Source organism: Fulmarus glacialis, unplaced genomic scaffold (assembly GCF_000690835.1).
Source record: "Fulmarus glacialis isolate BGI_N327 unplaced genomic scaffold, ASM69083v1 scaffold3466, whole genome shotgun sequence".
Lineage (NCBI taxonomy): Eukaryota > Metazoa > Chordata > Aves > Procellariiformes > Procellariidae > Fulmarus > Fulmarus glacialis.
This window is the reverse complement of record NW_009217343.1, coordinates 8,187-69,649: the sequence shown is the minus strand read 5'-3', so window position 1 is coordinate 69,649 and position 61,463 is coordinate 8,187. Positions and strand designations below refer to the sequence as shown.

General features: G+C 46.0%; 1 protein-coding gene across 1 annotated transcript; it reads left to right on the top strand.

Moving 5' to 3' along the window:
* The first annotated feature begins 2,384 nt into the window (after nucleotides 1-2,384).
* GALNT16 (polypeptide N-acetylgalactosaminyltransferase 16) lies at nucleotides 2,385-40,004 on the top strand. Its single transcript, XM_009579616.1, has 14 exons — nucleotides 2,385-2,560; nucleotides 5,517-5,615; nucleotides 12,180-12,247; nucleotides 15,230-15,295; nucleotides 16,381-16,502; nucleotides 18,581-18,668; nucleotides 19,650-19,734; nucleotides 20,780-20,883; nucleotides 25,172-25,298; nucleotides 26,259-26,351; nucleotides 29,985-30,068; nucleotides 31,088-31,229; nucleotides 32,615-32,731; nucleotides 39,867-40,004. The coding sequence occupies exons 1-14, from the start codon at nucleotides 2,385-2,387 to the stop codon at nucleotides 40,002-40,004; spliced, it is 1,509 nt and encodes a 502-aa protein (XP_009577911.1).
* The last annotated feature ends 21,459 nt before the right edge of the window (nucleotides 40,005-61,463 follow it).

The following is a 61,463-nucleotide window of genomic DNA, read 5'->3' as shown; positions in this document are numbered from 1 at the left end:
AATGGCTCCTGAAGACTTGTTGCTGCTTCCAGCATTTTGCAAGATGTTCCTGGCAATATAAATCAAAACAAGCTGTTGCTTTTCCAGGGCTTGAAGAGACAGAGATAAGTAGCACAGGGCAAGTGAGTGACCGCAAAATATTTAGAGGCGTGTGATAAGCCAGGCTTTTGCTACAAATCAGTGTTGTTTTCTAGGGCAAGAGGAAAAAGAGAAATGGAAGCAAAGTTTGACAAAACTCCTAGTATGAATTAAAGGAGGAAAACATTTCAATTTTTACAGGTACGAAAATAAATATTTTCCTCGTCGCACTGAAAATATAATTTCAAGGGAGAGTCTAGACAGCAGGCTGTGGAAGCCGTACAGATGACTGAGCCGTTGCCCTAACCCAGCGACATGCCCAGCCGGTGCTGCGGTGGCAGGCGCTGCGAGGGGCGCAGGGGGACGACGGCGTCCCTCACGGAGGGGCGGCAGGGCAGGGCGCTCGCTGCCTGGAGTGGCGGAATGGAGACAGACTTAATCTGCCAAAGTGTGCCTATGCGAGTCCTGCACTAGGGTAAATCCATATGCAGCAGCCTGGTTGTGCAGTGGTTGAATAAGTTTCTTTGTGTTGAAAATAGTGGCACTTTTTTTTTTTGTTCTATGAAAAGATGTTTCCCTCGTTCTTGTATGATAAGAAATGGAAATCTGAGCATCGGGCTGACCTTGGCTGTATTAGGCATAATTTTATGGGCCTTCTTCAGTTTTTTTCTCACTTCATTCACCTTTTCTCCAAATCAAATAGTCCTAACCTTTAATTTCTCTTCATCCTACAGTAGCTTCCTTCCAGAGACCAGTTTGACAAAACTTGCACTCTGGCCTTGGCTGCTGAGCTGTCACTGATTTCATATAACAGCGTTCATGATGGTCTCAGTTTTCTCTGTCCCATTCACAGTGCACTCGATTTGCTATATTTCCCGTCTCAGCAGACCAAGTCTGGGATTTCATTGAGCTGTCCACAGGGACGCTCAGATCCGTAACCTGAGTGGTCACGGTTCGTTTGAAATCCATCAGTGTGCATAAGTAGTTAAATTTGTTTCTTCTAATGTTCATTATCTTGCACTTGTCTACGCTGAATTTCATTTGCCATCGTCTTACCCAACTGTCTGGTTCTCTTAGGGCTGTCTGCACTGCAGGGTGCAGACCTCGGAGAAGGGTGCAGAGGTGTTTGTTCTTCTAAGCGCTCCCCTGCTTCAGGAATTTGCCGTGTTGCTGTGTCTCTTGAGTTGTTTCCCAATCCATTTAGATGGCTTGACCAAAACGCTGTGTGATATTGGGGACCAGTCCATGGTCTCTTGCCCTCTAAAACTCCTAAAAGGAGCCTTATAGAGGGAGAAGTGTGATCAAGCCTAGTATTAGAAGGTATCCAAATTTTACACAGAAGGATCTTGAGATCTGGGGATTGTCCAGTGCTTTGGATGAGATGTGGATGTGCCAGAATCTGCCTTTTTCAGCAGTTTTAGGGAGCTCCAGCACTCCTTCGTACAAGGCTGGGAGCATTTTATGGCTTCTTCATGATTTGGTCTATCAAATGGCTACCATAGACAATTTGTTAAACTACTTTTATTGTATAAACAATCCCGATTGCTTTATAAGCCAATATTTTACAGTTTCTAGGTTGTTTCCAACCAAAATCTCGTATCTAAGAGTTCAGCATGGGCTAGAACTGTGCCTGTCCTCCCTCCCAGTGGCCCTAGTGAATGGTCTTCAGGTGCTGGCATTGCCCGGGCTCTGTGGCGCATGAAGGCTAGAGGAAAAATAGGGGAGGAGAGGGATGGCCCAGGTGTTTTAGCTCTTGCGTGGGACTGGGGACAGTCACATGCAGCTTCCAACTTTATCACGGACTTCTGTGGGACTGGGCAAAGCTGGGCAAGGCACAGCAAGGAACCTGTTAAATCAGCTGCCTCTGTGTTTGTATGCGATAGTGATTGCTGAAAGGCTGAAGCTGTTCTTCCTCAAAATACTGTGTTTCAGCCACATTGGCTGGAGGCTGCTTTCAAACCCGCGTTGCCTGGAAGGATTTCCAAATGCCTGCAGTCTTGCACGTTCTGCGCAACAAGTGCTAAGGGGAATTTGGCTCTGCCTGTGCTATCAGGAACAGCAGCTTTCATCCCAAGTTCAGTCGGTGAGAATACCGAGGCTTGCAGTCTTCCTCGGAGAAGGCAATTACAACACCATGTCTGTGAGGGTTTCCTGCTTTCCTTTCCAAGCTCTTCCGCCATAACTGAGCCACTTCCAGATGTGTGGCAAACAACCTGCCTTAGCGTACCTGTGTCTGAACTTATTACCTTTGTCTAAACATGAGTTGGCTGCTCTCCCTGATGCTCTGATGCTTGTCTCTGCTCTAGATGACAAGGGCTCCCCAAGGAGAGAAGAACAGCCGGAGGGGTTTTGACGAAAAGGCTTACTTGTCCTCAAAGCTGCTGAAGGCCGGAGAAGACCCCTACCGCCAGCATGCTTTTAATCAGCTAGAGAGCGACAAACTCAGCAGCGATCGGCCCATTCGGGACACCAGGCACTACAGGTACCGTGCAGCCCTTGCTCCAAGCCATGGCTGCTGCTTGGCGTGGGGAGTCCACTGCCCTCCTGTGTTGTTCTGCAATGTTGACAAAGGATGGTTTGGGTTTTTCTTTGCCAGCGTCGGTCCGTTACTTCACTGTATTTCATGGTTAATCTGGAAAGGTCTCAAATGTGCAGAGACCCTTGACTAATTCGGCCCCAGCTTGTTGCTTTTCTAGCATCTCTTCTCCCAGGTCCAAGCATCATCTTGTTTTTTCAGCACAAATTGCTCATCTGACAGTTGTTTTTTGCACAACTCCCCTCACACTCATGGCTTCTTTCAGCGACCCTCTGTCCTGGCTGCAAGGTACGCCATTGTTGCAGCCTTGCTTTACTCTGGTGTTCCTCACCTGCTGTGCCCTGGCTGTCGGAAGCTGGTTTGGTGCCTTCTTTCCAGCCTGAGCATTAGGGTTTGGATGAAGGCTGCTGGGGTGGGGAGGAAACTAATGTGTGAATACAGTGAATATTTCATGGCTTGCAAAGTGCTCATCGTTCTGTCCTTGTTTCACTGGGGGTGAGTTCATTCTGCTGACTAAACTCGTCTTTAGATTGCTAATAGTGCTCAAGTAACTATTTTGTAGTTTCTGGAGTACAAAAAGATAATGTTGTACCTTGAAAACTGTAGGTTTGATAGTGATAAGATAGTGTAAAACAGCCTACTTCAATGGAGAAAAAATAGAAGCAAACTAACCATGTCTGAAATGCTTGTCTATCTGGGCTGGAAGCTAGACCCTACCTAGAGTTGCAAAGCAACACTTCACAGCTGCTGGGAACGGGAAACCAGGCATCTAACTTGACTGAAACTGTGAGAGGGATGTCAGGAGATGTGGAGCTTTGTGAGCCTGCCAGCACTGACAGCCATCAGGGTGCTTTGTGAATGCAAGCAGTTGGGACGTTGGTTGTGAGATGAAAGTCTTGTGCTCCTGTTCCCTGGCATAGTGCTTGGGATTGGCTTCCTAGTGACTCAGAGGCAGCGGTGCCATGTCCTGCGTTCCTGACAAGTCTCCCTGCCATGAGAATTGCTGTTTTCTGTTAATCTGCTGTCATGTTCTGGCCTACAAACAGCTCACTTCAAAGGTGAATTATTCTTTATTTTGATTTGTGGTAGCATGCAGAGCATGCCTTTTGTGAAAAGCCTCATCTGTGCACTTCAGTTTGAAGAACAACATATATGTGATTCCCTGGAAATATATGGCCATTTTAGCCCCAGCTTTGCAAGGTTTCCCTTCAGCAATGGGGAGTCCAAAGCAGTGTATAATCAGAGCAGATAAACCTATTTCCATGTTCCTTCCCTTTAGAGAGGTGGCAGTTTGGGAAGGAGGGAGCTGTTTTTGAGTACCTTGTCTTGGAGCATTACTGGAATGGTTGCTGGGATGGCAGCTTAGGATGAGGACTTATTTCAGCTGGTACAAGTTAGATCTGGTTTCAAGAAAGCCCATCCTTGTGTCACAAATGGACCTGGCTCTCTGTTTAAGGAGTGGGGAGTCAATAGGTCACTAATAGGTCACTTTTTCTTCAGGCACCCAAGCAGAGCTTGGGCGTACTTGACTCCACATCCTACAAGCTCCTTCTGACCTAGCATGTAGCTGGTTTTTTGATCCAAAGCAAAGAGAGGGCCAACTTTCGGGCACAAACTTTGTCCTTGTCCTTTGTGATGCTGTAATAATGCTGAGATCTTGGGAAGCCTTCTCCAAATAACACATACACCAATCTCTGCTACTTTTCCACTTCCTGATGCCTTAGTACATTTTATATGCGTTGCATCATAGAGTTATTTTGAAACAATAATAAATGGGATATGTCTCCTGTCTGGTCTCAGGTTTTCCACACCAGTCTTTATCAAGATTTCTCTATATGTTTGAAAATTGCTGTAAGAAGCTGCCGTTACCTTAATAAAATATCTCAATGAAAAAGTCGTAAACCAGTAGGATTGAATGTGATGATAAGAACAGTAACAGTTTAGTAATAGCCATAAAAGAATAGTAAGTAAGTGCAGAAGTACAAGTAGTGGCTCTAAGAACTGAATTGTATTCCCTCCCAGGATGGATTCAGTCTATGGGTGGCCTTGAGTTCTTAAAAACTCAAGGCCGCAGTTTCAGGTGTGGGCTCTTTATTGGGCAGGGAGTTAGTGCAGACTGACTGCTGTTTGACACTGGCTGGAAGTTAAGAACGTGGGCACTCTGGAGGAGCAGATCAGCCCAAATCTGCCATTCCTAGTATCCGCCAGAATTGGATTCAGGATTCACATCTGAGAGTTGTTCTCCTCCAAGAATCCTTGTTCTCCACAGGGTATGAGCAGCCCTGGCGCAAGCTGATCCTGAGTTAATCCTTCGTTCTGAGTATGAGAATGAATGTATGTACCTAACATTACAAAGTCATATGAGAAGATGGGAGAAATTGCTTTCCATTGCCAGATGAAGTATTAGTGTTGAACCTCAGCAACTCCCTGACGCAGATCACAGCACTAGCTAGTGTTTTCCTTTCTGTAAAGTCCAATGTCCGAAGAATTTGAAGTGCTTTATACAGCGATGTCTGGGTGTACCAGCTCTATGCGTCCTTAGCATGTGCATGTCCTATGCATGAATAAACAAGATTTTACATGAATCACAGGTGAAGCCAGTGACTAGAGTCCATGATGTTGAACGTTTGTTCGCCATGAAACCCACGTGCCATCCTCAGGATGCAGCATCGTGAGTTTAGGTATCACAGCCTCAAAACTTTGCCTTTCAACAGGCACAATTCTTTTTAAGCTCTGCCAACTTTGGTGCAGGGCTGGCTGAGGCCTCCCTTGCTGCAGCTCAACTGTGCTGTTTCTGGTTTTAGCGTATTATTCTCTTCTCCTTTAGAAATTCTAGGTACATTGCTGCAGTGGCTGCTGCTGGGTAGTGTTTGGCTTACACTTCTGCTCTCCTGTGTTGCAGGTGCACTTCTGTACGCTATGACACAGACTTGCCAGCTACCAGCCTCATCATCACCTTCCACAATGAGGCGCGCTCCACCCTGCTCCGGACGGTGAAGAGGTGAGTTCAGCAAGGGCTGCTGGGCCCGAACGATGGTGCCTGGAAGGGCACTGGTGGAGAGTTAGGCATTTCCCACTGGTTAGGCAAGCAGGGTGGCTGCAGTCCCCCAAGTGCTTGTGATCTGCCCTTGAGCTGGCCCACTAGGACAGGTCAGGGGCTTGGATTGGCAGTGTGGGCGTATCTTCAAAGACAGAACATATCTGCAGTTAGCTGCTATATAGCCCCCATGGGGGGAATCATTAGCAGTAGGGAAGGGGCTGCTGGGCCTGTGTCCACAGGTGGGAACAGTCTGTATGAGCTTGGTTTGGAAGCGGGGGGGGGCAAAGGGCATACTGTGGGCTGCTAGATGCAACTGAGTGAAGGGGCTTGGGAGGAACTGTGTTTCATAGATGGGAATAAGCAGCCAGACCCCTGGTACAGCACGTGTTACAGGAGCTGGGGTTGGCTCAGTGAAGGCAGGGGGCACAGCTCACAAGTCTTTCAAGCAGGAGGTGATGAACTCGAAGTCTCGTGGAGACCAAGCCCTTGCAGTCTGAGCAGGTGCTCAGAGTCACTTGCTGGTAAGCAGTTGCTGAACCTGACAGCCCACCAGATCCTCCCAGGGGCTTTGTGCACAGACCCTGCTGAAACTGCAGGACACTTGCTATCTCGTACCAGTGTCTCCTTATATCTGAGTATCATCAGCAGTGGCCAAGTCTAACCAAGTAAATAGGTGGCATAGGGCCTGTCAGCATCCCCAAGTAGACAGGAGCATGCAATGTTCCAACTGCTCCTTCCCTTCCCCATCACCCCTGCAGAACCCAGGGAGGCTCTTTTCCTTTTAGTTTTTACGCAGAAAATGCCCTCTGCCCTCTCTGACTTACCAAGTCATTTCTTAAAGGGTCTCTGAAGCCTGCAAGCAGGTCCAGGAACAGCCTGTGGAGGCTGAAGTGGATTGTCCAGGTAGAAGGTTGAGCTGATAGTATCACTAACAGGAATGCATTATTCATCATCACCGCTTCTTCCCCTGGCAGATCCTGTAGGCTTAGAGAAATGTGCTTTGTGAATAAATAACAGGCTTTTTCAAGTTGGCCTCATGGCTAGAAGGCTGGGTTTCTGTCTGCTAGGTTTGATGCTACTGTCTTTCCGGAGACCTGTATATATTGCATTAACACATTTTGCCTTTCTACCTCCATCATTTCCTTTTCATTTGAACCATAAAATGAGTTCCACAGAGCCTCTGTTCAGAAAATGAGCAGATTTGTTTGGAACCACGGTGCTGCTAGGGCAACGGGAGGAGATTTCTGCCGATTACATCATAGGTCAGACAATAAATGGTTAGGTGCTCAGAAACCATGGTAGTAGGATCCTTAAGAAAATCTTAAGGCAGCCAATCAAATAGCCAGATACCATGATAGTTAAAAAGATGAGAAGATGACATTCAGAGCAGCAGGAACGCATAGAGAGAGAAATTGATATCCAGATCCTATGGAGGTGATGTGTGCTAATGAGGAGATGAGTGTTGCCAATGCATTAACAGGCCAGGCTTGCTCAAAGCAAGGTCAACTAGAGTAGGTTGCTCCGGGCTGTGCCTAATCAGTTTTTAGTATCTCCAAGGATGGAGACTCTGCAACCTCTCTGAGCATTCTCTTCTCAAAGCTAAACAACCCCAGCTCTTTCAACCTCATCTCTTATATCTGATGCTCCAGTCCCTTAATTATCTTAGTGGTCCTTCACTGGACCTGCTTCAGCATGTCCCTCTTTTTCTTGTCCTGGGAAGCCCAGAACTGGATATGCCCTCAAGATGTTGTCTCCTGCAACCCAGAACCCCCAGCAAAAACCTTGAAAAACGGGTGATCCATCTGTTCAAATTGGTCCCTGCAATCCTGCTGCCACTGGAGGAGTGCTGTTGAGGACTGGCTGCACTCTGCTGTGAATGGTGGGGTGGATGGCATTTCTGCCCAGACCGCCTGGCTACCGCTGGAGTCTTCATTGCCAGACGGTTTACAGCCAGTGCACTAGATGATTGATTTATTCCTTGCTTACATCAAATGTCAGAAGTGTCCATGATTTATCCCTGTCTGACGAGTGATCCCAAAGGCTGAATTCTTCTTGGGCTCTACAGTATTTTCAGTGTCACACAACCAAGCACTGGCGAGTAGCCTTGTCTTTGAGACACGGGAGTTTTGACAACCGTACACAGAGGTGAAGGCTCAGGTCATGGCTGCACTGTTAGAAGAGGCATGGGGTTGAGTCCTACTTGCAGATTGAGACTGATGTTACAGAGGGAGTTGAAGATTTCACGGTGCTCTTCAAGGCCTCTTCTCTAACCCAAGAGTCCCGTCCTTCAGCAAAACGCATCTGAATGTGCCAGGCTGAGTTACTGCTGTGAGTATAATTGTCGCTCAATTCACATACACAGTCAGTGCACCAAATACTATGTAATTACTTTGCAGCACTTTGGGATGTCAAGTATCAAAGGGACACGACTGTTCTGTTCTGTTCTGTTTGGTTTATGACCTGGCTGTGAGTCTGCAGAGGACCACAGTGATATTAAGCAACAAGAGGCATAAAATTGCACCACCTGCATAGCTGCTGACTAGTCAGGCTTGCAGCCTGTCATTATTTGTATATCTATAAGAGCTTTCTTAAGCCAGGTAGAGCAGGATTATTTAGATAATTAGAATTAACCATTTGAGATGCACCTGGTGAAAGTTAAATATGATTCCACTGTTATTATGGGCTTTTTCCCAAATTTAGTTCATAATTACACTATGGGGATGCTATAAGAGAAGTGGGGGTGGAAGATGACAACTGATGGAAATGAGCAGCACTAAGAGCAAAATTTTCTATGGCTGAAAACTTTTCTAGAGGCCCAATCTTTAGAGGTGAGTAGATTATGTGCTACCAGTTGAAGTTTTCATACCTGAGGTCTTTGCAAGCCTGGCTGATGGGTGCCTGAATTTGGGAAATTCTAGGAAGAAATATATGAAAAGGCTACTGGGGTTGAACTGATCTTAAATTAAAACTAGAGGGAGCCTAAATGCGCTCCCCTGAGCCAGGTACCATCTTACTGTGTTATTCTGACAGCTCTGCAAGGTAACTCAGCTGAGTGTCAATGCTGGTACCACAAGGTCTTGGGAAGTGACCCAGGGATGAGAATCCTGCATTACCGTTTATTTCAGGGTGATCTAAACATGGCAGCTGTAGGGGCCATATCCTGATCTGCAGACCCTTCTTGCTAACCACACCTGTGTGTGTGTGCCACACGTGGACTTGCACAAGCACCTCTGGCAGCTCAGCAGGTGCCAAGCTCTCCCTGCTGCCCCTGGGATCTCTGCTGCTGAGTGGAAGCAACAGGAGTGATGTGCTGTTGTTGTCACTTGAGGATGGGAGAAATATTTGTGTAGGAGGGAGAGGGGGAAATAGAGGAGTGACTGTGGGGAGGAATAACTTCTTCCCTCCAGCACCCTGTCGCTTGTCCCTCCTGGTTCCCAGAGGCAGCATGGGCTGCATGCCTGCCTGCTGCTGTGGGCTCCAGCCATTTTCCTCTTCTGTCCTAGGTAAAGGCACCAGGCGCTGGACCTGCTGCCCAGACTGCAAGCTGCCGGAGGGACCAGGCCAGTGCACCAATAGGCCGTGCTGCCCCAAATCCTACTGGTCCCATGCAGGGAGTCCTTCACACAAATTTTGTTTGTTTGTTTGTTTTCAGTGTAGAGGGAGACAACTGGTTAAAAATATCCAGCAAGAGACTAAGAAGGGGAGTAGGGGAAAAAAAAATGGGAAAGGGGCTATCCACCAGAACCTGTGAACATGCCAGTTCAAATGTCTCGTTGCTGGCATCCTCGGTCCTGCAGGAGATGTGTGTCAGTCAAGAGCTGCTTGCTTGCGTGGTCTCTCTTCCTCGGCAGGACATAGCTGTCACTCTCAAACCAGCTACTTGCTTGGCATCCTGTTCTCCTTCAGAAATAACTGTCACTCAAAAGGCATTTTGCGTGATTGATGGCTGTGCCTGATTAGTCACTAAGCGATACCATCAATTCTGCTGCGGTGACCATTCTTGCAGAAGGGAAAATCAACTGCTTTGTTGTCTGGTCCCTTACCTTCTCTTTATTTCTGATTTCAGTCAGTATTGCAGGTACCGTTTGGTTTTGGTGCAAATGTAAAGGTGAATAGTCAGGCTTTAAGTCAATGGACTTGAACAGCTGTCTGGTTCGGTGCCTATGCAGCGAGTTTGTATAAATTCTGATCAAAAGGATGCTGTTGTAATGCTAGAGCATTTGGTATAGCAACTCATTATAATGACAATTTAAATAATGGCAAAAGAGGAGATTTAGAGCAAAGGAAAAAAAAGAGATGCTCCTCTGCTAACATCTGGAATAAACAAGATTGTCTGTGAGCTGATGAGGGATGGACAGATCAGCAGAGGAGAGAAACTCATTGGCAGTGCTGATGTGGTGTCATGCGACAGAGTGACAGAGTAAGGACACTGACACTGAAAGAAGGAAGCTGTGAGAAAAGACAAAGGATGTAAGGAATCCATGAGATGAGGGGAGAACAGTCTCTGCTTCTGCTGTAAAAGGCAATTGTCATTTGGATTTCGGAATCCTAATAATACATTTTGTGCCTAAAAGTAATCGATTGTCATGCCAGTCTCTGCACTTCATTGGAGGGAAATACTAGGATTACTGGGTTCCTTGTTAAGAAGACAGACAAGACAAAGTGCGAAGAAGATTAAGTACCTTTCCCAAGGATCCACAGCAAATTATTGCAGAGCTGAGAGCAGAACTGGACGTTGAACAATGAGCTGTGAACTCCTCGGGGAGTGTTTTCTCTCTGCAGGGGAATCAGTGGACAGGTGAAGTGTTTGCTTTTTTTTCCCCAGTTATGTTGAGTTGGAAGACCTGAAACTTGTGGAGAAAATGTGAGAATTGCTAATAGTCAGGCTAGTGGGAGAAGGTGTAGAATACCATTTTACAGCCATTATGCTGCAGGATGCAGCCTGTCTGGATCGGTTGTTTTGCATTGACTTTGCACAGACAAGAATTTCAGCGCAGGGCAACCTTGTCTGTAAAATATGCAGATGATGGGAGAAGCTGCACTTATAAATGCAAAGAGGAACATCCCCCACCTCCCACCCGACCATGCCAGAGGATCCAGAGAGGTATGAGCCAAGAGAAGCAAATGAGATTGAGCTTTGAAAAATGCAACCTTAGTCATCTAGGGACATATAATCTCAAAATACAAATACTCTTAGAGATATATGAAGCAGCATAAATCTGAAATAGAGTCGGATGTGATACTGAGCAGCAGAGCAGTCAGGATTTGGTTGTGTGAGACAGCCAAACTCTCCCAAACTGGGGAAACTTTGGCTCTGTGTGCAAAGCCATCAGTGATGCTACTTAGCAAGATGGTAATTTATTTCTCTACAGCTCCATTACTGGGAGTATGGGATTACTCTTGTTATCTGTTTCCTGTATAAAACAAAAAAGCCAAAAAAACAAAAAAACAAAGAAAAAAAGCCACCAATCTTTCTGCAGAATTGCTCAAAATCAGAAAAGTGGGTGCCACTGAAATGAGACGGGTTGCTAGAATCAGGAGGACAGTGTTTACCTCTGTTTTTAATATTCAAGTTTGCTGTCCTCATCACTGGGGTGACTAAATGTGACTGAGCAATCTTGTTGAAGGCAATGAGGACCTGCCTGTGCAAAGAGGCATTGGAAAAGGAGGGAATATGCTGTGTGGTTGTAGTAGAGCCAGGGGAGGGACTTGAAGAAGGTCATGGAAAATTAGTTCAAGCTTCTTAAACAAATGGGAGGAACAAAGAGGTCAGAATCAGACTGCTCTGACTCCAGGGTACCAGAGTGCATCAACCTGTGAGGAGGGCAGAAGCTTTTATCCCCCCTCCTTGTGTGTGAAAGCCCCTGTGTCCTGCAGATGCAAACCCAAATACCGAGGGTATTGTGGGGTATGGTGCAACCAGCCCAAGGAAAGGGGGGTGCTCTCAGCAAGTGTGGGAGCTGGTTTGAAAGAAAGACAAGTAACAAGCAAAAGAGGAAAAAAAAAAACAAATCCAGAATATTGCCAAAGAAAATTGCCTTCCTCCCAAAAAAGGGAATTGGTGAGAAAGCCCCAGCAGGCCTCATCTGTGGCATTGAGACAGAGCTCCTTGCTGGGGAAAGTGGCAGCTCTCTTTCTGCTCCCCGGCAGTGATGAGCTTTGCCCAAAACCTGGCAGATGGGAACAGCCTCGTGGCTGCCTCGGGGCAGGTGGTGCTCCCCTCTTTGCCTCTCTGTTTAGAGGCAGAGCATGCCGCGGCATCCTTTGCTAGCTGCCCCCAGGCAAGTCCCGCCGTCAGCTTCCTGGCTGTGGGTCCTTGTAAGGTCCGGCTGAGATGCCATAGCTCTCTGGGATATTACCGCTTGCAGTTTGGCTCCTGCCAATGAACCCTGGTACAAGGGCAAGGTTACCTCTTCCACATTACTGTGCTGTAATGCATGGCGTAGCAGATTTGTATCAGTCCTACCATTGTCATTATTATGGCAACTCACAAAGATTGTCTTTTTCCTCCGTGGGCCCCTGCAGCGTCCTGAACCGCACCCCTCCCAGCCTCATCCAGGAGATCATTTTGGTAGATGACTTCAGCTCAGATCGTAAGTATGGACCTATTTCCCTTGCACTTGTTTCTTCACTTCTGTTTTCCTTCTTTTTGTTTGCTCTGTTCAGTCCCCCTCCTCACAGAGATTCCCTCTTGTCTGTATGCAAGAGGAAAAGAAAAGGGAGGAAGTTTTTTCTGTGTTTAGTTTATGTCCATGCATGGCAGAGGCCCGAGCTTCTTCCTCTTTTTTTCTTTCCATTGGGTCTTCCCTTTCTTTCAGCTTGGCAGTTTTGGCCAGGTTGCCAGAGATCTCTGTCTAGTTTCGTTATGCACCATTTTGGGAGCTGCTTAGCACAGATATGTATATAGCAATGGTGTACATGAGCAGAGTGGTAATTACAAACCAGGAGAGAGCAAGAGGATGCAACGGAGCCTACAGAAAATTGCTGTCTGGGGTCCTGGAGGCAGACTGGGGCGAGACAGTCTGCCTGCCGCCAAGTGTCTGGGATCCCAGGTGTCCCTGTGGGAGGCCGTGGGTTATTGCTTTGGGCAGCGCCCCTTCTCCTGCAGCTTGGCAAAGGTATGGAGTGTCTTCTGCATGAGTCCCACCAGACCTGCAGACTGGAGGCTATGGACTCTTTCCATCTGTACAGTTGCTCTGGCTCCTGGCTGTTGTGTAGTAGTGGTGAGGTGGTGGGGACAAAAGACTTCTTGCTTCTCCCATGATGTACACTAGATTCAAGGACAATCTAGTAGTGTGCCACTTATAATAATTGATAATTACTCCTTCAGAACACTTTACAAATAGCTGAGAATGCCCAAGGTGGCTTGCTGAGATAAGGAAGCATTGCTCTTTTGATTTTGCAGCTAAATACTTATGTAGCCTTGGCCAAAAAAAAATTTTAAAGGTGGATGCTGAGATTAGGGATTTAACTTTCTGAGGGCCTTAGGGTGTGATTTGGATAAGGACTGAGCTGTGCCCAGCTGTTGGAGTTGAGTGTTTCTGAGCACCTCCAACAAATAGTCCTAAACGTCCCATATTCGGCATCTAGAAATTAAATTCTTAATGGCCAAAGTGTACCAGATCAACACTGATGGATCTCTGGGATCTGTACTGCACAGGGCTCAGCCGGAAACTCCCATTTAGGCTCCTAAGTAAATGGAAAGATTTTTAAAAAGCCCCATCCTATGACAGCTCTCATTTTTCTCACTGGCAGCTGGATATTTGTGGATACAGCTACTCCCTTGAGGCACCTGCATCGAGGCACTTTAGCACATGTTTGAGGTCTGACGCTTTGCTTTAATATCTGCCTCGGTTTCTCCAAAGATACTGTCCTGGTTCCGGCTGGGACAGAGTTAACTTTCTTCCCAGTAGCTGGGTGGGGGAGTGTTGTTTTTTGGGTTTGGTATGAGAGGAGCGTTGATGGCCCATTGATGCTTTGGTTGTTGCTGGGTGGTGCTTGCACCGGGGACTTTTCGGCCTCCCATGCTCTGCCAAGTGCAGGGGAAGTTGGGGGCGGCGCATAGCCAGCTGGCCAATGGGGTGTTCTATACCATGTGACGTCATGCTCAGTATAAAAACCAGGGCGGGGGGGGCTTTCCCCCATTCGCAACACGCAGTCGGCGAGTGGTGAGCAGTTGCATTATGCATCGCCCGCTTTGTATATTTTGTTGTTGTTGTTGTTCTCATTGTTATTATTACTGTTCTACTTCATTTTATTTCCATTATTTAACTGTTTTTATCTCAACCCACGAGTTTTCCTACTTGTGCCCTCCCGATTCTCTCCCCCATTCCACCGGAGGGGGGAGTCAGCGAGCGGCTGCGTGAGATTTAGTTGCTGGCTGGGGTTAAACCACGACAGATACAGAGAGTTTGTAAGCTCTGGCACGTAGTTACAGACAGAGTGATGTGCTCCACTCCTGGAGAGTGAGTGATTTGATAAGGATTCTCGTACTTACCTGAAATTGTGCCTTGGCCAAGATGAGTGTTGCTTTCTCTTGTAGCAGATGTCCAGCAAAATCTTGGTACTCTGTAATTCAGAGCACCTGCCACTTCCCTTGGATGATGCAGCAGCTGCCAAAGTGCCCCCACAAGAGCAGTATTTCAGATTGCATGTATCCTTGAGAATTGGAAGTGCTTCTGCAGGAAAATGCCAAGAGATGCACTTTGGCTAATGGCCTCTGTGTTCTCCCCAGAGCGCTCAGTCTGTGGGAGGATGACGGCGGGAAAGTGGAGGTGTGGGACATGAAAAGGACCGAGCAATAACATGGAAATTGGGGTGAACTTGATGGAGCAAGGGAAAAGAGCAAGTTAGAAATTGTTATTCCTGTGACCTCTGCTAGGGCAGGAATAGAGAGAGGATAACAGAGAACTAAAGACCCAGTGCTCATTGGTACAGCTGGGCTGGAGCCGGTAGCTGTTCCTCTGTCACCTTCGTTGGGCAATGTAAATGAAGGATGGCACTAGCTTCTGGCAAGCTGCCAGCAAAACCCTCGGTTAGGCATCCATGTGTTAATGTAATGGTGTCTCCAAGGAAGTGGGTCATGTCTCTGTGGCCTTTATTAAATAAAGTCAAGCAGAAACTGCCCCAAGAACAAATGTCGGGAAATGCCCAGACGAGCAGCTGAAGGCAAAGAGAGCGGATGAGATCACTTTATATTACAGGACTCTCTTTGACTTGGCACTTCAGTGATTTGCAGCCCTCGCTCCCTGCGGTCCCTCTGTTTCATCAGTGCTCGGTGCCATGTTACCAGCGCATGCCCCGTTGTTGAAACGCTGAACGCGGGAGCGCGAAGGCTGCTCAGAGTATCAGGAAACACAGGCTCAGCTGTCCAAGGAGGACAACAAGCAAGCAGTGCTCTTCTGTGTACTCTTTAGACAACAGGATTAAGGCCATCAGGCTGATTAATGTGATGTTAAGTGAAAGCAGAATTTCCCCTCCCACGGAGAAGCAGGAGAACAGTTAATTGGAGCTCTCTCTTGAAGCCAAATAATTCATGCATGTGTGCCAAATGTTTTTCTTTTGCCTTCCCTAAGCTGAGGACTGCCAGCTCCTTACTAAGATCCCAAAGGTCAAGTGTCTACGAAACACCCGGCGGGAAGGTGAGTGTGGAAAGCTTTGTAGGTACAAAGATTGTGCAGATTTTCCCGCATGGCCCTGTTTGGTTGCCAGCTGCTTACATGTTGTTTCTTATGGTTACAGGTTTTTTTTTTCAGTATAAGGGTTTGGTGTCCTAGTTTGGAGGCTCTGTGGAGGGAGAACCTGGCTTATCAACTCTCAGGCTTCAGGGCTCTCATTTCGTACTTTAAATAATGAGAAGTGGTGTCCAGAGGCCCTGACTAGAACAAGGACCGCAGTTTAAGATCTTTATGAATATAGATGCAGATGTAAGTCTTATCCTTTTAAACTCAGAGTGCAAGATAACAAGCCATCTAGGAGATGTGGGAAAGGGAAAAACAATCGTATATCTATCATAAGTAGATACAATTAAGGAAAGTTGTTTCTCGTATATCTCCTATGTGCATAAATGGTAATGCTGGCTTTCCCAGCTGCTCTTCAGTTTAACTCACATGTGCTGGCTTATTTCTAAACCTGTCAGTGCACAGCAGGCCTGGAGCGAGGATCTGGAAGGGGAGACGGGAGTCACTGCTCAGTTCACAAAGGGCATCCCAGGTAATAGGATGGTCTGTAAGAAAGTATGGAGACATCTGAGAGCCAGGTTGACATCTCTGACCACAGGGCAGAATAAAGGACAAGCGGGAATAAGCAGATAAGCAGTAAGAAAGGCAACAAGCAGAGAGTAGAGCTTGGTCCCGTGGAAGTGGTGAGAGAGGCAGCGGGGTGCTCTGATGGGAGAGACACTGAGCAGGCAGCAGCAAGGTACCTGTGGGGAGGGCTGGAAGTGAAAGGGGATGTCATCAAGACAGGAACCAGATGAAGGCTCAATGGTGTGGACAGAAGTGACAGGTGAGATCATTCTTTGTCTGCTGGGAGGGCTCAGCTGTCAGTATGTCCCCCAGGGGATGCCCTGCTAAAGCTGCTCTCTGCTCCTGATGGAGGTGTGATATAGGAGAACCGCCTGCTCTTCTCCTGTAATGGCCACACAAAGTATTTTATTCTCTGAAGGAGGCTCAGCTGTTTCCCTTCCTAACCTTCCTGCTCCTCTGCTGTTCTTTCCTCATTGTAGGGCTGATTCGCTCTCGGGTGCGAGGAGCTGAAGTGGCTATCGCTGATATCCTCACCTTCTTGGACAGTCACTGTGAAGTCAACAGCGAGTGGCTGCAGCCAATGCTTCAGAGAGTGAAAGAGGTGAGCACCATTTCCCCCTCTGGAATGGATGGGGCTGACCTGTCTTGTGCTGGTGGATCCTCTGCCCTCACATATCATCAGTAGTGCCAGCATTCCCAGGTACTCCTCAGGCAGGCTGTCGCAGAGGAAGGTACAGCCTGAGCTAGATGGGCAAGAAATCCTTCACAGGCTTCTATGTTCTCCTGCTGATGTGGCCGGGCAGGAGGTGCTCAGTGATGGGATGCAATGGTGAACGCTTGAACCACTAACTTACACCTCAGGTCTCCTGCAGGTGCCGTGCTTCCTAGTTCTGTCCACCTGTACATAAGATAGCCACTTCAGCAGCACGCACTGTGCAACTTTTCCATGGTTGCCATCTCCCTTCTTGCTGCTGGACCCTCCCCTCTGCCTTGTCACTGCCAAAACTTTCCTTCCATTAATGCTCCCGCCGAGCTGCCAACACACACCACCTGCATGCAGGCGGCTTCCTAGCACAGGGGAGCTGCCTGTGAGTGCAGGGATGTCCCTTTGCTGGTTCACTTGGGAGAGGATTGACATGAGGCTGCAAGAGTGAAAATGAGACAGGAATATTAGCAGCTCTCACCCTGACTGCACTGTAGGACTGGAGGGGGAGATGTATGGCTTCACTGGGAGGACTGGAGGGGGAGATGTAAGAGCAAACGGAGGAGAGGTGATGGGACAAGTCACAGCCATGCTTGCAAGTGGCAGGGATTGATCCCCTCCTCTGAAAGGAGGATTCCATGTAGTAATGGGCCCCAGGGGAAGGGGTGGAGGCTCTAATGCTGCCTTGTATTCATGTCTGCTTGGCTTAATATGAAGGAGCAAAAGAAGGTGAAACTTCAGGATTGATGACTTAAAAGCTTCTGCTTTTTATTTCTGCTCAATAAATCCTCCATCTCGGAAGCCCATAAATGTTTACTTTACTACTGCTCTTTAAGTCAAGCTGCTGCAGCAGCAGCATACGGGTCCCTAAGCAGAAGGGACCTCACTAGTTTCTTCAGGGAAGGATCTAAGTTGCAAAAGCTTGGGTGCTGACTCCAGTATTATTTAGTGAGCAGATTTCAAGCCTGAGCCTATTTCTGACCTACTTCCTACATTTCTGATGTGCATCCTAGTTCAGATTTCAGTCTTGCCCTACCCAGTCCTAGCTCTGGCTGGTTGGAGCAGTGGCTGGAGCACCAGGCTGCTGGGTGGGTGCTGGGAGATGCTCAGGCTGGGCAGACATACTCTCGCTGTGCAGCCATCGTAGCACGGAGGAGAATAAACATGAATGATAGCTCTCACCTGGGATGTGCCATCCTGGCCAAGTGCACTACAGCAGGAGGAACTATTGCAAGGCACAAAATGAAGGTTTGATAGGAAAGGCATGGAGGCTGGCAGCTATGCGATAACAAGACGGTGTTTCTGGCATTGCCTGCTCTCTGTTTCATCATATATTTCAGCTATCACAAGGCTGTCTTTAATGCCCTGTCTCATGATGTTGAAAAATTGTTATAATCTCAACTTCTACTTAATAAAAGAACTGCAAAGGAAAACTGTAAATACCCCTTAATGCCAATAAAGTACCCCCAATATCTTAATACTATAATATTATGGGTTTTTTCAGTTTGCACTATGATTCTTAAGTGTGGGGTCTTGATTCATAGTACTTGTTAGGAAGGTGCTTTATTAGCGAGTTGATCATTTCTAGGCTGATGATAATGAATTAATTCAAGGATGGCTGAGCAGAAGGTATGCTGTCAGTAGATATTAAAAACAAGCACAAAACCTTTGGGACAGTGATTCATGCCCTGTGACTTGGGCAGGAAATAAAGAGCTGTTTCTTAGCAGCACTCCTGGGTGTTGGAGTCCCAGGCTCCATTCCCCACATCCATGGCGCGCAGCTGGCTAATACCCACCATCTCCATGTTTGGATGTAGTGGCCATGGATCCCTTGCTCAGCTACCAAAACTGTACTGGAGAAGCCAGACAAAGATTTACATGTGCAGCTTTGTGTTTTCTGATCTCTGGCAGCTTTGCCAGACATTCAAGAAAAGCCTGACTCTTCGGTTTTTTTCCCCTTTCTCTCTCTCCCTCAGGATTATACCCGAGTGGTGAGTCCAATCATTGATGTTATCAGCCTGGATAATTTTGCCTACCTGGCAGCATCAGCAGACCTGAGGGGAGGTGGGTATAATGAATGGCTTGTGTAAATTAGGCCTGAGGGATGGTGCATGAAAAATAATTGATGTTCTCTTCAGCTTTCTAAGAAAACAGAGTGATGATCTTTCCTGAAGGGTTCTCTGTGCTCTTTTTCCTGCAACTTGCAAAGTCATATCTTTTGCAGAGTTAAAACAAAACCCAACTAGTGTTTTCCTCTTGAGCTTGCATCACTGTCACAACATTTTGCAATTTCAGGGCTTAGTTAACTGATTAAACTTATCACCATGCCCTCCCTACACTGCATGTACACTGGAGTCTGACAGGCACTTCCAGTTGCTGCTCCTATCTGCCAGGCTATCTCATGGCATCTTCTGAAAAGCATTTTCACCTCTCTCCTGGCAGCTGAACCCCCTTGCAGCTGTTCCTGTGGTCACCCAGGAACACCAGTGCCTGGTGCTCTTCACCCTCTTCTGTGGCTGGGGTTCACTGCCACACTGCTTGCCTGCCAAAGGCTACTTGTTCTGTGGCTACTCTTAACAATGGTATAATGTTAGTGACTGTGCTGTGCTCAACTATCCACCACAGGCCAACTATAAATAAATGGTAGTCTTGAAAGAGATGGTGGTTACAATGATCTGCAGGCCTTTGTTCCCAGAATACATCACATCCCACAAAGTCCTTTGATTAAAGCCTCATAACTTTGGCAGACAGGGAAGTGTAAGACAGACTGGCCAAAATGCAATTACATCTCACACTGACAACACTGTCCTGAAGATATGGAGTGGAATTGAGCAGAGATCTGTAATGCTAAGGGATGAGGATGCCAAGACAGAAGCTGGTAACTTCTTAGTTACATTAGGATAGACTTTTGCCATTTTGGGTAGACCATGAGGGAGGTCAGGGAAGGAAAGTAGGGGTAGCCTGTGACGTAAGGGTGGAGACTATCACTGAAGCTAGTAGAAAAACAATAACAAAACCTATTTGACGTGGTTTTTTCCTTCTCAGGGTTTGACTGGAGCCTTCACTTTAAGTGGGAGCAGATTCCTATAGAGCAGAAGATGTCCAGAACAGACCCAACTCAGTCTATAAGGTAGCTGTCTCTGGTGGACTGTGTACAGTCCTCCAAATGCCTTTCCTAAGCCTTCACCTGTGTGGCAAGGAGCGCACAGGGACTGCCTTGCTGAGGACAAAATGCCACAGTGTTCACTTGATGACGACAAACTCTTCATGTTATTTTCTGAATGCTTTGAGGTCTATACCCGAATTCTGAGAGTATTACTCCCTGAATATTGTAAGAATAGCAATTATATACTATCATAGGCTTGTAGGCATGCCGCCTCTAGAAGCCACCTCTTCTTCTATATGTTTTTGTGGTCTCACTCAACACTCTGAATGCCTCAGAAATCCCTTTGGGGATTTTTAATTACCTCCATCTTCCAGGTGAAGAATTAAGGAATGAAGCAGCTAAACAGTCACCCAGGAAGTATGAAGCAGACCTGGGAACTGAATCTTGCCTACTAATTTGGGCACAGAATTATCCTCCCCTCCTAAATATGCGTGTCCATGGACAAAACAGACTCTTGGCTGGAACAGTTATTGCCAACCTTGCTGCTGTGTACATGGCTCTGAGGAATGTAGAATGTGACAAATCCTGATATAAAAAGTCATAGTGCTTGTCTGTATAGGCAGACAGCTCCCTGTTTGTAACATAAAAGTATCATTCAATTCCTCTGTGTAATTTGTGAGCCTCTGTTTTGTACTCCAGAATCAACCAGCTTGCTAGCAGAGCAGTACATTCAGCAAAGTCTCTCACGCCCTGTCTACTTGGTGAACACAGTCATCAGACATTGCCCCTGTCATTCCTTCACACTGTGCGTATTTGTATAAATGCAAAAGACACAGAATTACTCATGTAATAGTGCTTGCAGGACCATCTAATGAAGGCAGGAGGATGATCTAGTGAGGGGGATCTCAGAAACCTGCTGCAGGTTCACGTCCCAACTCTACTATTTTTCTCTTTTAAATGAGATACAATATTTGTCAGGCCTGGACAAATTGTCCCCCCTCTAAAATGACAATGGTGGTGCTACATATACATGTGATTATTTTGTATGGGCTTGTGTTTTCTTTTCCAGAACCCCTGTCATAGCAGGAGGCATCTTTGTCATCGACAAGTCCTGGTTTAATCACCTGGGAAAATATGATACTCAAATGGACATCTGGGGAGGAGAAAATTTTGGTAAGTTTAGGGTGTTTCAGGGGAATGACACACTAACGCAGATCTTCGTCGCCTGCCAGAACTCTCCTTTTGAGAGATCTGATCTGCACATCGATGTAAGGCTAGGGACATGGTCAGGTAATCCCCATGTCGGTCAGAATTGTATTGCTGTCAGCTTTGTGCAAAGTAAACGGAGGCTTTTTGCAATCAGGGCTATCACTCTCTTACAGGCATATGCACTATTATGCTTCCACAGTACAAGTAAGAAAGAGGAACCTCCTGATACTTAAATTGTTGCTTGGTTTTTGGGGAGTATTCCTCCAGTCCTTCGCATGACAGTCTGTGTTGCCCCAGCTCTGAAGTGGACAGTCACTCCTACACTCTCCTCTTATACCTGTTCCTCCTTCCCAGATAAGTCTGAGTTGCTCTCCCAGCTTGATAGGTCAGAAGGATGTTTTTCCTAATAAAACAAGCCTCTTTGTAAGTGGAATTTGGGTACAGATAGATTCAGAATGCAAACATTTAGAAGCAAACTAGGGCATCACAAACATCTGAGGAATTCGGAGGCCCAGGGTAGTCTGTCCATTCAAGTCCATTCAAGTGCTGTTATCTTATAGGGCTTGGTGCTGAAACCCATCTCCTTGCACTTAATGGTGGCACAGATATTCCAGGCACTCTCTTTGCCCTGTGTGAAGGGATGCTGCGACGACGTCACCAGGTGTTAATGACAAAAGGAAGAAGAGTATTGAAAAGAGGTTCACAGAGACCTCAGGTATGCGGGGCATTCATTTAGAAATTACGCAGGTGGAGCTGAAGAGATAAAAGCCTTACTCTGTTTTGCAGTCAACTTAAATAGACTTTTCTGTAGCTAATGCTGCCAAAAAATTATTCTGTTTCTACAGTTTCCATAAATGTCACAGATTTGTAAATAAATCCCTTTAAAGAAGAATTTATATGGTGTTTTCTAGCACCTGGAGAACCAATTAGAAAGAAAGAAATAGTCAGGAAGAGGAAACTTTTGTTTCTCTGAACACAGCTGGGAGAGCTGCCTCTTTCTGAAATGCTCTGTGAAACCACGAAATAATATTTTTGGCTGATAACAGAATATCAAGGTACCACTTTTTTAATATGAGCACTAATAACGAGTGCTTGCGTTCTCTGTTTTCTGAGTTTTCTGAGTTTTCTGATATTCATGATATTAAAAAGATATTAAATGGGGCTTGCATTGGGATCTCAGCTGTGCTAGTAGCATCAGCTAAGCACTGTAGGCAGAAGTAACTGGCAGCCTTTACCCAGGCATAAAGATCCCCTCTCCTGTGTTCCTCAGACCCCTCTGCACAGCCAAACCCAGCTCCCTGCTGTCACTAGCCCTGCTCCAGCTGCAGAGCCAGCCACTTGGCCATCCTGCCAGCCCCTGAGCTGCAACTGTGTAAAAGCTGTAAAGATGGAGAAAGAATATTTCTTTAGGCTTTTGGTTGTCTGCTTGTGCCCACCTGGGAGTCCACTGTTGTTGTTTGGTGCGTATGTAAGTAGCTTGATGCTAAGCAGAGCTCTCTGCCACAAGTGGCAGTAAATTACTTACACACCCACGGCCCTTCTTGCATGTAGAACTGATCAAAACCTCCACAGAATTGCTTCATTCTCCTTCAAATTGCTCTTGTAAAGCCTGGCAGTGGCTGGGCCAGGCTATGTGGGACTGAGCCAGGTGTACAGGGCTTGCCAGTTTTGCCTTGTTGTGTGGTTTCCCTGTAAATTCGTTGCCTCCCATCACTTGTCTCTTATCCTGCATCTCCACTCTTCACTTAAGAGGGCAAAGCTAAGTGCACAATGCTGTGTTTAATGGGGCCTGTCCCTGAGCCACGTTGCCACACCACCACTCTGATGATGGCAATGGGAAGGTATTTTAAAAACAAAACAAACTACTTTTCTTTTTCAAAGCTAACTTTTGTTCACCTCTTCAGCATAATGTGAGGCAACAGATCAACCAGTGGCTTCTACATCGAGCCTGTTGCTGTTGCATGGCAGAGGGGTCGAAACCAACCTGTATTTGACAACAAAAAGTATTAATTTTCCTTGAAGTATTCAAAATGGTTAGTTTACCCTCTTAAAAAAAGTTTTCCATACTTAACTGAAAATTAGATTTTGTGATCAAGGAAAAATGTTGGTAATGTTCTGAAACACTGTTTTTACTACAAATTACAATTTTGAGGGGAAAGGAACTGTTTGGATAAGGTCACCATTTGCAGGTGAGGTGGGAGAGTGGTTCTGACTAATTTGGGTGGGTGAGGTGGGCCATTCCCTGCCCACAAAGGCCATTTTTAATAAACTCCTTCTTTGAAACTTTTTTCCTGTGAGGAAACAGGATAAGAGAATGTATGGGAAGGGCACAGAGCCGGACAAGTTCAACGCACACAGCAGGTACACAGAAATGATCAGGCAGCAGTTACCAGCAGCCTAAATAGCCTTCCAGCTGGATGTGAGCTGGTAACCCCCTTTTTTTCCCCTGTGATGGGGAAAAGCCACAGTGATTAAGTCATTTAAAACACATCTAGGTCACATCCTGGAAAATATACAGCAAAAAGTTCTCCTATGCTTTCCATCAGAAGATGGATGAAAGTCCTTAATAAGCTATGTTTGATCTCCATTTTTTCTTCTGTGTCCAAAATCTGCATTCTTTTGCCCCTTCTTTAAAGAGTTCTGTCATTTACAAACTGGACATGAAGTCTGTCTGTGTGCCTAAGATATCAATATGGCATGAGAAATCCTCTCTTGGGAAATGGACATCACTTTAAGTTACACATGGTAGATGATTGAGAGTTTTGGTTTTGTTATAGGCCAGAGTGAGTCAGAACCTCATTCCAGGAGAGCAAATGCCAGCTGGACACACCACCAGACAGAAACTTATGTCTTGGCCTTTTCTGTGTTTTTAAAGCCCTTCTTCTTCAAAGCTGGAACTCCCTGTTGAAAAGAGACTGAAAATAATAAATTCTAGGAAAGAGTCAGGGAGAGACAAGAGCTAGTAAGAAATATCACAAAATACAGTCTAATAAAATGTTTTTTTACTTAGAAGCTAGATTAAATACATCATCTTCCCCACCCAAAACACACTCTTTGAAAAACCTTTCCCAGGAGCTAGAGAGGAAAGCTATGGAGAAAGATGAAAGTTGGGAAGATGTTAGTGTGTGTACATGCTTTGAAACAGCCATTAGATCTGGATACGTAATTTCTTTTTAATTTCTAAACATCAGAGCCCCATAATTCAGGCATTACTGGAGGGAGATCCCAACTGAGTACAGTTTTTGAAGTAATCAGTCTATAATCTGAAGCTCTTTCGGTAAGGACTACCAAACTACACAGCTAATTTTCATTTTCCTTCTTCCTTCTCTTCTCATTGCCACATGAAATGCAAGTGGAAAACGCCTCCAGTGTGGCAGTGATTAAACTTGCGAGGACAGACCCGTAAGCTTGAGCGAGGTCACATCTCTTCTGTGACGCAAAAAAGCGCCTGTACATCAAAGCTCCATGTTCTTCTAATCCTTTAACAAAATGTTGAATTTAGCTTCAAGACCAACTGGATTTCTTCAAGTATCAGAGTTCTCTCCATATTTTTATAGTCACACTATTAGACTGATTTCTGCTCTCAGTAGCTCCCCCAGCAGAGGCAACTGGTGACAAACTGTAACCCAGTCATCTACTTTTTTTTTTTTTTTTTTAAATTAACATAGCCAAGCAGAACAACAACACCAAGGTATTGTAGGATGGATAACATGGAGGTATGAGGGAGAAGACTCTGCTCTAAATATTGACTCACTTCCTGTGCCCTCATCTTGTTCTCTTCTTTCTCCTTGTCTCCTAAACTCCCTTTCTTCCTCACATAATTGGCTTTACACAGTGAATTCTTCTTTTTTTCTTCCATCTATGTGCAGGGCTGGAGAGTTACAGAAGTCCAAAATAAGGTGGGTGTGGGGGTGATCTCAGTCTGTTGCCAAGTGCCATCCTGAAGGCCTGACAGCAACCACAAGGATCTGGTGAAAGGGAAAGGTGTGTCACTGAAATGCTCGGGGGACCAAAGAGAGGAGTGGGACTGGAGAAGGCTAGAAAGTCTCTGAGCCACAAGGGTTGCCTCCATTTTAACAAAGGGAGGACAGTTTTTCCACTCTTACTGTGGCATTGCTTTTCCTGGTTTTGCTGTTGCAGGCAATACATCTAGAGCAGAGGGGCAAGGTTTTCAGGCACACTGCTGCAGCTGCCTTTCTTGGAAATGCTGCCGATCTGCCTGCAGCTATATGACTCTTGGGGTCTCTTCCAGAGCTCTCTTTCCGAGTGTGGATGTGCGGTGGCAGCTTGGAGATCGTTCCCTGCAGTCGAGTGGGACATGTGTTCAGGAAGCGCCATCCCTATGACTTCCCTGAGGGCAATGCACTGACTTACATCAAGTAGGTGTTGGGTAGTTCCTGGTAGCAGCCAGGTCACCTTGATGTTGGGCATGTCTAAATAAGCCTGAATTCTTTGTTGTCTTTCTGCCTGATGACAGAGGAGAACAGCTTGTGGCTGAGCATCTGTTCTCAAGGAAAGGATGAGTTGCTGTTTTCTGTGAACAAAACCTGTTTCCTTCTCTGTTGTTTGTATTAGTGCGTCTTGTTCTTCCTCAGTCTGCAATGGAGGGAGGGAGCAGTACCCCAGAGAGAGACCCTGGCCATTTGTGGATACTGCCCTATGACACGTGCCTGTGTATCAGCAGTCCTTAGTCATCTCTGTTGTCTCTGAGCTGCTTTTGAGTCCAGAGATCCTACTGAGCTGTATGTGCTCTGAGACAAGCCCTAAGGACAACTTCCACTGCAGGACAGATGGGAAGAGAAAAAAGATGAGACAAAGTTCTTCACAATGAGAGTGGTTAAGCACTGGCGCAGGGCCCCAGAGAGGTGATGAAATCTCCATCCTTGGAGATTTCAAAACTCAACCAGACAAGACCCTGAACAACATGACCTAACCTGAAGCTGCTTTGGGCAGGAGGTTGGACCAGGTGATACCTAGAGGTGCTTTCCAAGCTGAATTATTCCATGGCATTATTCTAATCTGGGGAAAGGGGTACTGTAAAGCAGGGTGATGGTGACAGTCAGTCCAGGTGTCTCTGCAGGGGGAGCATCTGTGAAAAAATCATGGTAAACTATGGCTGTTAAAATTTTAACTTCTGAACTGAAGCATCCTTGCAAGGCTTTGTAGACTTAACACATTCTATCTATATCCATCCGTGCTGCCCACTGTGTTTCACGTTTGGGACTGTCCCTCACTCCCTCCTGGCAGACAGGCCTTGGGTCTGCCCACCCAGTGCCTGCTCACTGGGAGGGCAGGTTCTCCAGCAGCACTCAGCAAAACATCTCCTCATCTCCATGTAGGAACACCAAGCGTACAGCAGAGGTGTGGATGGATGAATACAAGCAGTACTACTATGAGGCCCGGCCATCTGCCATTGGGAAGTCGTTTGGAAGGTAAGCTGCCCCCAGACCTCAGTAGGAGGGCTCTGGTAAGCCCCTTGCTAGCAAGAAATAGTTTTTGGATCTTCTCTGGGGCTAAGTGTGGGAAACAGAGATGCGCTGAATGGCTGGCTTGCCAGTGACGTTGCAGCTTGAGTGCCTGGCTAACAAGGTTTACTTCTAATTCACTTTATTTTTCTCCCAGTAACCCTGCATAAATCATTTGTTAGCAGAAGGCCAAAGGGATCTGTAATGAAATTAAAAGGCCGGATAGAAGGGATCTGTAATGAAATTAAAAGGCCGGACATTTTAAGTGGATAGATAAGAATATTTTCTAACACAGCATGCAGCTGGTCTGGAAAGTGAGCTACGCCGTTACTAGAGCTTGATCCAAAGTTCCTGTGTGGATGCAGAATCCTGGAGCAAGCACGGCTAGCTGGCACATGGGGCAGGTTGCACTTGGTGCACTCCCCTCTTTCCTGATGAGTGGATGGGTGATTTGCCTGGTTTGTAGGGCAGGAGAGAACATGGCCAACGGTGAGACATCTCATTTAGAAACAGTCTGGTTGTAACTCGTCTCCAATACCTGCTGAGCCCACTTCTGTGCAGAATTGTGCTCCTTACAGCACCTTTGCTAAAGCTGTCTCCAGGCCACATAGGATTCGCTGTTATGGGCTTAAGTGTTCTTTGTTGTCATGAATGGGTGGTTTTAAGGCCACGTAAAGAATCACTGGCAAAGGTATGGGCAAAGGGTGATTTTAATAGAAATTTATAGAAACGTGACTTAACAGAATTTGATGGCAAGGTTCACTCTATTACTTATTACGTGGATTAAGTTTACAGGACTGTGTTGGAATGATTTGTACAGAGATTGAGGATAAAAGGGTAAGGGGGGATCCTCCTGTTGAGTCACGAGATTCAGAAAAGATCCGACTGGACCCAATCTTAGTCTCAGACTTCGACAATGGTTTGTGTCTAATACAAAAAGGGGATAAGAAAATCCTCCTTTGAGTCACGAGGTTCAGAGTAGACCCCTTTGCTTTCTAAACCCCTTCTCAGAGAAGAGCCTAGGTGCAGCTGGATCTACCCTTAGTCTCAGACCTGGGCAACGATTTATGACTAAAGGGTTAAGGTTTTTAGCAGCAACTTAGAGTCTTACAATGCTTAAACATTGATCAATTTGACAGCTGCACAAAGAATTAGTCAAGTTGCTACAAATACTACAAAGATCAAAACAACTTAACTACAGGTTATACTTGTTAGTAACTATAGATAAGTGCGCAAAAAGATCTAGATCAATCAATACATATGTAACTACAGATTATAACTGTACGGATAAGCATGCAAAAAGATCTAGATCAATCAGTACATATATAACTACAGATTATAGCTGTACTGATAAGTGCGCAAAAAGATCTAGAACAATCAATACATATATATATATATATGCATATGGATATGGTACCAAAGCTAAATGAAAGGCCTAGAGTTAGTTAATTTATAAAGGTATACCTGTTAAAAATTCCCCTTGAGTACTGTGAAATACTCACGTTAAATGCTTTGGCATTTCCCAGTGGGTGAAGATTTGATGCCCCGAGGAGCGTCTCAGCCCAAAATCTCGGTGATCCTCCGAGTATCGCAAATTCGAGTTTGCGGACTCTGAGAAGCATCCCACTCGGAGATTCTGGATGCAGCCCGCTGTGGTCCAGGAGAGCTCAAAGGGTCTCACTCGGTACCGCTGTTTATAGGTTTGCAAGATGATTGGCCTTAGTCATCAGTAAATTTCCATTTTTGCTACTATCCGAGGTGGTCCAGGGTAGTAATTATGGTATTGTTTCACAGTAACAATGGTATTGTTCCACTTGAGCTATGATCTAGGTAGGGAATGCTTCAGAGCCGTCAGAGATGACGAATTATCTCTTGTTTCTGTTCCCTATCTTGATCACGTAGCTAGTATCCCTGGTACGATCAGTGTTGTGCCCCACCTTAGCCCTGCAAGAGTGCTTGGTACGGCCAAGGGACGCTTAACCGCCCAACTCATACACAATGGCTAAAGCTTAACAGAAGGTTCTGAGGTCGTATCGCAGCCCCGAGGGAAAGGGGGTGGGGGAGGGATGCACCACCACATTTGTGACCCAGAAATCAGTGATGGACACCGAAACCTGGGATGAGGGGAGAGCTTGCTCTCTGTGCTAACAAACCCCTGTAACTCCCAAATAAACGTAAAAAATCCCAGGAGTGGTGTATATCTGAGAGTATATCTGCGGGTTATATCTGCCTGTGAACAAGTGACTATTGTTGTATCAGCTTAAGGACTTGGCAGATGTTGTTGTATCTCAAATGTGTAGCTACATGCACTGGGTAATGATGCATCTCCAGCTTATTTGATGACAAGCAGGTTTGGTCTGACCCACACGCACTTTTTTGTTGTACATCATGCTTTATTATCATATCATTACATATTTTTGTACAAATAGCTTTGCCTACCTAATTTATCTGTCTTTGAGCTGACTGCAGCAGCTGGGCTGGGGCCAAATAGCAAGTAACCCTGCTGCTTGTGAAGGAAACTGGACTATTGTATATTGGACATGGATATATTGCTAATGTGTTTTAGGGCCAAAGTCTACAGTTCTTGTTCACACAGACTTCCTAGTGGCTTTACTGGCAGCATTGGCTGAATAAGAGCTGGAACAGAGCTGTAGGATTTGATTTCAGACAATTTCTTGACCTGTAGTAACAGCCCTGTGAACCTGCATTAAATCTAAATTTTAGAATGTAAATGCCTCTGACACCATCACTGTCAACTGGGCCTAAAATGGACCCTCCTTCCCCACAATTTTGATGTGAATATAGGATCTAAGTACATTCTCCTGAGGTATGGGCAGTTCAGTGGCCCCTGTGGGTTGAGGATGGCAAAGAGCATGGGTACAGCTGAAAGTCCTTCCCAACAGACAAATGTAGTAGTATAGCTTGAAAAGGAGAGTCCCTAGTGTCACTGCTCAGTAGGACTGCTTGAGGGAAGTCCTCTTCTTCAGCCAGCTAAAGCCAAGCAAATCAGCAGTGGGAGGACTGCTGCAGCAGACAGTTACCAGGATACTGAGTTAATTTCCCCTTATACTCCTCCCATTTCCCAAAACTGCCTAAGAACAAATAATTATGTTCTTTAGGTCTGAAACCCAACCTGAGCCTGGAGCTGCTGCCGTGTTCCCTCACCTCTAGCACACACAGATTAACTGTTTGTATATACCTGAGCAAGAACACTTTCTAGGCCTTTTCAGGAGCTGATGGTTGTGCAAGTTTCATGGTTCTACAGTAGGCAGAAATGCTTTCATGGTCCTACAGTAGTTTTTCTGCAATGTATTATTTAACACTGTAGGACTAGGGTGCTGCCATCGTTCTGAGCCAAAGGAAGTGCAAGAATTGGTCTCTGAAGGTGTTTATGTCTTTCTTTTCTATATCCTGCCACTTGCCTCTCTCCTCCTTTTCACCTCAGGTCACTGCTAGTGCTCTGAACCCAGCAACAACTAGGTGGGAGAATGAGTAAGGGGGAAAAGTCATATAGTCTCCCTCAAACCTCCTGTCTGATCTTCATTGTTCCCCTCCCTCCTGTTCACTACCTTATCCTCAACAACCTGCCTGTGTTTCCAGTGTTGCAGACCGAGTGGAGCAGCGACGCAAACTGAACTGTAAATCCTTCCAGTGGTATCTGGAGAACGTCTACCCTGAGCTCAAGTGAGTCAGTTCTCCATTTGTAGAAATCTCTGAAGGATCTGGGAGGTGGGTCACAAAGAGAAACTGAGACTTGGTGGCAGCGGGCAAAAGACAGACTTGTGCTTGGAAAAGGTTTTCCTCTGCTCTTCTTTTTGGTGAGGAACCTCCTGTGATTTCCTGGCTTGTATCATCACAACAACTCTGCAAAAGGTTTGTTGCTCCTGCCTCTGGGAGCCCTCTGCTCTGCCCCATACAGCTGTCCCTCAGAGATGTGCAACAGTGGTGTTTTCAGAGGTGCGGGGTGTAGACAAGTGCCAGAGCACTACATCCCTCTGCACGTTGGATGGTCTGCCTGGAGGTAGCTGAGCCAAGTAGAGCTGGACAGCCTCAGTGCAGAGGTGTGGATGGTTCAGAGAAAGCCTCGGTGAATGCCAGAGCCAGCTGTGCCTGTGGCTTTCCCTGCTCTGGGTCAGGACGCAGGAGTGCTGTGGCATTGCTCTGCTGGCAGGTAGCCTGGGTAGAGCTCTGTTGTTAGCACCTCCTAGCTAACACACCCTGGCAACACATCTTTACATCTCAGTCAAGCAAAGTCTGTAGCTAACATGGGTCGAGGCTAAAACATCCAGCTGTAGTCTGTCCTTGACAGATCTTTCCTGTATTGCTACCAATGAGACAGTGAATATGTGCTAGCGCTGGTGGGAAGACTCCGGAAAAGGGGGAGGAAGAAGCAGGATAAATCAGTGTGGGTATGGCTTTTTACTGGCAATAGCCTCTTTCAGAAGAGACATCACACTGAAACGCTTGGGGTGCACCTAAAGCACCTTATGCCTTCTGAAACAAAAGGGTACCAGCCCTCTGACCAAGTTCTCCATTGACTTTTGCCTCCTCCAGGCATTTCCAGTGGATAGCTAGCATGATATTGTTCATTTTCTGTCAAATAAAGGGGACTATGTTTCAGTAAGGGGCCAGTTATGCCCTTCTAAATGTGTGTGTGCTTTGGACATTTCTGAAGTGCCATGCACCTGTCATTTTACTTCAAGGGTTCCTGAAAAGGAGCTGATTCCAGGAATAATTAAACAAGGAGGAAACTGCCTGGAGTCTCGGGCACAGGATACCACAGGGAATATGTTGGCTGGCATTGGAATCTGTAAAGGAACAGTGAACAATCCACCTGTCACTCAGGTAAGGCAGGCTTCAGTTTGGTGCTTTGCTCCTGCTTCTGCCCTTTTTATTACCAGTGAATGGAAAAGGCATCTCTGGCCTTGGTGGGTTTGTACAGAGGTGAATGAAGGAAGAATTTGGCCCTGTTAATGATTTTAATAGTAAGCAGAAAAAGAAGCTGTGCCCATCTCTCAGAGCTCTGTTGGCTCAACAGACCCAGCAGTCAGGCATACAGTGGGAAGGTTTTCATCACTCAAAGGCAACAGGTAGCGCTTGAATGCTCAGGGGCGTGACTCGTCTGTGCAGTAGGCGTGTGTGTGACCAGGGTTTGAGTCATGTAGCTCTTCCCACTCAGACCGTTGCTTGGGTGTGCTCTGCTTCATCGTCCAACCCATGTCGGTCCTGGGGTGTGCTTGGCTAGTACCCTGGCACATGGGCAAGAGATTTTCCCAGGATCAGAAGCATTCCTTGGTCTGCCCATTCAGCTGTAGTTGCAGATGGCTTGAATTGTGCTGTTTTACAGATGCGTTTCAGTATAAAGCCCAAATAGAGTTTAAATAGCCAAGACCCCAGCTGCAGTAATTTGGTGCAGCTCTCCTAACTGCAGTGGAGCTGTGCTGGTTTATACCAGCTGAGGATCTGCACTCAGCCTCTTCTTTTATGCCTGAAAGCAGCAGGGAAGCAGCTTGAGAAAGTTAAGGGTCACAGTAGGATATTTTATGCCAGAAAATACATATTCACATCTGTTAACTGTTGGAAACCAGTTTGCAGCCAGCGTTCAACATGCCATTTAATCTGACTCATTGTTCCATGTCATTACCGCTTGAAATCTCTGAAACTTATTGCATTTTGTATTTCTTCCTTGGGGAAAGTATAATAATAATAGTTGATTGGGTTGGGTATCCATCTAGTGAGAGAAAGGAAAATGAAGTGGCTTGTGCTTTATGTGCGCGGTGATATATGTTAGCCCATGGATATGCTTGCATGTGTTTTGCTTCACTTGACAATCTATAGGTCCCAGATACCTGTTACAGAACATGTCTGCTATGTAAAATATGCAAAAGCAGTTGCATGTCATGTAAATCAGGGGTCAGGGTCCTCCCTGCTTTGTAGGTCTAAATCTGTAAAGCTGCAGAGCAGGGAGTTGCATGGGATCCAAGGTTAATCAGGCAGCTCAGATGGTCAGAGGAGCCAGCTGCAGGCTTTGAAATAGTCATGATATACCAAGCCTGAGCATAAACTTCTGATCAGGTGAAGACCATGCTGCCATGGTCTTCCCAGGAAGCCTTTGGTAAGAATTGAACAAAGGATATAGGTTTTTGAAATACCGGATAGAAAAAACTCTTTCTCCCTCACCTGATCATCATTATGATCCTAATGGAACCTTTCTTTTTCTTATGCCAAAGGAGTGGGTATTCAGTGACCCTCTAATTAGACAGCAGGACAAGTGTCTTTCCATTACCTCCTTTTCTACTGGCTCTCAAATCACACTGGAAGCCTGCAATCAAAAAGACGGCAGACAGGTAGGTAACTGTGCACCTGTTTTTAATCCCTCCATTGCCACATACCAGTGTTCCTACATCAGTGCAGCCTGCAGGGGCAAACCTAGTACTATCAAAGTGTACAAAAGTCCCTTCCGTCTTTTGCCTCTCCCCCTCTGGTGTGTTTCATCAGTTCGGATGTATGAGATTGCCCGCAACCAAAGCGGGGAGCACAGACCACGCTAGTGTGTGGGTGTCCCTCAGCAATGTGGTTAGCTCCAGCTCAGTAGCACCCTGACCTCGCTCCTTGGATACATCTATGTTTAGCTGGATTGGGGCATGGGTGGAGCATCAGAGAGGGGTAGATAAGCAACAAATGCTTTGAGATACCCAAAGGAAGGGCAGTGTGTGCTATCATTTGTTTACTTATTTAGAAGCGAGAGAACTGTGTTCTTTGTGCTCTTTGGACATGTGAACAGACCTTTAAAACCGAGTGTGTGCAACTCATTTGAGAAACACCGACTGACATAAAGCACCGTATGTTCCACCCAAACTGCTCCCTGAGGAAAAATACACAGCAGCAGTGTTCCCAACAAAATGCAGTGTTCCCAACAAAATGCAGCTCTGTGACTCTTATGCTGTTTCCAAGATGTGCATCCCTGATCTGTCAGGACACATAAGTCATTTTGCCTTACAGCACAAGGTAAGAGACGGCCTCTGCAGTGGTCAGGGTGCCCTCACAGAGATGTGATGTGCCTTTTTATCAGAACTGGGCAAAACACAACAGGTGACAACGCAGCACTGGCAGACAGTGGACTGGGCTTGTTTCATCCCTAGTTCCTGTGCTTCCCTCTACGCCAAGACAGAACACATTTTCTGTCATCTAAGGCTATGCTGGCTCTGTGTTTTCTGACACATCTATTGTTTTGATAGCCCAAAGGTAGGAGACAGCTCAGCTTGCTATCAGTCCTCAGCAGCATCCTCTTTTGTTAGTACTTTTTAATGCTATACAAATCTCTGAATTTAGTTCTTCCTGAAAGAAAGCACTGAAATCCAGTCTTGCCCATTTATGGAAAGCCTGTGTAGACTTTCCTCTGGAGGGTTGGTTAATGCAGAAATGTCTTGAAGAGTTGTCACTGTGGATACACTGGGAAAACTCTTGAGTTCGGATTAGCCTTGCAAGGATATCCCAGGTGGGCTGTGTTTGCCTGCTCCTTTTTCTTGTGGGTAATCAGTCACCCCCTTGCTGTGTAATTAGGTCACTTAGCTTCCCCTTAGGTGCCTTGCAGCATTTTCCTCGCTTGCAGCAGAGAGGACTCTAGCAGCTGCCAAAATCAGCTGTCTTTCCCTGCCTCCCCTGTCATGGAAGGACAAGGGTACCCTGAAGGGGGGTGGAGTGCAAGCCCTATTAGCCAGAAGAGAGATTAATCCACACTAACACAAGCAGGGTCATTCTGCTGCTAGAATAGGATTTATTGAGCCTTGATGTGTTGATTATATACAGGCTCATTATAAAGACATGCACACACCCCGAAGGATGTAAGCTGTTGTTTTCCATTACCTTATGTGAACAAACTGCACTTAAATCAAGGACTTGACCTGGCAGATGATTTAGCCAACTGACTGTAAGCAAGGATTTTGTTTAAGCATTTCAAATAATTAGAGACTGATTTGAATCACAGCTGCCATTCCAAACCACCTTGTGGCTGAAGGGGTGAGGTGGGGATGAGGTGGGAGAAGTGCATTTGAATTTTTAACCTAATTTGGGTTGAAATGCTCTGAAATGTGAGTTTTTTGCAAGTCCCAAAGTCCCATTTCAGATTTCTACTTATAAAGCCAGTTCTACTTGCAATGCTCAAGTTTGTTGTGTTCTTGGGGAATGTTGTTATGGTCCCCTGCTTCCATAAACACAACAGTAATTGTTGTGAATACTGACATTGGATTTTAAATAGCTCAAAGTCAGTCATCTTTGCAAACCATCCCATTCTCTCTCCTCCTTTTCTTTTCTAGAGGGGCCACCTGCATCTAATGCAATGTTTTCTGCTTACTTTGGGAACTGACTCTTTCTCTGCCAGGTCCTAGCTAGAGTGGAAAGTGAAGCTAACAACTTTTATGGGGGTCATCTGAGAGTGTATGTCTGGGCTAACAAGGCATGTTTCTGGCAACAGAGAGCCAAGACAGAGAGGGAGTCTTTTTCTTCCTGGGTTGGCAGCTTGCAGACCCCCCTGCCTAGGATGTCACCCAAGCCCAGCTCCTGATACTTGGGAGGTTGAGTTGCAAGGAGATGGCCACTGCTGTAGAAACTTTAAAGTGCGAAATCAAAGAGCAAAGCTGGAGGGAACAAACTCCCTCAGTTGCCCTACAACTTGCCTGTCTCCCCATGGGTACTCACAGCCCAAAGTGTGGGTGCTAGGGGAGAGCAGTGTTTTCAAACTACACACGGATGTAGCCACTCCTCAGTTCAAGTGGGCTTCTCAGAAAGTCGCAGGGGCTGAGTGGGAGTGGAGGAAGGGAAGTTGAGCTACTTCAGAGAGGTGGAGGTGGCAAGCAAGAACCCCGAGTAGGTGGTCTGAGTGGAAGGGGGTGAGCCTGGGCAACGTGCATCACACATACAATATCTTAAGAGGAGACAGTGGCATGATGAAAGCCCAGCTTTGAATATCTCTGGTGTCACTGTCATCAGAGGTCTGTGGTGGAACATGTTTGGACTTTTCTGGATCTAGACTTCATGTCTATGTCTGAGTGATGCAAAAGCAAGATTTCTGACAAAAGATGGGGCACGTGATGGCTTCACTTTTTAGTGTCACCAGCAGCAGATTGGTTAGATCCTTATGACAGCACCATACAGCTCCTAAAGTTGCTTTCTGCTTTCAAACATCTGAATCTGTGTCCATGCTACACAGCTGTTGTGCATTAAGCATGTCCACAGGGCAGATAATTTTGTTGTTATTTCTGAGTGCTAACAAAGTCCATCTAACATATATGTAATACTCTAGCGGAGGCCTTACAGTATTATGAACTGTACCTAGAGTATTACTTCAAAATAAGTCTAGAACTTTGCAGGTAGGAGGATACAAGACAATGGCCAAAATTTAGATGGTTTTTGGTTCTGTCAGACTATTCTCCCTTGGGTTGAAAGGAACCAGGAACAAAATCTATTTGGCACCATGATCCCGTTGATCATTCAACAGCAACAGCTGGCACTGCTAGCAGAAGACCAGCCAAGAGCTATTCTGCATAATCAGAACTAGATTTCAAACCAGATGGATGTTATCCATAATGTTATTTGGAGAATAGCATTTTTCAGTTGAATGCACAATAAATTATTGCCTTTAGCTTTGGTTTTGGCTCTGAATGACGGTGGGAGTGGTGTTTTAATTTGTATTACAGTGAGGACAAATAGAAGGCAAAGTGAGAGTCAGACACTAAAACAAGAGAATGAAAATGAGAAACACTGGCACAGTATTTCCCAACAGAACAAGAAGCATGCTGAGAAATCCTATTAAACAGCCATATTTCATTAGAATGTGCTGAAGGAATGTGACCCCAGCCTGAAAACGAGGACACTAAGTTTTCTTATGAGATAAACAGTATTTGAAGTCCTGTGTGCCTTTGGACGTGATTGGGAAATTTTTCCCACCTTGCTTCTCAGTGTATCATATTACCCAAAGTGCAGACAAATGCAACTTTATATAGACTATCGGAAAAGAGAAGGAGTGAAAACCTGTCTGTTCTGGAAGCACCTGACTTTTGATTACCCTGAAAAATCACACTAGTGTAAACACTTTCAGCTCTTGTACATATTGGGTAGAAGAGGACTGGCTATTTCTGACTTTTCTCTTAGTAATGGAGTGCTTCTATCCAGTCACCTCAAAGTACTTTACAACGATAGATAATAAAGATGGAGAGAGCTTTACCAAAGAGTGGGGAAATTTTTGGTTGACATTGGGGAAAATGATCAAGACACAGTATTTCAAAGAAAACATGGATTCTTATTTTTCCATCTCCGCTCCAAACCTGCTGTGACCAGTAAACTGCATTATCTCCATCTGCACAAGAAAGGGAGACCAAGGAAGATTTTCAAGCCAAAATTTTTCAGATTGTGCAATGCTTATATGTTCCAAAAGCTTTCCTTCCAAGTACAGGCCAGTCATAATGTCTGGGTGTAGGAGAGGAGAGGACTCCCTGTAATGTTTGGCTGCATATGCAGGAGGTGTCTGCTCTGTTCGCTTGTTTTTCCTAAGGATGGGCATCATCACTGTCATTTAAAAGTTAGCTGTCAAGGCTCCCCTTGTGTTCTGTGGAGAAAGCTGGGCCCTCCCAGAAGGTGCTTGTACCTTGGACCCCTCCATAAGTATGTCACCAGGTGACTAGTTTAGACTAAGTTGCCCAGCTCTGAGATGGCTGACGGTGGGAGACGAGCATCCTGTCTCCTGCTTCCACTCATTCCTACTGCCCACCCTCCTCAAGGGTCTGAGATATGATGTGTCCCTACAGGGTTAGGTGTTGGGCTGTCCTTGGTAATCCTTGATCTGGCAGTCAGGCGGGGGGGGGTCTTGTGAAAGGTTCAGGTGAAGTCAGGGGAGTTGCTCTGGTATCTCACGGAGGGCAGCAAAGCACAGTTTCTGACCAGTTTCTATCAAAGGGTAAAATCCATCATTCTGAAAATACCACTTCCACATGAGATGAGGAGCCCTACTTTGGCTTTTACTATCAGTATGCTTTATAATAGCTCGATGCATGGCACCTCCTTACAGCCCAGATGAACCTTATATTCAACTCTGTCACCTTTTCAGCGTTTCTCCTTCCCGTTCCCCATCCTTGCCCCACTTTCTGTTGAACATAGGGATGTGGGGTGACTTGAAACGCTGGGCTTTCCAGTGGTGTGATTCACCGAAAAGCTGATTGATTTGTTGTAGTTTGTTAGCAGCAGAAAATGTGCTCTGGTGAGTGTTTGCTGGTGTCCTGCTGTGTCTGTTGCTGTAGACTCTCCTTACAGACACTCAGTGGGTACCTGCTCAGCATGGAGAGATGACACGGCAGCGGGTCTCTGATCCGGAGGAATAACTTGAGCAAGCCTCCCAGTGGTGCTAGTTTTGTCCTGAATGGCTAAGGGGGCGAAGAAAACCAGTGTCTCTTGGTAATTGCCTTTGTCTTCCATCTCAAATCTCATAACAGCATACTCCTTTAGAGCAGGGGCTTCTGGAGAGCTATGGGGTGTGTGGGAGAGATGGCTGGCAGGTGTTCTCTAGCACATGCACAGAGGAAGGCAAAGGAGGAGGCTGGGAATTCACAAGTATGGAGAGGCAGGGGGAGGCTGGAGGGCAAGGAAGAATTTCCTTTTGCACAGTAGGTGTGCTTTGGAGAAGGTCAAGGGGCTCTTCACTGAAGTGTCTGTGACCTGGGAAACAGTGGTGGGGAGGCCGTTGTGCAGAGATCGCACCAGCTAGGCACAGCGTGCTGCTTTCCAGGGGGGAAGACCTCCTGCTTTCCACTCCATCATTACAGCTGCTGCTTTATAGTATTAACTCTTCCTCAGCTGTTTGCAGGGAGACTTCTGCCAGATGAGAGCCAGATGGCTCTGGGACCTGTGTAGGCATTGGGTTGCAGCAGCCGACGAGGGCATTGCAGTGCACAGACTGCACTGTATTTTCCTCTCCACCATCACTACATTCCTCTGCCTCCTTGCCTATTAAAACCAGCTTCTTCCTGCTGCACAAACAGCTCTCTGTTAGTGGTATCCTGTCAGTCAGGGCTAGCAGTGATCCTGCCTCTGATGTTTAGTCTTGAAGGAATATGTGATACAGGAGCAAGAGATTACTCTGGGCTTTGCAACTGCCCTGCCCTCTAAGAAACATAACCAGCACACAGATTTGGAGGAGAGCTGCCAGCAATATGTGAACATAACTGGATGTCTTAAACCACACAACATGTGGCAACCTGTTTGCCAAGAATTAAAATGTTGGTAGGTTTTGACATTGTCTGGATATTGGAGGAATTTTTTAATTCCCTTTGCATATCATTTGTGCAACAGCCTTGAGGTCCATCAGTGCTGTCAAGCTGTTTCTTTTTCTTCATCAGTCTCATGGGTTAGCCAAAACATCCTTATAGTATTCCTAAGCTGTTTACTGACTGAACACCCAGACCCAAATTCTAACTGGGTCATCTGTGTGACTGAAGAGAGTGATGGGAAAATCCCTGGAGCCTGGAGCACTCAATCCAATAACCTGCTGATCTCAGCTGTGCCCCACTGGAGGGAAATGGCACAGCCTCACCTGGGAGATCCCAAGTCCACAGGCTCGTTTCTACCTTTTTTGTCTTCACTATCAGCCACAATGGTCGCAGTTCTTTCCAGCAGGGATGGAAGGTACAGCCCTTTCCCAGCAGAACTTGCAATTCAAGGTTAGGACATATGTTTTGGTTTCTGGAAAGCAGCACAACCAAAGGGGACCTTCAGGAAAGGGTTGCATATGGGACCTTGTGGATATGCTCTAAGGGGAGCAGACCCAGAGGACAGAACTGCAGAAAGCAGAGCAATATGTACTGAGAAGCTGTCAAATGGACGCTTATAAACTGACATGTTGGCAGGACAGATAAGATTACAAAGAATAGCCAGCTGAGAAGGGTACGGAGCTATGAAGAGCTTTCAATGCAGTGCTGATAAAAATCTTGAATTTGATGAGAAGGGAGATGAGGGAAGATGGAAGAGAGATACATATGATCTAATCAAGCAGTGTGATTTTTACTTTCTGTGGATGGATCGCTTTCCATGTTGGGAGAGCTTTCAATGCTTTGCTTTCTGTGGATTGGAAAGAAACCATGGAGGGGTTTCAGATTTTGACAGGTATCTGGATGCCTAGAGATGCAGGACAAAGAATGGCAGGGAAATTGTTAATATAATATGCTTTTGAAAATGCCACTAGTTGCTGATTTTCATGGAGTTTGCCTTCTAGATGCTTCTGGATATCTAGCCCCGTAATTCAGCTAAAGTCAAGCTCCAGGTATTGTTAATACAGGAAACCAGTGCTTTGGAGATGCTGCCCGTACCCAGATTTTCAGTCTCCCCAGTTGTTGGGGTTTACTTGAGGTTTGTGCTCAACCTTTCTCCTCCAGCTTGGAGGCACAGTTCCCTGGTGAAATGGAAGTAACAGCATGTTTCTTCTCTGTCTTCTCACAGAAGTGGAAGATGAAAGGCAGTTTCATTCAACACTTTGTCAGCGGTCTCTGCCTGGAAAACCAGACTGGGAGAGTGGTGACCAACCCTTGCCAAGCAGATGTACCTGGCCAACAGTGGGAGCTGCTACAAGCAACATGATGGTAGCACAGAGATCTCCTTGTTTCTTTGTGCATGAGACTTTGGGAACAGAGGGGGATTGGGAAGGGAGGAATGGTTTTGTATATCTGACCCTAAATGTTTTCATTGTGCCCATCTGCAAGCCACCATTTCAGCTGAGCACTTGGTGTTTTTGAGCTTTTCAAAGAAGCTGGGGGTGAGAGGGACGAGGAGAGTTGTTGAAATCTTCCCATCTGTTGTCTTAAGTTCTCCTTTGTAGCTGATGTCTGTGCACAGCTGTACCCTGAGAGGGGGGAGGACCCAGCCCAATACTCGGAGTGACTAGAACTGCCTTGCAGCTCTCCCCATCCATTCCTTTCTCTGTGTCCAGAGTCTACGACCTTCATTCCAACAGCTTAAACGATGCTTATACAAACATTGGTAGTTCTATGGCTTCCCTGGCTTTTCGCTCTAACATTGTGCATCATTTATGCATGTGTATCTCTCAGTGAGGACTGGCCAGAAGAAGAGTCATCATGATGAGTGGAGGGGCTGGGAAGGAACTCGCAGCCCCTGGGGGCAGATTTGTCACCTCTTTGTGGTGGGCCTGTTCCTTTCTCTGCCCGCAGTAGCCACCCTACAGCCAAATGGGCTGAGGTTGGGAAATGAGGCACAGTGCTGACAAGAGAGCTAGAAAAAGGACAGTCTGTTTTAGCAGCATAACCAGGGATTGTTTTGGGGACTATTCCCTGTTGAATTCTTGCTTCCAGTTTGTTACGGGTAGAAGGCCAGCCCTGCCTCCATGAGTGATCCAAGCCCGCAAGCAGCCCAGCTGGACCTGGGTTCAGGGTACCACACTCCTGCGGAGCTGGTCAGAGACAGGTGCCGACACTTTGGGATGCCGGGGAAGCTGGGAACATTCTCTGGCTGGTCTTCCTGGTGCTACCAGACACTGCCCGCTGCACCCCACACTGGGGGCGATGCACAGAGCTGTGTGGGCGGCGCACACTGACAGCACCACTGCACTTGGCTCAGGTCTGTGGCAGGAGCCCACCCAGTTCCCCGCTGTGAGAGGCAGAAGGGGACAGCCCCTAGGTCATCGCAGGCTTCCTGCTGCTGGCTGGGCTGGAGCACAGCCCTCTCGCTGGCTCTCTGGCTCTGCATGGCCCTTGTGAACACAGCCCAGCATGACAAGCCACCCAATACCTCTGTCTAGTCGCTTTTCCCCCCTCTCTCTCGGAAGAAGCAGGTGAAAAGGCCTGGGGCTGCTCCACTTGCAATGCCCAGCTCTCTTCCCGGTGGGCACCCTGGGGAGGTTAGTTGGTGAAGCTGAAACTGCCCCCTGCACAAATGCTGCCACAGTACAGGCCTGCCTTGAGAGATCTCTCCTTTGTGTTCCGGAAATACCGAAGACAACTGGTGTCTCTAGCTAGCATCCCAGTTCTTCTCCCAGTTACCAGTCAGCTGTAGCTGAGTGTGGGTTTTCAGACTTGCCAGGGGAAGCTTACCTATTAAAAAAAAAAAAAAAAAAAAAAATCCCGACAACATTACCTTTTCCTACTAGATGTGTTAAATTTTCCTCTTGGAGCTGGGTTTTGTAAACCAACCCTCTTCTCCAAGAGCCTGGCAGGGGAACCAGATGGTGGGGCCACCATCAGTAGGCAATTGCTTGCCTGGATCCTTTCTGATCTGGTGTAAAAGAAACAGGATGTTCATTTGGATTCTGAACAGCTGGCTGCTTTTGGTCATGCTTCTGTCCCTTTTTAATTCTTTCTCCTACTTTGGTATTAGCCCAAGCAGTTGACAAAAGAACAGATACTGTTCTTCATACGTTGCATGTGCTCAGAGGTGCTTGTGTGAGAACTGGACGATTTGTTTTCTGTTCTTGGTTCTTTTATTTAAAAAATTAAATCAGCCAGGTGGCAGGAGCTCTCTTCCTGTTTCCCGCTTCACTTTGACATCAGCTCACCATCTTGACACTGATTAGCCAGGTGAATGACCTGCCTGCACTGTGAAAACTCAGGGGTCAGTTCCCTTTGGTCCAAAGCTTACAGCATGGTGCAGCTGCACTTCTGTGTGGGAGTGAGGGCACTGACTCTGCAGAGATTTTTTATGGAGATGCTTTGGGCCTGAACCACTGAGGCCAGGAGAGAGCAGAGAAGGAAAGAAGATAGCCTAGGAACAGAAAGAGGGCAGGGCAGGCAGACCTGTCACGGGGGAGAGATGCCATGCTACTAGCAATTGCTTTTTTAAACAAGAGTATGCAGGAGATGCTACTTCCAGAACAGTATCATTAGGCAGTAGAAGACAGGAACAGTCAAGTTCTCACATACCTGGCTTGAAAAAAGTTGATGCAAAGACAGACGAAAGGCCATTGAGCAGGTACTGTGTGTAAGCTCTGTATACAACGAAGTGCTAAAGGATTACGTATTTTCATCAAAATGCATCCTAAGTGGACCATCTGAACTTCCCCCATTTCACTCTCCAGCAGCTTAAGGGTTGCAGCTAACAGCATGTTCACTCCTCCACCAGGTACTGCTTTCTTCCTCCTTGCTCCTACTGTATGTGTGCAGCTTTCTTGCAGTTCCTTCTTCATAACCGTACTGGGACTAGGACCCAGCTCCTCTACAAACAATTCTCCTGACTGCTGCAGACCACAGGAGCCCTGCTTATACACAGTCTCCAAACCTTGGGCCAGCCCTGGTTCAAAGGGCTCTTGTCAGCACGCTGGCTACTGCCCTTGACTTTGTGCTCGGCTCCAATGTTGGAGATTAGTGACCGCTCCCGGAGCAGAGGTACCTGGACTAGCTGTGTCGATTTATGCCTCTCTTCCTACTGCTCACCGCCTGGAAGAGTGTGAACTGGCATCCATTTGGGGCTGTGAGCGGGGGCAGCTGAAGACTGGACACTCTCCTTCTTCAGGTGCCTCGGCCTGGCGGAGAAAAGGGAAAAGGTAGGCATATGCTAGATGTCAATAACTAAAATTGCCCCTGGAGTTAGGGGCTACCAGAGCCCTGAGTCTACCTGGTTTTGGACATGTTCTCCTGAGGTCACCTCCCCACTGCTTACTCCACTGTCAGCTAAAGCACTGCTCACAGGACCTTCCTGTAGGCCCAAAGCAGACCTCCCCTCACATCATCCTCTGGAAGCCATTGGTTCCCAATGGATTTTAGCAATTGCTGAAAAGGAGGTGCATTACAAAAGGCTGCTGTCAAGTGTGGGCAAACTAAACTTCTCAGAATAAACAAAGTCTTGTCCAAACTCATTATTAGCATGCTTTCCATTTCCCTTGCACTGAAGGGAAGGAGGAACGATGTTATCTGTGCTTTTCTCCCCAAGGTCCACGCAGTGCCACGTTTCGGAACAGGACTCCAGCGGGGTTTTTGAAAGCAAACTGACTGAGCCCTCAAATTTGTCCCAGTGATTTGTTTCTTTAACAGTCAGAACAAGCAGCTGCTCACCCTTGTTTTCCTGTTTACTTTAAACAGCCCCCTAGACCGTCAAGACAGAGCATTTGCATTGGTAATACCTTTTAAGAAAGCTGTTACTGTATCAGATCATCCAATGTAATTTTGTGTGCTGTGAACCCATGGGGGTTTATTTAAGAGCAGCTGAAACTACTGTTGTACAAAAATCAATTTCAAAAGGTTTATTTTCCCTACTCACTTGTAAGCTGCACTTTGCCAGATGTAATTTATGTGGAGCCCAGATTTGTTTTCCCTTTTCTTGAAGAAAGCATGTGCCAGAATCTGTTTAATGCCTGGAATAAAATCCACTTTGAAACAAGTATTTCAGCCTGTTCTTATTCCCTCTTACTCCCTATCAGAAAAAAGCCTCCATCCTTTCTTGCCTGGTCCCTGCCTCTGTCTCTCACCGGGTTTGTCCCCCCAGACACACGTACCTCAGTTCTTTGCATGGGTTCCTGGGTTGCTTCTAGAGGGATACGGCAGGAGCTGGCAGAAAGATTTCTAGGCTACAATGGCATATCAGTTGAAAACGACTGAAGAAGCCCTCCACAGCTGGCTAGGCCGGAAAGTATCCTTTCTGGCAAAAGTTAAGAGCAGCTAATGGACTGGCTTTTACATGCTGAAAGAAATAGCTGAGGGTGGGGGGAATTAATTCTTCCTGTAACTCCCTCCTTGATCTTTTCCTCAGGCTGTCAGCCTGCCTATTCCTTACTGAGCCTCCCAAAGGTCTTTCTTCTGCCTCTATCTTGAAGGCAGGGAAGCCTCACCACCTGCAGATGCCTCCTAGCATGTGTGTTGCTGAGCCTCAGTACTGTGACTCCTCAGGTAAGCTGGTAAGCTTTCCTAATCTCCCCGTATTAAAAAACAAGCCCAGCCAGCAATGTCAATTGGAGGCTTTGGGTTTAAAATCAGGGCTTAACTGACTGCTAGTTCACCTGCAGAGGCTTTTTCAAACTAGGATCAGCTGGGTCTGCCTCTACAGAAAGCAGCTGTGCCAGAGCCTCCCTCTAAGGAAGGAGGGTGAAGGTGTGCTGGAAGTTAGCTGGTGTGGGGGGAAGAAGTGCTTCTCTTCGCTGCCTGGTAACATATCTGGTGTTTGAATGCTGTGGGAACTTGATAAAAAGGAAAAGAGTTGGGGCTTTTTCTCTTAGTGCTGCTTCTGTAGCAGGACATCAGTTGGGCTGTGTCCCTGGAGTCCTGCCATGCACACCCTGAGTGATGAGCTGTAATGCCCTCGAAAGCAGGAGATTCTCGGGCTGTAATGATGGCTGGGAAGCTGGGAAGACTTTAATTAGTCCTGTCTAGGAAAATGAAATGCTGATCTTCTGAAGAGCCAAACTGGGGGCAGGGGGGCAGGGAGGAGAAATGAGTGAGGGATAGGCTCTCCTCTGAGGATGGTAGGGTCAGGCATGCAGTGATCTGGCACATAAATGAAGTAGAGAAGAGTTTGGAGTAGAAACAGTTGCATCAAAGGAGACTAGAACCAAGTGTGGGAAAAATCATAGGGGAGTAATTTCTTTGCAGGAGGTTAAAAACATAGAAGCACCACATCTACAGTGGTCACATAGTTGCGTCAAATTCGGTAAATGCTTTGTCTCAAAAGGCAAATCAAGTGGTGTTTGGATTTGTTGTGGTTTTTTTAAGTACTCAAATAGTTCATTTTAGCACTCACAAAGCAGATTATTTTCTGAGAAACGGAGATGGCTACATTCAGTAAGAAAGTTAAGTGCTAGGAGATCTCCTTTTTCTGCAGCCCATTAAAAGGGACTTGCTGGATGCAAAGACCTTATGTGAGTGTCTCTTCATTCTCAAACCCTCTGCTGTTGGGCTGCAGGGGGTGCTGAGGTGGATATTTCTGTCCCTCCAATCGGACCTCTTCAGCATTTTAGAAGTACGTACTAACTGCAGAAGTGCCTGGAAACCTGACTGCTGCTCTTCCCTCGGGCAAGCATCCTAATACACTTCTTGCCTCCTTTCTCTTTCATCTTGTACTGCTTGGCCAACACAGCTGAAGAGCTCCTGTATCCCTCCCTCTTAGGGGGCCTGGGATTCACTCCTTTGTTGTGACTTGTGAGCATTTTAAACAGAAGCAAAGCAGCCCCGGAGAACTGCAAATGTTGAAAATAGATGTTTAGATCTCCCTGAAACAAAACTTGTTTTCAGTGTGTTTGTTTTGCTTCTATGGTAGCAAAAAATCAGCAGTGCACTGCCCTGTGAAAATAAACGGGGTGTGCAGCGTGCTGGGCTTCTGGCTCTGCTTCTCCAGCGGAGAACGCTGTGCCCATGTGCGGACAGGAGGCATTGCCCCTCCACCACTCTCCCAGCTTGGGCGCAAGGTAGCGGGGCTGTCATCCACATTTCTAGGGCTTCCGTTTCTGTAAGGTGTTTTACAAACACCTGTGATACAGTCCACAGCTGCGTGGAAAAGTGTTTCTGTGCTGCAGCATGTTGCAGAGGTGCCGCTGGGAGGCTGGGTATGGGAGGGAACTGAACAACCTTTTGCTTTTCTGACTGATCTGCATCTGTTTGAGAAACGGTGCTTAAATCTCACCTGTGAGTGACCGGTAATTAAAACCAGGCCAGAACAAGGTAGTATTTCTGTGCTGGAAATGACACCGAGTAAGTGTTCAGACCTGCCTGTCTTTGAGTGAGGGACATCCCATCCAAATGGAAATAGCGGCTTCTGCTTAACATATCGATGTGCTTTACAAATCTGAGTCCTTAAAATAAATTCAGCTTCATTTGTACTGCATGGTGCAAAAAGAAGAATGAGAGAAAAGATAACAAAATAATCCACTTGGGCCAAAATTGTGTTTTAATGTGATTTTGGTGGAAACCAGCTTCTCTGGTTTTGATTTCCATGGAAACTAGTACAGCAACACTGCTTACCACCGCCTGCAGTGGGGCTGAGCTTGGCAGTAACAGTCGGGGTGCGCTGGGTGGTGAGCTGGCCAGTGCCTCGGGGGATGCTCAAATTTGTGAGCGTGAACGGAACAAAATGGGGTCACTGACCCAAAAAGCCACCCGTGGGTCCCTCCACACCTCCTGATCTGTCTCAACTTTCTTTTCCCAAGGGCTCTTCTCCCTGAATTTTGTGGTCAGAGCCCAGGCCTGCTTTGCCTTCTCCCGTCTTGGTCTCAGTTGATGCGTGGATCTCAGTATCGCCTTCTCTGTGGCAGCCTGTGCTCCCTGGAAGCGTGGTGACTGCTGGCCCTGAGGGTGGTCGTGAGCTCTCACAGGCTTCACCCCAGCTCTCAAGATCCCTCTTCACCTTGCACCCTGGCATGTCATGCCACTGCCCCGTGGGGCTGCCGTGGGGTCTCCTGATTGTTATTTAGTTTTAACCTGTAGACATGCTGCTGTCTGCTATTAGCTTCCCTTCAGCACTGGATGACCAGAACTGGCCCTGCAGTATAGCTGTATTTTGGAAGTGACCACAAAGGTTTCAAAGAAGTGGGGCAGCTGCATACAAAGTAGAGAAAACGGCTTATTTGAAGAGGTGACATCTTTTTATGTTTCACCAGAGTTTGTGTGAATGTCTTTACCCACCAAAACACCTTGTTCCCCCGACCTCCCAACGTATAATGAGGGCAAACCAGAAATCATGTCAATGCTGGTGTATTTTGGAGGTAATGGTTTGAATTTTGCCCTTGCTAAAAAGTAGTGGTGTTCTCAGTGTTCTGGCAAGCAGAAAAGCAGTGGAAGGGCAAGTGCTGAAATAGGTATGAGGGCACTCAAATGTGGCCATGGTTCCCAGAGTAGAAAAAATGGGAAGATGGCTGAGGAGCGCCTTTGAGCCCAATCAGTAGTAGAGCAACATAGTAAAGAAGAAAGGAGTGTGAAAGGAGCAGGAGTCTTCCTGTGATGGCTGGGGGTGTTTCTAGGACAAGAAGACTGTGGGTCAGGCCCTGAGGACGATGTAGACCTCTCTCTTGTTTCTAATCCCTGCTGCCCCCAGCCCTTCTCCAAGCTGTCCCCCTTCTGCTTCAGGGGACAGCGGGGCCTGTGCCGGGCAGCTGGTGGGACTTGGAAGGATGTGCTCAGGCTGTGACTTTCAAGCCTGGCTCCCACCGGAGGGATGTTACGCAGCCGGCAGCGGGGCTGCACTGGTGTGAGGGTGTCTGTATCTCAGGCTGCAGCAGAAAATGGGGCACCGAGGTGAGCTGCGGCTGATGTCCCAGCCCAGCTGCTGGACCCAGTTGCACCCCCACCTGCTTCTCTCCTTGGCTCTCCCTGAAACATGTCTCCTGAGGCTTGTTTCTCAGGATCTCAGTGTGGATCAGACAGTCCAAGGCTGGCCAGGCCTGAACTAGAAGATCTTTTCCAACCCTCATCCCAGTGATTCCTTCCCTTTTAAAATAAACACAAGAGCGACCAGTGCTACAGCTGGAAATTCAGTGGAGAACACATAATGGGGACAGCTAATTCTGAGTTTTGCCTTACCTTACCAAGGGACAGAGCAAAAAGGATGTGTTCTGCTGTCAGCTGTGATCCTCAGTGACTGCAGACCAGTCATATCACCTCCCAGTACTCCCTTCCCTTCTCCGAACTGGGAACGGTTCCGTCTGGCTGCCACATGAAGTGAAATTTAATTCAGTCACCTTAGAAAAGCTCTTTCTCCATGGCAAAGAGGAACCATTATTGGTGTTTCCTAACCAATCTTCTCCTGCAAGTTGTTTAATTTTTTGTCGAGTTTTTTCTTCGCTCGATCAACCTCCGAGTCCGCTGCGCTTGCAGTGCAGCGTGAGAAAAGCAAGCCCTCCCTCAGCACCGGGCTCAGTCGCAACGCAGCCGGTGCTGCCCGGAGCTGAGGGTGGCTGCACACGCTGCCTGAGCCACCGCGCCCGCGCTGAGCCCCTGCTCCGCTGACTCCAGCAGCGACCACCCCGCAGCTGGTGTGTGCACCGCTGCGTCCTGCCTTGCCTTCCCAGCCAGGCAGGAAAACAGGGGTGAAATCTGTGCTCTGTTTAGTCTCTGTGTGTTTCGCCATCATCTTCACTTACATCTGCTTTTCTCCTTTCTGGTCTTAAAATGAGCGAGGAGATGGAACGGAGAAACATTTTTCTCAGCAGAAATTGATAGTGGGGTGTCCTGGTTTCAGCTGGGATAGGGTTAAATTTCTTCCTAGTGCGGTGTTTCGGATTTAGTATGAGGAGAATGTTGATAACACACTGATGTTTTCAGTTGTTGCTAAGTAACCTCCTAAGGACAGCTCCCATGCCTACTGACTGAGCTAGGTACACAAGATGGGAGGGAACATAATCAGGACAGCCAGCCCAGCTGGCCAATGGGGTATTCCATACCATGTGACGTCATGCTCAGTATATGAATGGTAGGCGTGATCCAGGAAGTACCGATCGCTACCTGGTTATCGGTCAGTGCGGGTGGTGAGCAATTGCATTGTGCATCACTCATTTTGTATATTTTATCATCATCATTATTATTTTCCCTTTTCTGTTCTATTAAACTGTCTTTATCTCAACTTACGAGTTTTTCTCACTCTTAACCCTTCCGATTCTCTCCCCGTCCCACTGGGGAGGGGAGTGAGTGAGCGGCTGCGTGGTATTTGGCTGCCTGCCGGGTTAAACCACGACATGGGGTTTCTCCTCACTGCTGCATTTTTCCTTCGCTTTTTGCAGGGTTATTCACTAGTGCGTACACTTGTCAGATTTGGGAAACAGACTCAGTCTAAATCATTGTTCCTGCTTGGATTAAATTTCTGATTGTGCATTTTAATACTGTTGGCTTTAAGAAATGCGAGTGGCTGGGAGAATGCTGCTGGTCAGCAGTCGCTGGCTTTGTGGCAGAAGCAGCAGTAGAGAGCTGGCCCAAGGCAGGTGAGACTGAGGGCTAGGGGGGAGCTCGGTGGTTATCCTGCTTGGTTTTTCTTCAGCAACAGACACAGGCGAATGGGTAATATAACATTTAAATCTTGAAATGGCTACAAGGAAGGAGAGAAATACAGGTCACGCTTGCAGCCGGTCTGCCTTCTGTACTGGCACTGCTCGGGGGATGCTCTGTACAGCTTCTCCCTCGGTGTCCAGCCTCACCTTTCTTCCCCTTTGAAACACCCAACCTATCTCAGGTTGTTCGTTTGCAGTGCTGCTCAGTACACTGCTACTTCTCCCCATTAAAATCAGCTTAATGACAGCTACTGTGTAGGTGAAGGCTTGACTATGTGGGCTTTGTAATACCGTCTGGACTGCCTCTGCTGCTGAACATGCTGCAGGGCAGGAAGCATGTAAATGGTGTTTAAGCCACTCGGGCATAGAGGGACCTCTTTGAGGCAGAAGTCTTTTTTTTTCTAGGTCATTTCTCAGATTTTTGAGGAAAAGTAGCAAATTGTAGCAGAGACTTGATTCCACATTGCTGGATTTCCTCAGCCTGATGTATTAGGCTTGCAGGCTGCTTTGTCCTTTTGGCTAGCCCTGAATAGTTTTAAACCATCCCCTAGACCAGGCTTACTGGCATGGGCCAGCACAGTGCGGCCTGACTGCGGGCTGAGATACTCAGCTGCTACGGGAGAGTTCGGTCCCTCGCTCAGCAATTGCTCTTACCTCCTGCCATATCTGGGATTTTCATGGCAGCCTTCACCTCCAAGAATTTTGTTTAGTCTAAATCACTCAGCCTGTGAGAGCTGGTGTTGCTGCAGCCGTAAATATCTGTTGATGAAAACGGGCATTAAAAACGCGACAGATGTAGCCAAGTCTAAAAGCATACCAAAGGGTCTCATGCTGGGGGTTAAATTACGGAGCGCAAATGTTCAGGCTGGTTCTTTCACGGCTCCTCTCAAGGCTTCAGTGCAGCACATTTAATCTTTTGTATTTTAACTCTCTTACACGGTATTGTGTGAGACTTGTTGCGTGCGCTTTTTTAACTAGAGGCTATGTGTTATAATGCTGTTGACAAGGACAACCAAATGATGTCAAAGTCCTTCTAATTATCCCAAGCTGAAGTGTCACCTCTGCTTTCTGTCTGAGTAGATGAAAGCAATGTTCAAAGAGACCCACTTAATACCGGAGCATTTTTCAAGGCGATCAGCTGCTCCGAGCTCTTTTCCCCCTAAGCAATCTAAATGCTAAATAGATATTTAAAATAATTACCATATCTAAGACGAGGAGCCATTTTCTGCTGCAAACACCTGATGCTCATTAGCAATATTTAACGTGACACACATCACCTCTGTTTACTCTAAACTTTTTTGGCAGGAGTTTGTCAGGTGTCTGCAAGTGCTGGGCCTATGCTGAAGAGCCTGGGGAAGCCTCCTGAGCACAAATCCTTTGTCCTGACAGAGAAGGGGTCTGGATTTCTGCGAAACTCTTCCCTTTTTCTTCCCTCCCAGCTTCATTTTGATCTCATTAAGAACAAATAGTGTCAGTGAACGACACCAACCTGGCACCAGCCTCAGCCGGGTCCCCAAATCGGAGATGAGCTTAGCACTGAGTTTGTGAGGGGCAGGGTGGTAGAAAGCTGGCTTTAACCTGTCTTTGCAGCTCCTCTTGGCGGTTGCTTGCAGCATCCAAGAGCCCTTGTCAGGACCAGCAGCTGCCAGCACGGACGTAGCCCCTTTGCCCAGGAACACCTTTAGCACACGCTGCGCTGTGAACCCCACGGGGCTGCCACACCGCAGCAAGCGGGAGCCTCCTGCTAGGGGAAATCCATAGGAGAGGTCTGCTCGCTGCACCTCATATGGCTGTCGGGAATCACTCCCGCCCTTGTACCAATGCAATATATTAATGAAGAAACAGACCCTCTGGGAAACTGGGGTTGCTCAAGGTGGAGCCGTTCTTAGCTCTGCCTGCTAAAGCTGCTCTACTTTACACCTCGCATGATAATAAAGCTTAATTTGAACAAAGGATGTATGATTCTAGCCTAGTGGTTCACGAGCTTTCCGTCTCTGGAGCAAGGCCTGGAGCCTGAGATTGCTTCAGGAATTACTTTGCATTTTTTTTTCTGTAACCATTTCATTTCAAGTTCATAAACAGCCTTTGGAGCAGTGCCTGGAATGCAGGACCTTCCTGCCATGCAGATGCCCCAGCTGCTGCCAGAAAACTGTAATTACTTTCTCCCTGGTACAGGTCATCCTCAGATATTCCATGCCAAGGGTTTCAAAAGAGCCTCACCATAAGATGTTCCATGTTTTGCCCTCTAATCCCTCCTGGCAGCCCCAGTCAAGCCTATACAGCTTGGTGAAATAGAGAAAGCAGTGACTGTTCTTTTATTTTTGTGTTTATTTGCAATGGCTGTGCTCTGGGAAGGCTTACCAAATCAAGGGCAATGGAGGAACACCTTGTTTATCAGTTCCCTTAGCACTTACTCCCAGAGATGGTCTGAACACAGCTGGGACTAAAGCGCTTCTGGCTAGATGTTGGAGCAGATCCTGAATTGTGAAGACTGAGGTGTACATGTCTGAGGTGAATCCAGCTTTGGACAGCAGCTGAACAGAGGCTTTTTGGATTCCAATGTGAGATCTAACGATTCAAATCTCACCTACACCCTTTGATCTGGGCTTCTGGACACCGTACATCATCTGGGGTACACCCTGGAAAACAGTCTGAAATCTTCTGACTTTGAGCCCTATATTTTGGCTAGGATGCCATACATCCCTCTTAATGCACACTTCTCAAAGTTCTCATTCAAATGCCTCATTTGAATAATGTGTGCTTCATTACCACAGGGGTTCTTGATCCTGTAATATACTGCAAACAAGGCTGAAGGTCTTGAGTTAGTGGAGGTCATGGGACCCTTTCATGGGTGTGCTGTGCATGGTAATGCTATCATCTGTGACCTCTGTGAACTCAGAGCCTCCAGACACCATATCCATTAGTAAAACAGATTACAAAATCTCAAAGGGTTTTTTTGGTGTTGCTCAGAGGAGAAGTAAGCACTGCTGTAGAAATTTCCTCTGAATTAGATAGTAATAAAACCTGACCCAGAGGACTATGAGCATGTGTGAGAAGGGTTACTGGGGGCTCTCCTTTATACTCCAGGACCCCCACCAGATGATCTGTTCAATCACATCTTAATCTGACCATAATCCCAGCAAGCTAATGAAAGGAAACTGGCAAGACAGGCTCGGTGCCTGCGATGAGTGACCAAGCAGATCCTGAAAGCTGTAAAAGGTTTTAAGGGGATCAATATTCTCTGTGCTCTCATTTCTAACTGGGCTTTATTGCAGGGCTCTGATTCATATAGTTCATTAAATGGACTCAGATGGAGTTTCTATAACCCAGTTTATACTCCTAAGGCATAGGATCAAAATAGCAGCAGCAAGCAATTGCTAAGGCCCCTAGAACTCATCTGGAGAAGTAATTGCAAGAGTGCTGAAGCATTAGACTTCAAAGAAACATGGATGTGGCTAAATCAGTATTATTAATTGCATTTAAGTTTACAAAAAAAGTTATCTGCCATGTTAAGAGTCACCTTAAAAACCACTCAGTGCCATGAAGCAGATATTTCAATTAATTTGTAGTACCACTTGCATTCTGAGGCAAGTATTTTCTGGGACTTCATGAAGCCCATGAGTAAACAGCTCCTAAACGGTAACTATATCAGCTAAAGTGACATCATCTCCAGTTCTCTCATTCTCATGACACTGTGCCCAAAACACCAAACTGGTGGAAACAATGAGGAAAATACACAATGGAGAAAGATGCTGCCTATTGCACCTCCTTGTCTGCCTTAGGTCTGCATAGACACTTTGAACTTCCCTGCAAAGCATCTGTGGAAAACATTAGTCAAGTAGGGAAAAAAACCCCACCACCCCAACAAAATAACCCCACCACAGAGTGCTTATGTGTATCTGATCGGGTAAAAGTGCCACCTGGTCCATTAGCCTGTTTCTGTCAGTGACCCAAACCAAGTGTCTAGGGGAAAAAGGTAAGCATTGCATGGTGCTGCTCTCCCAAAACACTCTCAGGGCCCTCAGTAGCTTCTGATGCATTGACATCCTGAGCGGGGATGGCATCGTTGCACTTAACGGCCATTGATGGATTTCTCTTTATGGGGCTTGCCTAAGTAAGTAGGAAGAGGGGTGTGTTTCAGTTCTTAGAGGATCTTCTGCATTAATTAATTAGCAGTACTTATTGCAGGTTAGGGTGAGTGTTAGCGTTTGATGGAAAGTAGGGCAAGAGATACCAGTTAGGTCAATGCATGTGTGAGGGAGGGAAAGGGGGAATTGGACCAAGGTGTCCAGCGTGAAGCTGGCTCTGCTGGTATTGGGCTGGGACCTGTATTTTACTGTTATATTACTCCAGGAGCTAGAAGGGAGCCTAGGCAGGTCACACAGGTAGCTTTTTTCAATCTGAATTACATGTCAAACACCTTTGAGGCTGGACCTCCATTCTCCCTGCAACTAGATTTAAGGAATGTCTACCTTCTAATGACAGCATGCCTGGAGGTAGTCATGAATTTTCTACAGAAACAGTTTAAATGGAGAACTCAGGTTTATGGAGCTTAAAATGTTTTATTTGAGGTGTCTTGGGGGGCAGGTTGATAAAAATTCTACTAGCTGCTGTTCTAGCACAGGAGGAATCTGGGGCTCCAAATGAGATGGCTAGGCTCCCCGTAGTTAGGGAGGATTGGGGCTGAGGAGTAAGACAGACAGAAGCCAGCGTGCTGAGCAGAGAGCTGCCTCCGTTACCCAATATGCTAACAAGATGATTAGTCCCTTAATTATAAGACAGAGGGAGGCGCCTATTTTTCCTTGGGATTTTCAGAAAGGAAATGCTTCCTGGAGCTATGGCTGACCTGATTTAGGTGCCTTTCTGCCAAGAAACAGAGCAACACAGTTTTGTGGTTAATGTAGCCCCCGCTTTGCTCATCTCAGACAGGCTTTGAGTCTTCTGGAATATCCCAGGTGAGTGTCCTCATTAAGATCAACTGCTTGGTTATTCTCACGTGTCTCTTTCTCAGGCTTTCTAGCTGAAGTTGTTTCATTTTGTATGAATAATGAGTGCTTTTACTTGGAAACGATAGAGGAAAGGGATAGAGGGTGCACTGAGTGATCACTGAACAATTAAGTGTGTTGTAAACATAAAAACAACACATGCAAATTTAGGAGGCATTAAATGATGCAGTCTTGGTTAAGGCTAAGGAGATATCATTACCACAGTATGAAAGATTGGTAAACTTCATTTAGAGCTGCAAGTGCCCGGAATGATAACTATGTTCAATCGAAGACAAACTTAGACAGGAAAAGATGCAGAAAACTGCTAGGATGAGCAGGAGACAAAGCAACTTCTTGTATGGGAAGAAACTACCAATCATAAGTTACTAATTTAGCAAAATTGAGATGGGGAATGATTGCTTTTCCTGGGAGATGAGGGGAGAAGTACTTGGAGAAAGAAGATAAAAAGATGCTACTAGCACAAAGTGGGTAGAAATTGAAATTAAACTCACTTGGCCCAGCATCTAGAAGGATACTAATGAGCTGAGAAGTGTGTTCTGGAACAGCATTATAAGCCAGGCAAGGAAAGCTGCATTGGTTTGGCACTGGGTAAACTTCTGGAGATGACGGGGATGGAGAAGAAACAATTCTGGATTTGAGAAATGCACTTCTTCAAAGAGAAGACTTGGATGCTGACTCTGCGTGCTACACTCTGGTATGTCTCGGTGCTTCTGCTACGTTCCAGTGTTACAGAGGAATAGATGTACAAGCTAAGAATTCCCTCGGAGATCAAGTTAATGTACTGAGAGAGAAGAGATTTCTCTTTTTTTTTTTTCTTCCCTCGCCACCTTTCCTTCCTGCTCAGAACCTGAGAGTAGGCATAGCTAAAAATGAAATGTGGAGCAAGATTTATTTCTAGTCCTAGTAGCGTTGGCTTTCCTCTTCCTCCTGCAAATACATGACTGGATACTGCATCAGGATGCCTTTGCCTCCCAATGAGATTGGGGGGGTGTTGGGGTGGAGGCAGGGGCACAGGTGTGATTGCTTTTCTCTCCATTGTCACGCACGGCCTGTCTCTTAGCTTCCCCTGGCATTTTGCAACGTCCTTCAGCTTTCCCTATCAGTACATCACTGATTCCTGAGGCCTTTTATCTCTTATACAGATTTTTTTTTTTTTAAATTTGTTGAGGGCTGGAAAGGCTTGTGGGGTGTGTGAGTGTATGGAGGGGGGCATAGGGGGTTGCATCTGGGTGGCAGGTCTGATGACCGCTCAGGACTAAACCTCTACAACAAGGCATTATTCTTGGTGTCCAATGTGAACCTTCATTCATTCAAAGAGAATATCAGAACAAGATCAAATCTGACTGTTCTGCACCCTGGCTTTGTCACTGGGGATTAGTTGCACTTTCTGTAGCCCAGTGAATACTACCGTTGTGTCACGCAAACCCACTCTCGAGTACTTGCTGGCCTGCCATTTGCAGCACTGTCCTAGGTGGCCTGGGGAACACCGAGTTCAAATGCCTGCATGAAATTGGTCAGAGTAGGAATTCAAAGCTTAGGTTTCCTATTTTTCATGATATGGGATGTTCCGGTAGTGAGTCCAATAGAATGACGGATAATTTAGGTCGGAAGCAAGCTCCAGAAGTCATCTCGTCCAATCCTGCTCAGAGCAAGTCTAACCAGATCAGGTTGCTCAGTGCTGTGTCCAGTCAGGTCTTGAACATCTCCGAGGATGGATATTCCCCAACCTCTCAGGGCAACAGGTTTGTGTGGGGAGTGTGTGAAACCCAATCCCCTAGGTAACTAAGGTGGTAACAGTTTAAACTCAGGAGCCTGTTTCCTGCACAGTCAATGGAGCGACGCAGAAGCTGTCTGAACAGGAATTAAATACACTAGATGGAAGCACTGGTGCATTAGAGATCTGGGCCATACAAGTGTCATATTTAGCCAGTGATAGAGTGCAGAAACACAGCCTCTAAGTACACAGCCCAGTTTTTTTCTCTCTTCCAGGTCTTGTTGACTTACATGGCACAAACACAAGGCATGCAGCAGCTACACAGAGTTCCAAAGGCTGTGTGTACGTCACTGACGGCTGATGCTGAGACGACAGTCCGTAGTAACAGTCTTAGTTGGAAGGAGTATGGAGACGCTGCAGGGGTTGCAGCAGCAGATCGACTAGGGTGCGAACTAAATTGGGAACAAAACCCTTGTTAATATTCCACCAGGGATGGCACTCAGCTGGGATATGCAGCGTGCAAGTTTTACTTGCGTGTCATATGCAAACTCAGCACAAAGAGTAGGAATAAAACTCTAAATTGGAGCTGTGCCCAAGCCTCATCCAGATAAACTGTTCATACAGGCATAGTTCAGACTACAGTAATGAGAAAACTAATTGCTAAAATACGATGCTTCCCTGTAACAAATCCAGATGGGACTTACTTTAACTTCAATCCTTCATGGACATAGTGAGGATGAAGCATTTATTAATGGGTCAGAATAAAGAGCTGCCTTGTACTATACAAAACCAAACGTCTCCATTCAGTGTATTTCAGTGGCAAATTCATTCCCCTGCTATTTCAGCGAATGGTACGTTATATTTAGCCAAAACTAAGTGACATTATAGCAGACAAGACAGCGTAGAAAACCTCAGAGAATTGACTAATATGGCAGAGCTTTAAAATAATTTTCTGTTTCCACAGATTTACTCTTACAGTTTATGTATAGCTAGTACAAGTTATTTATCATTTTATCTTGAGACAAATACTGAAGTCAGCATTCCAGACTTCAAGGGAAAGTGGGTACCTAAGGCGAGTGGTTCAGATGCTCAGTGAGGCTGAGAATCTCAGAGTCAGTTACCAGCCTCAGCCACACCCCATCTCCCGCTGGATAATTGCTAAATTATACTCCCTGGCCCTGCAAATACTTCCTCCCCCCGCCCCCCCCCCCCCGCCCATGATAATGGTAAGACAGAGAATTTATAATTTATTTGTTTTAATGCTCTCCAGGGTCTAAAAGACACTTAACAGCTTCATAGCAGTTGAAAAACAGGAGCTTGAAATTACTTCGTACATGTAATCCAGCTACCCTTAACTTTTCACTGTTTATTAGCTTTGTTGATGGATTAAGTTTCCAACATAGCAGAGTTCCAGTACAATCAGGCCGTTACTCAGTGGGAATTGCAAATGTACATAACTGTTTATGTACTCTAAAGCAAAGTAGCTGGAGCATTCCCCTCCCCCCTCTGAGAGTAAGTCATCCTAAGGAGCATCCTTGCTTTCAGTGCATCACAAACCAGCTCATTGCTTGACATATGGAAATGAGATCACAACCAGCAACTTTGCAACTTTCTTACCTCTTTCTAAGGCAAGTGAAAAATCTGGTGGTTCTTCCAACCTAAAAAATACTGCAAGTGGCGAAGTCTCCTCTTGCTGTAAACAGGTTTTTCTAAAGCACATATATTAATTACTAACAAAGATAACAAGGTGGTCTTGGCTGCTATCTACTCTTTTTCCCCGCTGTACCTGACAGTGATGTTAAGCACGAGAACAGACTGATGTAATGACAGGGGTGCTACTTTCCTGCTGCGCTTATGATGTGTTGTGATGGATGTCATGATTTCAGTCTATTTTAAAAGAACATGATGATGGAAGAAACTGTAGACAAGTATTTTAACTACCTAGCTTATTTCACCCTCAAAGCAGGAATACAAACTCAATTTTGCTTTTCATAATCCCCTTCAGCATACTGAAGGAGGCTGCAGAGTGAGATTCCTCTAAGAGAGTGATCCTGTTGTAATTGTGGTGTCAAACAGAACTCAAATTCTAATCCTAGTGGGGTTACACCAGACCTACATCCTTGAACTGGCTGCAAGATTTTGGCCGGTACCAAAGAATTAATTAAAGTAAGCGATAGAATAGTGTCAGGCATCCTCCCCTGCCCCAGTGCGTTACTGACTGGCAAGAACATGCAATGATAGATAAACTGGTCCTTTATATATATACACACAACAATTTATCTACTGTTTTCTGCAACAGCATCTACCGTGCTTGACCTTGTTCTCAAAGCCTCAGATGAGATTTTTTACTCTGCTTGTTGGTGCTGATTTGCAGTCCTGTTCTCCCCTTCCCCACAACACCCCCTGTCTCTTTTGTACATAGGGTGGAGTAGTATTATGCCTTTCAACAGCAGATGGCTGTTCCGTCAGCTCAGCCATCTCGCAGAACTTCACCTTGGTATTTACTTAGCGAATAGCCATGCCAAGAAATGAGTTGTACCATTCTGGTCATGCCTCAACCTGAAATCAGTAGCAGGCAGTCCACAGACTGCATGAGGACTTGTCTACTCCATGATTAGAAAAGACGCAGCACGTTTCATGGCTCCGCAAGCCAAGCTGAAGTCAGGCAAGCACCTCAGTTGCTCTGTACTCCTGGCGATGGATGAGGACTCATACACCTCAGTGAACCGAGCTAGACTTGCTTAACGGACTTGCTTTAAAAAAAATGTATTAAGTGTTTCCACGCTTGGAAGTACTCGGTCTCTGAATTTCATTCTTTATCCCTGTTGTACAATACTGTCCCACTCTCCTGCAGAAACAGCTAATATAATTTACTTTATCATTTCCTCCCACACTGTAGCAGGTATGACCAACACTGCTACTGTACCTATCCTTTATGCAGGAAGCACCAGACAGTCTGCCACACGGAAAGCATGCATGGGATGACAGATTCTTTTCTAACGTACTTTCTATAATCATGCAATTTGTTTACAACTTTATTTGCAAAATGCTGCTGACAAACCTCACTTTTAAAGTAGCTGAACTCAGGCAAATGTTTGACATGTCTTAGTAGAAGTGCTGTCTTACGCCTCTAAGGACAGTGCAACTGGAGAAAGTCCTAAACGCACCGCTGTCATCCTTTACTGGAAAGGAGCCAAGAAGCAAACTGGAGAGTAATTTTTCACCTGGCCTGCTAACGCAGACTACATTACTAGCGTGCCAATCTACTAGCATGTTGTATGTTTTCAACCCTCTTCACTATATTTCTGAAGGCATTGATTAGTTGGAGACACCTTTCCAGAGTCTTCTTTCTAACCAGTTGCACATCATGTAGATGCTGCAGCATGTTTTTTCCTTCCAGTGTATTCAGCCAGCTGCTCAGTTAAGCAACAAATCTGTTGTTTCATGAATAGTTAATCAAGTAAAAGGCAACTCCAAAGGAATATAGAGAACAGCAGCTCAAGAGCTATGCACTAGAGAGTTTTAACTAGTAGCTTATTTCAGGAAAAAAAAGAAAAAGACGTGTAGCTGGGTGACAAGGGGGAAAAGAGAGATGATGCCTAAGTGCCTTCTCTTAAAGCAGTCTACAGGCAGCATCTTTTTATCAGCAGAAGACCAAGTCCAGCTCCAGAGGTATAAAAGGAATATTTACTTGCATTTTCCAATTCCGTGAAAACTTCCATTACTGAGATGACCACACAAGTTTAAGTGTTTAAAAAAAAAAAAAACTGTGAATTAATCTTGAAGTTAAAGCTTTTTTACCTTTCCAAAAAACATACCTTCACAAAGTCCTTTTCATAAAGGAGAAACATTTACCCCCTGCTTTAAAGCACCTTCTTCCCATTTTGTGCTCTAACATGAGAAATCTATGTTTTGTACTTGTTTACTGGTCGTAGTTTGCACAGTTATTATACTAGAGCCAAAACCAAGAGGGAGATTTTTTTATCAGACTGAACTTTGGGTTAGCTTTGAAGGAAAAGCTGTGTTATGTTCCAAATTCCTGATTACTATAGATTCAGCATGCTCCTTGCACTTTTCACAATATGGAAAGAGCCCACATTGCTGGTCTTCTTTAAATTGAAAAAACAAGCTCACAGAATAAGGAAAACATTAAGTCACTATTTTTAATGTGACAGGAAGTGAGAAGGGATGTTTATTTGGCTTCATTTAAAGACTGCAAAATCACATCCTACTTAGCACCTTGAATGATCCACCATGAGAATATTGGATTTTTTTTTTTTTTTAAATTGTAAATATTTACCAGAAGTAAAATCCAAACATGTTAGGAAAGAATACATTATTTTACTACTTGCTATACAGGGGGATAAGCTATACAAGCTGTTTAAATAGCATTGCTTACATTAAACCTGAATGTTATTATATGGGGCAATAGTGAATTTTGTAGGTTTTACTTACAGTGTCAAGCTGCATTTGAATATAAAACTTCCATACAAAAGTATTTACTTAAGTAACCTTAAGTGGATTAACCTACTTCTGACCTACTATGTTTTGAAAATCACTATTTATTATAAAGGCAGCACGTTTTTACGTTAGCAGATTGAATCGATTCTGGGTCACTACAACTGTAGAGCTAGTAGGTCTAATCTCCAATTTGTATTAGTGTTGGGAAAAAATTTAACACCCTCTCCTGATATCTTTCTAAGAATTTCTCTCTCTTCAGTAATTTGATTCCAAGTTTTCAGCAGCTATTACTTATCACTTAAGTGAAGCTTTAATGAAAATAGCTTCACTTCAGGCAGCCAATTTGACCTCAGATTCTTTTAAGCCAATCCATTTGCTGTGAGGTTCATCAGAAACTATTGATGTGTATTAGGAAGTTAAGTGCACTGGAGGGAACTACATTCCTCTGTTAATCCTGGAACTGCTCCTAGTTGAGTATACCAGTATAGTCTGAGACTCAAATCGGTACCTATAGTAGACAAACTCTAGCCTAACGCAAAAGCACAAAGTACCAAGCCAGCCTTGCTTTTCTACCTGTTGTATTTTGTGGTCTAACGTGTCCTCCAATCCAAACGTTTTCAGTACAGCAAAAATTACGAAGACATCAGCGTTCAAGATATCCAGGGGCAGATACAATTTTACAGTGTGTGCAAGCAGTTAAGTCCTTATCCTTTGTACAGAGAAAATGCAGTTTGGGGCAGATTCCCATCAAAACAATCTGCTTTGCTTCCCCGTCAGGGGAAGGTTGGAAATAGACTAATTCATAGGGTCTGTGATGTGATAAATTCAGCCTGCTCTTACCCATCCCAGAGCAGACACAGTTACCTGAATATAAATGCCTTGTAGAAGGATCAAGTTTAGAGTGTAAGAGGGTTGCTGTGTTTCCCAAAGATCCCCAGGAAAGACAGTAA

Coding starts and splice junctions, on each gene's coding strand:
- GALNT16 (XM_009579616.1), top strand. CDS start 2,385: ATGACAAGGGCTCCCCAAGGAGAGAAGAACAGCCGGAGGGGTTTTGAC. Junction 12,248..15,229: donor AGATGACTTCAGCTCAGATC/GTAAGTATGGAC, acceptor GCCTTCCCTAAG/CTGAGGACTGCCAGCTCCTT. Junction 15,296..16,380: donor ACGAAACACCCGGCGGGAAG/GTGAGTGTGGAA, acceptor TCCTCATTGTAG/GGCTGATTCGCTCTCGGGTG.